This window comes from Argiope bruennichi, chromosome X1 (assembly GCF_947563725.1).
Source record: "Argiope bruennichi chromosome X1, qqArgBrue1.1, whole genome shotgun sequence".
NCBI lineage: Eukaryota > Metazoa > Arthropoda > Arachnida > Araneae > Araneidae > Argiope > Argiope bruennichi.
In genome coordinates this window covers 134,019,619-134,091,707 of record NC_079162.1, presented here as the reverse complement: position 1 = coordinate 134,091,707, position 72,089 = coordinate 134,019,619, and the positions used below count along the sequence as shown (strand labels likewise).

The 72,089-nt window shown below is 30.8% G+C and overlaps 1 protein-coding gene across 1 annotated transcript; it reads left to right on the top strand.

Annotated features, from left to right (window-relative positions):
- Nucleotides 1-30,077: 30,077 nt before the first annotated feature.
- Nucleotides 30,078-70,866, top strand: LOC129959550 (receptor expression-enhancing protein 1-like). Its single transcript, XM_056072446.1, has 9 exons — nucleotides 30,078-30,329; nucleotides 32,107-32,179; nucleotides 36,521-36,600; nucleotides 36,679-36,799; nucleotides 59,649-59,762; nucleotides 60,519-60,639; nucleotides 67,561-67,648; nucleotides 67,776-67,875; nucleotides 70,119-70,866. The coding sequence occupies exons 1-9, from the start codon at nucleotides 30,298-30,300 to the stop codon at nucleotides 70,158-70,160; spliced, it is 771 nt and encodes a 256-aa protein (XP_055928421.1). The 5' UTR covers nucleotides 30,078-30,297; the 3' UTR covers nucleotides 70,161-70,866.
- Nucleotides 70,867-72,089: the final 1,223 nt, after the last annotated feature.

Below are 72,089 nucleotides of genomic sequence, written 5' to 3'. Positions count from 1 at the left end.
GAGCATTCAGATATGTTGTGAAAATCGAATCATAAATCTGGAAATTAGAATATAAAAAATATATTACATAAAAGACAATTATAGAGTGAAAAACTGCCATTAAAAATAATTCTTTCAAAAAATAAAATAATTCAACAAAAAAATATCTCACATAATTAAAATAGTGGACATTTTTAGTCAATTCAAATGATTAAATATTTGAGAATAAAAAATATTTTTTGAATGTGAAGGATATAAAAGAAATGCAACATATTATTTAATAATATAATCTGAAATAAGTCTAAGAAAAAACATTTGTCATTCCGCCATATATTTCCATTATTAAATATTTTATCAGAAAAAAAGAGAAAAAAAAACCCAATTTCATTACCATGCTACCAAAATGAAAATGGAAATATTATCAGGATTGATTCTCTGTGCCCTTGAATGTTCGATCAGCACTGAAAGCTTGATAAGATTCGATAAGCATCAAAATTTAAATAGTTATCAAATGAGGGATAAATCGACCTGTCAATAAAAATAACATTTATCATAAGTTTAAAACAAAATAAATTAATAAGCAATATATTATTAAACAGAAATGCAATATGAAATATATTATTAAATAGAAATGAAACAATAGATTTAAAAGTATAAACCTTTGAAAGATTATACATTTTTTAAAATGTATAGAAGCATTCGAAATAAAAAGTAAAAAGATGAACTTCATAAACATCTCAATACTTATTCCACTCATATACAATCTGAAATGAATAAGAATATTTAAGGTCTACTAATCCATCAAAATCCATGCCCCTCCTTGAAGCGTTTCCAAATCCAATCGGTAATTATTACTAGAAGTACCTGGGAGACTAAGCATATGAATTACATACTGATTACATATGAATATTTTTCCATCTTATCTACATATGAACTGGTCATTTACATAAAAAAAAAACCATGAATGCACTTAATTTAACATATTATTCGAATTATTTAACAAAATAATTGCATTGTTGCTATTGGATGGGGGCCGAATTATTCATATTCGGATAATGTCATATCGCGCCATCTCACAAAGTTTCGAGATACCAATAGTTTATCTATCATCCCATGGCAACAATGCAAGTATCACAAAAATTAACGAGATGGTGCTATATGACATTGTCAGTATGAAAGCAAATAGAAAAAAATTCTAATAGTTATAAATGCCGCTAAAATTTATCTTTAGCATAAATAGTATATACATGCATTATGAAATTTCAATTAAAATAAAAATTTATTTCTGAAAACAAACTAAAAAAATTAAAGATTATTTCTGAAAAACTAAAAAAGGCTCAATTGTATTTAGAGAGCGCTAATACTGCTACTACTAAAACACAGATGAACATAAACCAATCAGTAAAAATACCAAGTCAATATTAGCGAAAAGACTAAATATAGAATCAAAAAGGAAGAAATTAAGAATCCGGCCTGAAGACTTTCTCAAGGGTCACCCACAGGCAGGGATTCAAACAAGGGATTTTATCTGTGAGGGGTCTGATTTTGTCCAACAATATTCACCCCTCGTGACCCGAAAATCCCCTGAAATTGAGGCCTTAGAGATAAACCATTTTTTACAGACATAAAACAACGAATTACAATCTCCAATTTAAGCGAAAATTTTAATAACATAATATAAACTATAAAAGAACACTCACAACCAATTATAGAAACAAAAAGGAAAGAAACATACCAGCAGCAGATAAAATCTCTACAAAAAGTCTTTCATCACGTTTCCCGCGTCCTAACTGCATAAAAACGTCACGTCATTCAAAGCAATAAACAATTGGAGGGTCTCAGCGCCAACTATTGAGTTAGTTGATATGTAACTGAAAATCTATTTTTAGCCGTGCCAAAAAAATTAGCATGAAGTCTTAAGTTTTTTATGAGATTATTTGTTGCTTTCAGTATAAGAAATTTTGTTATTACAAACTCTTTTAATCCTATTAAAATGTGAGAAAATTAAATTTTTGAATATTTTAGAGTTTAAATTAGAATGGTAATTACTAAACTTAATCATTTTAAAGTTGAATTCACCCCTTTTATCGTAGATACCAACTAATGTTTTACCATTAGAAATTTCGATTTTTAAATCCAGATAGGTAGCTTCAAGTTGATTTTTGTTTGTTTCAGTTAGAAATAAATCTTTTGGATAATAATTAATAACAATATTAGTATTATCTAAGTTCAACAAAAGCAAGTCATCAATATATCTCCAACCGTTTATTAAATTGTATTTAATTATTTTTTTATCATAGTAATGTAGGAAAATATTGGCTTATGCACTTGAGAAAGCCGTTCCCATTGGAATGCCCTTTACTTCTTTATAAAAATTAATTCCATTAAAAACGTGATTTTCGGTAATATTAAATTTACATAATTCTAGCCAGTTATTTTTTGTAATAATATCTTCATTTAAATATTCTTCATATATAAAAGCACAGACATTTATTAATTTTTCATGAGGCAAATTAGTGCATAATTTTTCAAAATCATAAGTATTAAGTTTATTAATGTTGTTATATTCTAGTACAGCGTTTCTCAACCTTTCAGTATTCGTGGTCCAGTTTTCAATCATAACTTTCATCGCCCCCCCCTTACAATAAAATGTATACAACAATAATGTATATTGAGTATTTTGGATTCTGTTTTTAAATTATTTTTAATTAACTGCCAAAACAAGAGTAAAAGCGAGCCAACGTTGGCGAGAAACCACATCTTGCATTTTGGACAAGCGGACAGTGAACAGATGAAGCGAATGAAAGCGGAGAAAATTTAAATATTATATTTGAAATGAAAGCCAAATAGGGAGAAAACGTTAAAAGAATATGAGAGTAGAAAAATCCATCAATGAAAGTTAACCTAGACGGGGTGAGCTAAATTTAGAAACGGGGAATACGTTTTTTAGAATAATAAAAGAAATAAAATAGAAGCATGACAAAACGAAAGTGAAAAAAATAGGAATGTTTGTGCAAGGAAATCCACACGATCGAGGCCGTCTCGAGCATGCGCGGAGTAAATGTTTTCTCATAAGAAGAATGAAAATATTCGATACGCAAGTTTCAATTCCAGCCAGTCTCTTTCGAGTCGATCCTTTTATCGCTATCGAATCAATTGTGAATTTGTATGTTATATATGTTTTCGTGTTAATTGCAATTCACCATATAAAATATTCACGGCAGCAGATTTATGCAGACTCATGAATAAATTTTTAAGCGGAAGTAAGCAAGCATTACACGATAGTCAAGCATCAACAAGTACACAGACGAGCGTGGTACCGAAAATAAAATCAAAGAAATATTCTCAAGAATACTTAAATTTTGGGTTTACCAGTACTGAAGTAAATGAAGAAAAAAGGCCCCTGTGTATTATTTGCTCAAAATTGTTGACAGCATGAAACCTAATAAACTTAAACTACATTCGGAAACGCTTCATAGTGAGTACGTCAACAAACACAGAGAATTCTTCGAATTAAAATTAAAATCATATAACAAGCAATAACAATCATAAAAATTTGCGTGACAAATTGTTTTCAATACAGCAACAGATAGTAATAAAGATGCTCATTTAATTGCCATGTTCAAATTTGTGGTAATATGTCAGTAGTAGAACTACTTTTCTGAAAATCAATAGAACTCAAAACATCAGCACTCGCATTATTTGCTATTTTAAATGACTTTATGAACGAGGCAAACATAGAATGGAAAAATTGCGTCGGAATATGCACCGATGGTGCTCGTTCAATGTCTGAAAGATTCCAAGATATACAAGCACTTTTAAAACAAAAATCGCCTCAGTGCGCACATTGCATGATCCACAGAGAAACTTTGGTTTCGAAAGAAATGAGTCCTGGTTTGAATATTGTGTTAACTACAGTTGTAACCGTAGTAAATTATATAAAAATGAGACCCCTGAAATCGAGAATCTTTTCCACACTTTGTGAAGACATGAGTTTAGTACATTCAGCGTTACTATTTTATTGCGAGGCAAGATGGTCATCACGTGGGAAATTTTTGCAACGTGTTTATGAATTAGAGAAGAAATAGCCATTTCCTAGTAGAAGAAAACAGACAGGAGGCCGAGAATTTTCGCGATAGTTTATTTGTGATAAAATTGAGGTACTTGGTCGATATATTCGAGAACTGAGACTGGCTATTTCTAATATTAAGCCTTCCTTCGAAAAACTTTGCTCTGCAAGACAGGCCCAAGGAAGTCACTAATAATTATTAAATTTGTTTTTAATTTAGTATGTTTTGATTAAGTAAGTTGTTTTACTTCAATAAATTGTTAAATATGTCGAAATGTATTTTGTTTTCTATGTGTATGTGTGCTTTCCTTTCAGTCACAATATTTTCTCGTTTTGTCTTTTAAATAATATTTTCTCTTGGATATTCTCGCGCCCCCCTTCTAGTGTGCTCTAGGGGAGCGCGCCCCACAGGTTGAGAATCGCTGTTCTAGTATGTTCTTTCCTTTTTGTTTTTATAATCGGTTGTGAGTGTTCTTTTATAGTTTATATTATGTTATTATAAATTTCGCTTAAATTGAAGATTGTAATTTGTTGTTTGATTTCTGTAAAAAATGGTTTATCTCTGAGGCCTCAATTTCAGAGGATTTTCAGGTCCAACCTTTTCACCATCGACATTACTGCCATCATAATCTTTGATAACTGAACCCAATTCTTCTGAATGTGGATAGGTTTGTGGGTAAAACATTTTAAGAAAATTTACTATAAACTTGATCAAATTTGAATTGGTTAGTCTCTTTTCTTCTTTTTCATTTTCATTTTTAAAATCATTATAATTATGTAAATACCGTAAGACATTTTCTATTTCGATATGCCTTTTTTTCTGGGCGATTTTTCAATGTGATATATATAATTCTTCAGAGAGTGATGTGTGCTGTTCTTTCAGTGACTGCAACATGAAATTTATTGTTGCATTAGCTGTTAATAAATTAGAATCTCACCAACATAATATCTCAACAGCCAGTTTCATTGGAAGTACAGCTGATACAGTTCTGGATATTAAGTCGAATTCACTATCTGAAAAATTAATTTACAGGTTTAAGTCGATTATTGCTTTTTGAATTGGATTTATGACATCCATAGTTTAATTAATTTCGCCCGTTAGGAAGACATAAAAACAAAAACTTATACTATTTTCTATGTTGGATATCCCTGTACATATAGTGGAGACAATTTTAAAAATTTCTAGTAAATACCGAAAAAACGATATTTAAACTTGTGAATACCGGCATTACAAAATTGTACAAATGGCTCAAAATACCGGTACTCGGTATCCCGGTATTGCAATCCCTAATTCTAACCGATGTTTGGATGGTATTCTCTAAAAATGAGGAGAATGCCTTATTCAGTATCTTGTCGCTTTCTGGTTGTCGAAGCTGTTGAAAACCAGGGAGATGTAAATTTCTGTAAGATACTCCAGAAAAGGAAGAAAACAACATGCAATTAGAATGCCCCATCCCCAGAAAAGAAAATTTCTGGACAAAAAGCCGGTGTTTCAGATTGAGGCATCCGAAGAATTATCAGACAATGTAGATTTTTCTGATTCCACTGAAATTCTGCAGTTATTTTTATATGTGATACTATTGAAGAAAGAGGATAACAAGATTACAAGGCCCAAAAACTGAATATTTTTATATGACAGAAGATATTGAAGAGGAACAAGTTCTGAATAATGTGAGTTTCTAAAAACATAGCATATTCAAAAGAAATTCTGTATCGTAAAGATGTTTTCTATGAAACAGAAAATAACAATAATGTGTTCAAATTTCTCAAAAAAATCTATAGTTGTTTCAAAGGGACAATATATACAGTTGATGTTTGGAATTAATTTTTCAAATCATGATCATGAATAGAAATACTTGTAATTTACTAATATTTGAATTAAAATACTTGTAATGTACTAATAATTGAATTAAAATGCTTGTAATTTACTAATAATTTATGTCTTGCAATTAAAATAGTTATTATATGATAAACAAACGTATTACCTGATATTACTCTTTCATAAAATTCATGTGTGTTTGTGTGTGTGCACGCACGCGAGCATGTGTATGTGTGCGTGTGTGCATGTGATTTTTCTATTCATTAAATCTGACTTTAGAGAATGGACCAAGGTATATCATATATTGGCATTAGATACAATGAGATCTTGTACCTAGGTCCTTTTGTGGAATTATTATTTTAGAATCTATTTTTTAAGTATTTACGACGATTCCAATAGGAAATAAATGGTATAACTATGAGTGCATATCAGTTCAGCAATTCTAAACGTGCCAATAATACAGTATTTGTGCATTGAAAAAAAAAGTGGAGATAGGTTCACAGATCTCTTGTAACAATTGAACAAATTATTAACTGAAAAATTTTGTAAATTATCTCAACCAATAAAAAAAAATGTCATACGTTTAACCCATGAGCACTAAAATTTGAATATAATAACTATTTTTTTAAATTGAAAAGTGAAGTAAATTTAATATTTATGCATACTGCATAAAGAAGGGAAATGAAATTTGCTGATACGTTTTAAATTCATTCCATTATAAATATAAATATATATATGTGGGGAAAGGCAACAACCAGCATCAATACGAAAATATATTTATTATAATTAAAGGACAAAACATTACTATACTAACATAAAACATATAACGGTACATGAGCGTGAGCTGTACGTCTTACAGACTCACTACCCAACTCTCGTCTGCCAATAATGGCGGAAGGCATCCCGAGATTAATGATGTGACGCAACATGGCCAGCATGGCGCCATACAGGATACGGGATCCGTCTCCACTTCCTACATCGGCCATCATGACAGGATAGGCGACCTCGCCTTATAGTATACAGTATATTGATGTAAACATATTATAAAGCAACAGTAAATACAGAAAAAGAATAATTTTATCAGAAGGGGAACCCTGTATCCCATTTATTGTGTATTGAATAACAGAACATTCATCAATAAAGGTTTCAGACTGATTCGCAATTTCACGCATGGCAATAAAATATTGCATAAAAGTTTCATTCGAGCGCATTTTACGTCTTTCTAGTTGTTTATGTATTTCAATAGAAGTTACTTTATCGGAAAATTCATTAATTAATGCACTTTTAAAAGCATGATAGGAATTTAGATTTCTTTGAGAGAATAAAAAAGATTTAGCTGCGCCGGAAACTAACCTCTTTGCAAAGATTAATTTTTGTTGTTCGCTTAAAGAAGGAAAAAGCGAAAAATTCTCTTCAACATCGCAAAAAAAAAACTTTTAATCGAATAGGAATCATTGCCTGTGAAGTTTCTACAACTACCACAGAGATCGCGTAGTAAAAAACAAAACTGAAGTTTTATTTCATTCATCGTTTGGTTATTCGAGGGATCATTTTCGAGTGATTCCCTTTTGGCGCCAGTAATTAATGCCTGACTGTTATTTATGAATGATTCGTCTGAAGTTACGGGGATGGGGAAGGAAGAATTATTACCCGTATTACTAGATGAACTTTCAGTTTGAGAAACCTTTTGAGGAGACAAAGGTTTTTCTTCTGTTTCCGAAAAAAAACTAGTATCGAGCGAGTTCCGAAACTCATTTAAATTTGTAATGGCTTTAAAAATATTTTCAAACAAAGCATCTTTGTCGGTCTCAGTTACTTCTAAGTGTAATAAATTAGAAACGGAGATGCCGGCGTCCTGGCATAGGGGTAGCGGGTCTTCCCCGTGATCTGGGCGTTCCGGGTTCGAGTCCCGGTTTGGGCATGGTTGTTCTTCTGTTGTTCTATCTGTGAGATGTGTGATTGTGCCCTCCTGTAAAAAGGGGTTGTGCAAGCGAATGAATGATGCGTGAGTGGCAAAGTCGTACTCTTGGCCCTAGTTGGCGCTGCTATAAAAAATAAGAGACGTTCCCCCTCAGGCTTAAATCGCTGTCTTCGTAACAGCGGGCTTGTCAGTGGCAAGTGCCATAAGAAACAAAACAAACAAACAAATGGAGATAAAGTCAGATATAGAAAAATTCTTCAGCAATTCTTGTTTATGTTTTTCTATATCTAAATTTTCAAATCTTTCAAAATTTCACATTCTTTTTCAAGAAGAATGGTCAAAATTACTGTAACCTAACACAAGAGTTAAGCAATTTTACTGAATTAGTTTTTGCATATTTAAGGCAGTTAGCGATTAATTGAATATCGCCTAGTTTTAAAGACATTGTAATTAATTAAAACAGAACTAGTACACATTAAATCAGGATTAAAATTTAAAGGGAGAATGAAATAAAGTAACGTACAATAAATTACAAACTTATAAATAATCGCATTTATTTAGAGGAGAAAAAATTGCGCCTACCTGGTTGGGAGCAGTCGAACTATTCACTTCTAAATGATTCACACATTTCCTTATAATTCAATTTCTTCTGTAATTTAGAAGTGTCGAACAGAATGATATTCCTCTTTTAAAGCTGCTAGTATATCATCATAGTTGCACAAGAACACAAAGTAATTGAAAGTTTTCACTTGAATCATATCCATCAAAAACGTGCACTAACGTCCATTCACCAGTCCAGTAAATCATCCACAGCAAAAATCCACTCTTATCAAAATTTTTAGCATCAATTTAGCGTCTTAAATTGTACTAACGTCCACAGCTTTTTCAACATTTTAGCATCAATTTAGCGTCTTAAATTGTACTAACGTCCACGGCTTTTTCAACATTTTAGCATCAATTTAGCGTCTTAAATTGTACTAACGTCCACAGCTTTTTCAACAATTTGGCGGGATTTGCTAGGGGTATTCACGAGAAAGGCCGAGCCCCCAAAAATGTGGGGAAAGGCAACGACCAGCATCAATACGAAAATATATTTATTATAATTAAAGGACAAAACATTACTATACTAACATAAAACATATAGAGGTACATGAGCGTGAGCTGTACGTCTTACAAACTCACTACCCAACTCTCGTCTGCCTATAATGGCGGGAAGGCATCACGTGATTAATGACGTGACGCAACATGGCCAGCATGGCGCCATACAGGATACGGGATCCGTCAGCACTTCCCACATATATATATAATTTTAAATTGCATTTTCAATGAACAATAAATGCTCTAACCAGAAAAATTTTTATTGACTCGAATAATCTTATAAATTTAAAATGAAGCAAAAAATCGGTAAAAATTTCAGTTGAAATGCTTAATATAAATTGGGTGGAATTTTATAATAAGGAACCAATTACCAGCTTATTGAATTTTCATTTCATGCGTCGGTGCAGTTAGCCATACATAACTATTTTGTAACACTACAAACTTGGCATCAAATGAAATAGTTCCATTTCAATAAATAAATGTTATTTTCGGCCACATTTCATCGCTTTATTTGAAATTTTTATTTCAAAACGTCTCATTTCGGGTAGGTTCCTATCAAAATAGATTTTAGAAAGGCAATGCAACAGTAAAATACAATTGTAAAAAACTCTTTAAATGCAAAAATGATAAAAGTTTGAATAAATAAATGTTATTTTCGGCCACATTTCATCGCTTTATTTGAAATTTTTATTTCAAAACGTCTCATTTCGGGTAGGTTCCTATCAAAATAGATTTTAGAAAGGCAATGCAACAGTAAAATACAATTGTAAAAAACTCTTTAAATGCAAAAATGATAAAAGTTTGAATAAATACTTGTTAAGTGTCAAAAACGAAAACTGATAGCGCGCTTCGATTCATTGCATCGCGATTCATTAATGGGTCATGATTCATCATCACAACAGAGATAAATTGATTATTTTTAAAAACTGATATAGGAAAATCAGTATTTCGGAGTATCGATTTCTTTCGATGCATCAAAAATTGGCACAACCTGAAATGATCCTGGTTGCTTCTAACTGTCAACTTCCACTGCTTTTCATTATTTTATTGTTGCATTAATCATCTGTGTATACTATAAAAAAATTCCCGTTTGTTTCTTTCAATCTTGTAAAATCCCACATCTTTTGAAGGAATCGAAAGACACTTAACACCCATGTTCCTTATCATCTAAAAGAATTAAAAAGGTGCTATGCCCATTATAAGGAGTGAATTGAAGGAAGAATTTTTTTCACTTTTTTTCCGTCTTCAGATCATATCCGTGCATAAAAATTATATTTGCACCATCCTAAAATTTAAAAACTAGCTTTTCAGGGAAATATATTTCATTTCTGAAAGACTCTTTAATTTTAATCAGTTTTTCAAATTTTACTTAAACACAGTTTATAACAATTTTTAAGGTAGTTTATAACAATTTCATCAAACCTATTTTTACTGTTTAATGACATTTGTCACTTGTGCGCTTTTGCCAAAGTTAAAAATTGAGTTAACTTATCTTCTTTGGGAATTTTCATTTTTGCTTTTATTTCTTAATATAAACACCTTTTAATGCCGGAAGGCGATAATTTATATTTATATACCATCTTTTAAAATGCTTGCCTTTTCAATTTAGATTAATTTTTTTTCATATTTTACACTCTCAACCATGAAAGTTGCATTTGTCTCATAGTTGATTCAAATCTTTAGTGTCTTATTTGGCATATTATGGACCTTTTTCAATTCTATCATTTAATTTGGGATCAATTTTTATTTTATTTCAGAAGTTTGTCAGTTTTTATTGAATTATTATATATTTTATCAGGCTGGCTTCTAAGTCATATTTTTTAAACGTTTCAACGGACACTTTCTCCTAAATCAGACAAATTGCAGAATTTTGGTTTCATTTTAATTTCGTAGTATCTAAAATTCAAGCACTTTTTCTTCGATTTACCATTATTGTCATACTAACAGGGCTAAAATTCAAATATTGGATAGTGAAGAGTTGATTAATCAAAAAAAAGAAAGAAAAAGAAAAGAAAATAGTATAAAAGTGGTAGGTAGGTACGTAACCAAAAAATAGGTTCCAAAATCTGGATAAAAACAGTATATATATATATATATATATATATATATATATATATATATATATATATATATATATATATATATATATATATATATATATATATATATATATATATATATATATAATCCTACCTTAAATGCATATTAAAATTAAACCTAAGTTTCCGTTTACATTAATACAGAAATCACTTTCAACAAGAATATTAGAAATATAAAGAGATAGAGAAATATTTGTAAAAATATTATGTAGACCTAAATAATCAACAATAATAACAAAATAATAAATTTAAATGATATCGTTCTCATATTTATTCTGACCATTTTTTTGTTGAAGCTCAACTGATGAATTTAATTTGGTGATGACAGTCTATGGTATTCTTGATTACATTATTCTTAAATTTTGGAAAATTTGACTCAACAAAATTATTTAATTAGTAATATAATATTAAATCATTGAATGAAATATCAAAATCGTTATGATTTCACTTAAATGAAATATCAATATTCTTATGATTTTATTTGAAGTATTTGGAACTGAAACTAATAAACATGACAGCCAAAAATGTCATATAAAACTTTTGGAAATGAAAATAATAAATATAAGATTCGAAGATTTCATTTAAAACACTTGTAAAGGAAAGTAACGAACACAAAGTTCAAAATACTCTTATAATAAACATTTGTTATTAAATAAATGTAGGATTGTGTCCTCAATCGAAAGAAGACTACACGTTTGTCTTTTCCACATTTTAATAAACGAACACAGGACTACACGAACATTAAGCAAAAGAACAAAAGTATAGGGTTGGTTGCAGTTCAGGCGAACATAGCATGGCTGTTATCCTTCAACTTCGAAGCTCACACACTCTCGCACCAAGTGTCTCTCTTCTGCCGTTTGCCTCACTTATACTTCTAGTTGGAACACTACTGCCATCTGCCGGCGAGGTAGAGGGAGTAGCATAGGGGCTCATACTACAGGCCGTCCTGACACTTCCAGCTGGCCACAGCGGAGAGGGAATTTGAAGAAAAACCTGAAAGGAACTAAAAAACCAAAACAGACAAAGTACGTAGACAATAACATGGAGAAAAAAACACAAATGCTTCTTGTTTAGTGCAGTAAGTCGGTGTTTCAAGTGTCTCTGCACCAAATTTTCATGTTGTCGGCTGCAGTGGAGGTAGAGTTTGGTCCGTCGTGCTGACCAACTTTTTTAACATCATAGCGGTCATTAGGCTTGACTTGTAGCACTTCATACGGGCCAAAAAATTTTGGTCGCAGTTTTAAGCCAGTTCCAAACTGGGTCCTTCATATTGCCACCAAATCACCTTTTTTATACTGATGAGCAGTTTTTCGGTTCTTATTGTAAGTACGTCGATTCTCCTCTTGAATTTTTAGGATATTGTTTTTGGCTTCATCTCGGATATTCTCACGATCAGTTATAAAAGAGTTGATGTTCTCCTGTTCTAGAAGCTCAAGGATTTGTAAATCTTGTTTGGTTCTGAGCTTTACTCCTGTTAAAAGCTCAAAAGGTGTTCTTTGTGTACTCCTTGAAACTGTGGAGTTAAGTGTCTTTTGGACTGCGGGGACGAATTTGAACCATTTGGTGGGGTCATCAATAGAAAGTTTGGCTAAAACTGGAATAATTGTACCATGAATTTTTTCCACTTGTCCATTACCGCGGAGAATTCCGGTTGTAATACTTAAATGTTGAATTTTTTCAGTGTCACAATATTCTTGAAACTCTTTAGATGTGAATGCACTGCCTTTATCTGTTATGATCCGATTTGGGTTTCCGAATGTTATTTCTTGTTGTTTGAGTTTCTCTATGGCGTTTTGTGAAGATGTAGATTTAACAGGATAGATCCAAGTAAATTTTGTGAATGCATCGACTACTGTAAGAATGTGGTTGTATTTTTTATTAGTCGAAGGCAGGGGTCCTAAAAAGTCAACGTGGTATGTACTGAAAGGTACATCGTCTTTTGGAATGGGATTTAATACTCCTTCACTTTTACCTCGCTTTTTGTTCACGAGAATACATTCAATGCAATTCGATATGACATCTTCTACGCATTTACGCATGTCTGGGAAATAAAAACTTTGTTTTAGACTATTTTCTGTTTTATTTATACCGAAATGTCCTTTAGGGTGGAAATTTTTAACAACTTCAGCTTGCATTTGTTGAGGGACCACTAGGAGATCAGAATCGTTTACAATTTTATACAGTATGTTATTCTTCAGAATAAAGTCGTTAATTTGTTTGTTTGCCAGAAGTAGTTTAATGGAATTGATATATTCGTCAGCTTTTTGACAGTGGACGATTTTAGAAGTCAAGTCATCATGTATTATCATCATAATAGGATATCGACTTAAACAATCTACATGCTTCATTTGCTTCCCTGGGCTATGTACAATTTCATAATGAAAATCTTCCAAAAACAATGCTCATCTAGCAATTTTGGGTGTGAGCTGTGCTTTGCTCATAGTTTTTTGAAAAGCTGAACAGTCTGTTACAATTTTAAATTTAGTGCCTATCAAATAGTTGCGGAATTTTTTTAAAGCTTCAATAATCGCCAAAACTTCAAGTTCGTAACTTGTGTAAGTTTCTTCTTGGGGAAATGTTTTTTTGCTCATATAGTGAATTGGGTGAAGCTTATTATCGTCAGATCGCTGCAAGAGAATTGCGCCGTAGCCAAATTTACTTGCGTCAGTATGCAATTCTAATTCTGCATCCTGTCTGTAAATATGCAATACAGGATTTTCAGAAAGCTTTTGCTTTAAAGTTATGAATGCTGATTGTTGTTCGGGACCAAAATAGAATACTGTGTTAGCGCGAAGTAAGTCGCTTAATGGCTTGGCTATTAGTGCGTAATCTTTGATAAATTTTCGGAAGTAGCCAGTGAGTCCGAGAAAACTTTGAATTTGTTTGACGTTTTTGGGCTGTGGAAAATTTTGAACAGCGGCGGTTTTATCCAAAGAAGGAGTGATTTTGCCGTTTTCTATTATATAGCCAAGGAAGTCAATTTTCGATTTTAAGAATTTACATTTCTTCAAATTTAGTTCCAATCCATATTCAGATGCAGTTTTTAATACCATGGCTAAGCGCTGTATACCTTCCAACTCATTGGAACTGGGTATAATGATGTCATCCATAAAGATAATAACAATGCCTTCTTTAAGGAGATCACGGAACACATTGTTAATGTATCTTTGAAAAATACTTGGGCTGTTGCAAAGGCCAAATGGTACTTTGTTAAATTCGTACTGACCATCATGTGTGACAAATGAGGTATATTTCTTACTGTCTTCCTCCATTTCCACATGGAAGAATCCATTTTTTAGATCAATGGTGGAGAAAAATTTTCCGGCATGTAATTGATCAAGAACTTCCTCAATCAACGGTAACGGATACCTATCTTTAATTGTTTTAGCATTTAATTTACGATAATCTATGCACAATCTTAAGTTGCCATCCTTTTTTTTACATAACACTAGTGGAGAACAGTAATCGGAACAACTGTTCCTAATAATTCCTTGATCTAACCATTCGATGATTTGTTCGTTTACCTTTTGTTTCTCAGGGAAAGAGAGTCGCCTAGCCCTTTGACAAACGGGAATGTCATCTTGCAAAACAATTTTCATTTTCAATTTAGTGTCCTTAATTTTGTTAGGTTTGTAACTATTTATCAAGTTTTGAACTTCATCACGAATTTTGTTATTAATAATGTGGGAAAGATCAACAACAGATGCTGAATCTTCATAGACATTAGCGATAGCAATTAACGTGTCATCCGTACTCTTGTTACATAGGCGTATGCCCTGTTTACCAAATGTAAACTCTGTTTGTTGCAAAAAGTCCATGCCAATGATGACATCAAGGGGAATTGAAGTGTCGCTAACAACATAAATTTTGGCAGGGAGTGTTGTGTCTTCAATTGTAATAAAATCTTGAAAAAATCCAATGCTGTGTATTTTGTCTCGACCAATTCCTGAGAATGTTATGCATGAAGGATGCAATGGTGGGGATCCAATGCTTCGATATGTTTTGTCGTTAATTATAGTGGCTTGTGAACCGGTGTCACAAAGAGCAGTAAATTGAATTTTGGCAAGAGTTATGGGAATATGCATCGGATTTGCGGAAATTTGTCCAGACGACTGAGAAATTGGGTGAACAGTTCTATCCGAAGGGGTGGAGGTGTTGCGATTAGCTGTTGACATAGAATTGGTAGAATTTTTGGGGCAATTAGCATGTATATGGCCGACGTTTTTGCATCCATAACATTTCTTACCACGTTCTTTATTTGTGCACGAGGTACTCTTGTGACCTTTAAGTCCACATGAGTAACAAGTGGGTTGTGGTTGCGTGACACGTTTGTGGTCAAGCCTTGCATCATGTGTGTGATCATCATTTTTCCTATCTACATGTTGTTTAAAAGTTTTTGAAGCATAAAAGAGTTTTTCGTAAATTTTCAATTTTTCTTTAAATTCAGAAATGGATTTACAGCCATATAAAATAATTTTGTTGTTTGAAGAATCAGGAATGCCATTTATAACATAATCTATTAAGGACGATTCATCAAGAGAGCCTTTATGTGCTAAATCTCTCATGGCCAAAAAGTATTCCTGCAAAGTTTCGGTAGGTTTCAACCGTCTAGCTTGCATCAAATTATGTAATTGAAGACCATTAATTTTTTGAGAAAATTCTTCTATCAAGTGTTTTTTCATTTGTTCCCAATTATTAATTCCGCGAATAGACCTTATTAGAGTTAAAGCTGGGCCAGTTAAGCATTTCTTTACAAAAATAACTTGATGAATTGGATTTTTTATTTGGTATAAATCAAAAATATCCTCCACATCAGAAATGAAAGTTTCCACACTATAGTTATAACGAGACGAAAAAGGTTTTATTAATTCGACAATATCTTTCAAGCTAAAAGCAGAAAAAGTGTTGTTAGTTTTTTCGAAATAACTCTCAGAAGTATTCAAGGAAAGGGGAAAGTTCTGAGTCAGCGCATCTAAATCAATCGGCGATTTCCGGTGTTCAGAGTGAAGTTCTTTCGATGCATCAGGAATTTCGTTATGGCTAGGATTTTGTTGTGGCTCCATTTCAAGGTCATTGTCAGTGCTCAAATCGGAAACTTCCGTTTCCAACAATGATAGATCACATAAATTAGTAAGGATAACATCACAACATTTTTCCAAATCAGTAAAGAATTCTAAATGGAGTATATTACAAATCGCGATTAATTCTTTAAGGGAGAAATCTTGGAGTATTTTTTTTTCGAATAAAATCAATTAAAGAGTTTTACTCACAGTTTGCCGTTGTGGAAGATACTACTTTCGGTTGGATCATCATCCTTGTCTAGGGTATTGAATAAAGTGGCCAAAATCCAACCGGCCAGAGCTCCCATGTAGGATCGTGTCCTCAATCGAAAGAAGACTACACGCTTGTCTTTTCCATATTTTAATAAACGAACACAGGACTACACGAACATTAAGCAAAAGAACAAAAGTATAGGGTTGGTTGCAGTTCAGGCGAACATAGCATGGCTGTTATCCTTCAACTTCGAAGCTCACACACTCTCGCACCAAGTGTCTCTCTTCTGCCGTTTGCCTCACTTATACTTCTAGTTGGAACACTACTGCCATCTGCCGGCGAGGTAGAGGGAGTAGCATAGGGGCTCATACTACATAAATAATATAAAAAATATTTGAGCAATTAAAAACTAAAAATTTGTGTTTTGAAACTTGTGATTATTCTGACACAATAGGTAACAAAGGATCGCTTAGTTACAATCAGAGGTGTAAAACATTTCCTTAAATTCTTGAGAACTTCAATCACTTTTTAATGAAGCCCAATCAAGGAAGGACAAAATTTTGAGCACTGTAATATAGAACAACACATTTAAATTTTAACACGGCGAGGGAAATGATTTATTATTGTGGTGAAAATAGAACACAACAATTATCATCAGTATCTGGATGGGTCATTTGACACAGGAAAGAAGTTTGTAAATGAAAGGCCCTTCTCTAAGAAATGATGATAAGGAGCACATGCAAAATGGATATTAAGCACCAATTCAGGAAAGTAGGAAGAAGAAATTTAGGTCACAAATGGCATAGCGTACTCCATCGGCCACGAGGTCTCGAAACTATGCTAAGAGGTAACGCATAACTGGACACCTCGGGTATGCGCAGCATGCCCTCTCAGATGGAACGAAATCGGCTTTAGAACCTGGACTATATGGCCGAGCCAAGTCTATGGAATCATCGTCGAAATTTCCCGTTTCAAATAGACCTACACGAAGTAACGGTAACTCTCGGAGTCGTGCCGTAACGTCGCATTCATCTCGCTTGCCTTCCCCGCGAATTTGTGTTTTAATGTTAATTCTTAATAATTTGATTTTTAACACATATAACTATCCTGTCGACTTTTTAAATGTAAACATATTTTAGCAATTGCGTTGTGGAATAGAAGAAACTTTTTAACTAATTAAACTTCGATTTAATACACCACGGGAGGTATAATTTACTTATAAAGATTAAGTGGTAAGAAATACGTCAGTCTACATCGCGACACAAGAGCAGAAGAGATAGAAATTTTTCCCTTCGATCATTTTACTATGAGATTTAATAGGGATTTCTTTAACACTCGTAAATTTTGGATAGGGTATCTTTGAAAGAATGTTTTAAGCATTTAGGATTTTTATCCCTTCAATGGAAGCGTGATAAAATGCTGAGAACATAAGTTTTCTATAGCGCATGTAGAATTAATTAAAAAGAAGGAAGTGGGCATTAGATCAGGAAATAAGTGAACATTTTAGAATGAAGTTATTATAGGCTAATTTATTTTAAAAATTAGGGAATTGATTAATTAGTGTGTGTGTGTGTGTGTGTGTGTGTGTGTGGGTGTGTGTGGGTGTGTGTAATGATATTTTAAAATCTTAATTTAATGCAATTTAATGTCCAAGATTTTATCTTAGTTTAGCCCATCGTAACTTCATTCTAAAATATTCTCTTATTTCGTGATCCAATTCCGCTTTCGGTTTAATTAATTCCTCTGCAAAAATAATGCGCCATCAGTACTACGTATCAAGAGAAAGTGATATCTTCGATTGCCCTTGAAAAGGTGTCAAAGGTCACAACGTGTATTGAATTAGCGCCTGGCCAGAAATCCTATGTTATATAAGACTAGTGATCATTTGTTCGTTCCTTTTTTGCTTCTTTTTGCCTTCTGCTTTTGTGACGCGCTGCGCTTTCTTGTAAATAAATCATGCTTGTCTCCCTGGAGAGAATAAAATGAAATTAATAATCCACAGCGTCTTCGATGTCTTCAAACCTGCACTCTGCTTCAACCAAAATGATATTACATATTATTTAGCCGACAGGATTAAAAAAATCTATTACATTATATTAAGTTGACAGGATAGTTTCCTGTGATACCTTCGCAGCTCGACGTACTCCGAAGATGATTCCGTGCTGGCTCGGCCGCGTTGTGTCTCGCTACGCTAAAGTTCTTCAACACCGATAGTTTTCTCCTACGGCCACGTCGTTCCACGCAGCCGATGCGATATCCTCTGCATTCTGCCGCATTAACCTGTGACCTCATCCGATGTTCCAGCTCTCCGACGTGTTTGTGCTCCCTTTCCTCTTGTGTTTATGCCCCTTATTTTCAAGAAATTCCAACCTGTGCCGTGATTCATCAAAAAGTTATTAGTGTTAAAAAAAGAAACAAAAAAGGGACGAACAAAGGATCACTAGTCTTACGTAACATAGGATTTCTGGCCAGGCGCCAATTCACTACACGTTGTGACCTTTGACACCTTTTCAAGGGCAACCGAAGATATCACTGTCTCTTGATACGAAGTACTGATGGCGCATTATTTTTACAGAGGAATTAATTAAACCGAAAGTGGAATTGGATCATGAAATAAGAGAATATTTTAGAATGAAGTTACGATGGGCTAAATTAAGATAAAATCTTTAAACATTAATTTGGATTAAATTAAGAGTTTAAAATATCATTGCACGCACGCACGCACACACACACACACATATATGAATGAATTTCTTTTAAATGAAAGCACATGCTAAAAAGTGTTTTTTCAAGTAGGTAATATGCTGATTTGATGGTCCAGGGGGTTGTAAATTACTGAAAGCCAAAAAGTAGTTTGGCACCATTATCTGCAAAAGTATAAAAATTTGAAGAAAAATAAAAGCATGAAAATGTAAGGTATTTTATACTCTTTAATTTGGTTTAAACATGTACTGTGAAAACTGAGGAATTTTTAAGATATTCAAGAAAAATTAAAATGGGCACCAGAAAACGTCGCTGCAACATCGGTAACGATATTTTCAGAGGATGTTACCCTATTCGAAAGATAAATTCAGAAAGGTGATAGTAGGCATTAAGAAGGTGAAAAATTACCGTAAAACATAGGGTCCAGGCAACATTTAACGGTGAAAATCGCAAAAACATACGTCGCGAAATCAATCAGCCTGGTGAAGAGAATGGCCCTATGAATGCGAGGATTAGGAACAAGATAGTTGAGAAGAAGGAACCTTCTCGTAAGTAAATTTTCCATGAGTACGAGGAAAATAAAATCAGCGAGCAAGTATTCATTAATGAGCATTTCAGAACTGATGATCGTTAAACTTCATTCCAAAAACATGTTAGATTTCACGAATAACGAATATGCGGATACGCATTTAACTTACGGCCGAGAGGATGGCAGTGTGGCTTAGCACAAAGAATGCACCAAGAGCTATATCTGAGGAGAAGTTGTCCGACCATACCACCTTTCCAAACATCGATAAACGGCTACTCGAGATAAGATCCTTCAAAATAACGAAGCCAAATGCAAGGCAATAATGCAGTGTGCTCACACCTGACACAGAAGGTACAAATTTGCAGTGCTTTGCCGATACCTCATCAACAAGCACACGGTCAGTTGCTGCTGAACTGGGTATTCGCCACGAAACGGCGAGGTTATGCTTGCTGAAAATAGGCACCCCTTTCACTTGCAAAAAGCCCGACTCCTATGCGATGATGATTACCCACGGCGAGTGTATTTTTCGTTCGCTGGATGCTTGATGCCACACAGGAAGATGCACACTTTCCTGCAAGAACTTTATTATCGGATGAAGCTTGCTTTACGAGAGAAGCGTCTTCAACATACACAATGCAATTTAGTCATTCCAAAATTCCCACATCACTATCTCACTGAACGTACAACACAAATTTAATATTAACATCTGGGCAAGAATTCTCGGAGATCATCTATTGGGTCTGTGTTTTCTGTCAGAATGCCTCAGTGGTGCAAAGTATCTTGTTTTCTTGCAGAACTTCTCTTCGGATTTACTGCAGGGAATACCGACCATTCCTGCTCGATGATTATTTAAAAATTATTTCTGGTGGGGAGCTATGCTAAAAAATCGATTTTTGGTGAAAACATCGACTTTTTTTATTTATTATTTCGGATTTCTAAAAAGTTTCTTTTATAAAACTTTTTGAATTTAGTTTCTACATTCATTTAATATCCATAAAAAAAGCAAGAATTTGTTTATTCAACATGTCTCGCCATTCTGCCGCAATCTGTGTTTCTATCTGTATGCTACAATCTGGAATGAAATATAACTATATTTTCTCTAAAATTAGATCACAGTACAAAGAAAGCTCAAGAGTATCATATAAAATAGATTCAAATATTGACAATCTTTTGATAGTTCGTAAAAGAAACTGAGAACATTTTTCTACGAATATCTTTGAAAATTTTTAACAATGAAAGAAAGGATCACAATCTGAATAAAAAAGAAGCTAAATAATGTGAAATTTTCTTTTAATTAAATGTAAAAATCAATTATGAGTTAGTTTAAAGCCAAATTACAAAATTGTGTTTGCCCCTCCCTCCCTATTGGCAAGCTTCTACCGCTGTCTCTGGCGCAAGGCCTAACCTATTATTGACGTTTTCCATTTCTTAGCGGAATATTTTAGTAACCGTGTAATTGCTCTAAATTACCCATGCTTCACAGGAAAGGGAATACACTGGTCACCGTATTCACCAGAATTAAATCTTTGCGATATCTTCATTTGGGGTCCCTTCAAGGATGCCGTGTGCCAGAGAAATCCCCAAACACTTAAATCACTTGAAAAAATAATCTGTGATGCATATGCAGTGCAGTAGGGTGGAATAAAAATGGCCTTATTTTTTATTTTTTGGTAATAATGCGGAAAAGTTGCTTTTTAGGTTCAAAAACAAATTTTTAAAATTTGGTTGCAATATTATATTATCTTGAAGTGCCACAAAAAGCATGAAATTTGTAAAAAAATTGAAAAAATGGAAATTTTTAAAATGAGCCTTTAAAAAAATTTCTTAGATTTTAGTTTGGTAGTAGTGGGTAAAAGTTAACTTTTAGGTTCAAAAAGAATTTTTAAAATTTGGTTGCAATACAACTATATCTCGAGGTGTAGCAAAGAGCTTAAAGTTTGTAAAAAATTGAAAAATTATAAACTTTGATAAAATATTTTTATGAATTTTTCTTTTATATAATGTTACAAAAGATGATTTTAAATACATATATAAGCATTACAATAGGAAATTGTAATTGCAATAACTGCAAAGTATAATAATAAAACAATATTTTTTATGTCAAATTTTGCGTTTCTTACTTCTGTATCCTTAATGATAACAAATGTTACAAATACAAAAAGTTTGTTTCTACTTCATTGAAACATTAAACTGTTTTTTTTTTTGTTTTTTTTTTATTTTAGCCTATTCACACGTGAGTCAATTTTTGCTCTTATGTATCCTGCTCTTACGATTGAACCACAGATATTTTGAGCCGATTCGACCATCAGTTTCACAGCTCTTTCCACTGCTTGCATGAGACAAGGAAGCCGAGGAAAGTCGATAACCGAGTCACCTATACTATTTAGTTCAGTTTCAGATGCCTTCCGTATAAAGTCTTTCAGAGGGTCACTGGAAACATGTTTTAACAAGGAAGCTCAGTTATGCCATTTTCAAGCCATGAGATCATGTGGATCTAATCCTTTACATCGAAGTTTATCTTTGAAACATTAAATTTCCTGACTCTGTCTTCACTTTCTGTTCTTGCTTTTAAAACACGTTGTAAATCAAGTTCTCTTTGAATTTTACGTTCACCACTAAGCATGGACAAAAGGATATTTTCTGAAGCAGCAAAGTACCCATTTCTTTGAATAATCTGGTTTATAACGTTCTTGAGATCGTCAGATAGATATCGTGAATATGAGATAAGGTTAAAAAGACGTTTGGAACCATAAGCACACAGAAATTTTAACTTAATATTAAACCATACAGGCAACTTGTAGTTTTATTTCTTCCTGTCTATTTGATGGATCTGGTTGGTTTGCTTTTTTTTGTAAAGAACACTATTGTTCCTCAGCCTTGCCATTGTAGCCAGTAATCGTTTCAGATACATTAGTATTTTTTGTACGTTCTTGATTAATCTTAATTATACTCTGCATTCTTTACTCTTTCTTGCTTCTTTCTTCCTCAAAGTGCTTGTGGTAGCAATATCAGTATTACCTATAACCATTTTCCTGTTAGAGCGTTGATTGTTTTGAACCTTTTATTCCATAACTGGCACTTTTTTCTTTTATACAAGTCAGTAATATCAAATAAACGTCTAGCTTCTTCTCTAAACTCTGTGAGGTTGGAATCAAACTTATCTGAACATTTTGTGTTTTTAGACTTTAATAAATTTCTGTATTTAGCATGATAAGGTTTATCATTTGTGAAATCCTTTTTCTAAAAGCAACGAGAATAGGAGCACTTGGCCATATTTGTTCCATTACGGGAACTAAAGTGTCACATATTTCGCTTACAAAATAATTCTTCTCTAAAGCAATTTTGTGGTTATGCCTAATATTACAGTAGCGCTTCATAACAGATTCATAAATAGGGAGTTCAACTTCAAGCAAATCACTAAATTTCCCAAAAATAGAACGCTCCAACAATTTTCTTTCTTCACTAATTTAGACTGAGCCGTTTTTACTCACAGCAAAGCACACAAGCGCACAAACTAACAAATCAGTTACACAATAGACGGAGCAGGTATGCCAACTCAGCTGAAATCGGCAAAACTACTAATTTGAAGTCAGCTCTGTCCTTGCCATCGAACGCAGACAAATCTCCGCCTTTCATCAATAACAACCGCCCTGGTGACAACTCAGTTTCATGCCAGGGCAATAGTAAAAATGTTTTTACATTTCTATTCATATATACAACGCCTATTTAAAGGTTTTTATTTCATAATCAAGGCACGTAAAAATCCTTAAAAAGTTGCAATATGTGTGTTTTTATGTAACTTTAACGTCCTTGCAGCACCTCAAGATGTACTCCAATATATTTTTATATTTTTTATTTATCTTATCTATACCAAAATGCATCTTTTGCGTGCTATTACAAATTACAAATTAAAAGTTGATTGTTTCATAAAAAAAAACATTAAAATATATCAAAATTTCAATTTTTTGAAACTTTAACGTTCTTGCGGCACATCAAGACCTACTCCAGTATTTTTCATATTTATAATTTATTTTATCCACACCAAAAGGCAACTTTCGGCACTATTACAAATTAAAAATCAAAAACTGACTATTTCGTTTCACCCTAATGTGCAGCTATTCCATGGGCCGCTTTCTACAAAATGTCTTCTAATTTCATCCTCCGATTACGACGTGTGATTGCGGCTGATGGTGGACATTTCGAGAATATTGTATTCGCGAATTCAATCGAATTCTCTGTGATTTTCATTTATTATAAGAGTTCGAAAAATTGTGATGTGATTTCCAATTATTTCTTTATTTACTACCTGCAGCGCCATCTATCGACACTTTTTGAACTAAAACCAAAAACTATGGAAGGAAAAATTTATGTTCTGTCACATGAGTTTGCTGTAAGAATTGTTTTGTTTTTTAACCATAATCGTTTTCTCATTATGCAGTTTTGAAAATTGTCAGTTATTTTAGGACACCCTGTATCTTACTCCATGAAAATTGTTTATTTGCTTGAGCGCATTTGAATTTTGTTTTTATTGAAATATTGGAATTCAATGTTTAGTAAAAGTTAATATTAAAACCTCTGCGAATGTTATTATATCAAGTATTAAATCAAGAAAATGCTAAATATCTAAGTTCAAATAGTATTTTATGTTGTCTTCTCTTAAAATTGTTAAACTATTAAAATAAAATTTAAATTCTTCTTGATATTTCTTCTGTGGTCAAATACATAATACCACGTTTTAGAACGGGAACTCCAAACAATTTTTACATATATTTGCCAAATGGTGAGACTAAGAGTATCGTTTACCTAAAATGTTAGTTAAATTGGATATTAATTATTATCATAATTATGTTTGAGGATTCTGAAACATTCTAAGGGGTTGAATATAAGAATTCGAAAATTTTACGACATAAAATTATATATATTTTGTTTTCTCTTACATACATGTAGGAAAAATAAATACAGGTGTAGCAGCGGGTACATTATAAAAGCATTATTTGTTTCAAATAGGCATAAGGAAGTTCTGCAAATATTTGTTAATATAAATCATCAGTAAATGTTTAAAATAAAATAATTTTTTTTAAAAATTTCAGATAAAATGTAAGAGCATTGCTTTTGTTTGAATATTACAACCAAGCTATAATATTCATGTTTATCAGACACTTTAAAATTATTTATTTTGTTAGTCGGCAAAATTTATTATTACATTCAGCATTATTTGTACGTCACGCACACACATACACACAGAGAGAGAGAGAGAGAAAGAAAGAGGGAAGAATGTGAAATGCTCGTCACCTTCCTGATATTGGTATAAATTTTGTGTACTGTAATTTCTGCGTAGTTATATACATCAATGGAATGAAGTCAGTTTAATTGAATTTTCAATTCAGAATGGATAAAATTTCTTAAATTTTTAAAAAAATTCTTAATAGCACATTTTCAGGTTGCAATGTAACAAGTTCTTTGAATTGGAAGATTACTATCATCAATGATATAATTTCCTTTCGTTTGATAAACTTTCTTTCTTTTGATTTTTGAGACATTCTTTCTTTTCTTTTTTGATTCTTTCTCTTTTCTTTTGATTGTTGCAAGTTAGTTAATAGCTTGTAGATTGCCATTCGGTAGAGAGATCAAGATAAGAAACTCATAAATGCTTAATAAAGATGCTTTTTTTTTTTTACATCTTTTGAGGACCAAGATGGCCGGACAGCTAAGCCTGGACTTCGGGACCAGAGTGTTCCAAAATCGAAGGCCGATTGCTTGAAAGATCCTGATGAATATTAAATTTGACGTTGAGAATCGAAAGTCTTCCTGTTGGTGTATCATAGAAGTTTTGAAGGAAAGGTAATACTCAACTTTCAGACTCGTTGTATGACAACATTTAAAAATTATCGCCACTGTTCTCAAATAAATCTCTCGCTATTTCAAACCGGTCATTAATTTTACTATATTAAAAATGTATATATGAGCTCTGAATTTTTTAATATGAAGCAATGGATATTTTCTTCATTTCTTAACTAGAATTGAGTTTGAAGGATCAGCAGTATCACGTAATTAGAGAAATGCACTAACACTGGGCTGATTTTTTTTAAACCATGAGGAAAAATCAAGGAAAATTGATATTTAACAGACATTATACTGTTCTGATGGCTTTACAATATCAAACATATGCATTTGAAGAGGCTTATGAAAGAAATTGCGTACGTGATCATAGACGATGATTGAAGAAACTTTTAAATAGTTGGGTCTTCAGTCTTAATTCCAATAAATTACTTCAAAAGGTGATTTGATTTGATTAGAAATGACGAAATCTTCAAAATATAAAAAAGAAATGCTATGTTTAAATAATACTATACAGTAAATAATGTTAAAAAAATATATAAAAAAAATTAGGCAATAAAATGTATGTATTAATTATAATTTACTAGCTAGTACCCAGCGCGTTGCTGCTGCAGAAGAAATAATTTTGGAAATATCATTTATAATTTAAAATAGCTGTTTTGTTTAATTAGGATTGATAGCAATAATGATATATATTTATTTTCTTAACGGCAATGAATTCATTCATTGAAATTTAATGATATATGAAGGAGAAGTACAAGTGATTTTTTTTTTTACGTTATTATTCAAGTGCTTTAGGATAGACAATATTTTTTTGTTTTTCCGTCTTCAACAAAAACAAATAATTTTTTTGGCTGTTCAACTCGTAAGCAGCCAGCATACAACTGACCGTGTGAAAAACATGGATATTCTAGGTTCAGTCCGCTTACTTGAAGTGACTGGCTCAAGTGTATGGCACTTAAAGCACACTTGAAGCGCCTTGTTAATGGTCATCGAGAATGCAAGTCGAAAGGGAACTGCAGCTATTTCAAATCAAAAGGTATGTCAATGCGTGGAATGAGCACATCTTCTCCAATCGTCTTTCCGTTAAGAATCATTTCCTCGCTTCATGTCGAATATTGGTCTTTTGATTTTTATGTGCGTGATCAGATAGCATATAAAGTTGTCTTTCGATTCTTGCCGCATGTTAATCTTGAGATTCCGAAGTACGTGAATTTCATTTCGTAAACGATCTGCTGTATGTAATGCTCACTTGTCGTTCCTCGTTTATTTGAGAAGCTCGAATCGGCTTATTTCTAAGTGACGAATTTTGGGGGAAATATTTTTTGCCGAAGCAATCAACACGATATACGCTTGCACAACCAAAATATCGTTTGTCGATTCACTGAATAAGTAAAAAAAAATTATTGTTTGCACTTGAAAATTTCCATTACATATTACGATTTTAGTGTATCATCCTTAGAGACATGCAAATTCATAGCAGACAATGATTCGAACTGGCATATCAGTATAGCTTGTCAACATCCATAACGATGCTGAGCGAAAAAGAGAGGGTGGTTGCCGTTGAAAACTGGCAGGATTTTATTTCTAACATAAACTTTCACTATCTTAAATTGATTACCAGTTTCCAGTTTCTTCGTGGAGTATGTTGTATAACCTATTTCTTATCTGTCGTATTTCAAATAAAGAATATGTATCTTTTCAGTATTTTTAAAAGGCCCAGTACTGAATTGACAGGCACTTAAATTTTGCGCCATTGATGTATGCAGGAAAGTAGACCAAAACGAAATGCTTTTTTTTTTTTTTCATTTCGTAAACGATCTGCTGTATGTAATGCTCACTTGTCGTTCCTCGTTTATTTGAGAAGCTCGAATCGGCTTGAGGTTATAGGCGCTCCGCGCCCGGGTCCTCCCAACTAATCTTCTATCGGCTGGCTGGCTTATTTCTAAGTGACGAATTTTGGGGGAAATATTTTTTGGCGAAGCAATCAACACGATATACGCTTGCACAACCAAAATATCGTTTGTCGATTCACTGAATAAGTAAAAAAATTATTGTTTGCACTTGAAAATTTCCATTACATATAACTTAAATTGATCGGAGTCGATAATAACAATTCTTTTTTGTTTTTGTGAGATAAACTGAATAATATAAGCGGTTTGCCGCAGACACAATACTCTGCACGCTGAATGATAACATCCTGCGTAGATGACTATTCATTAAATTGAAAAAAAAAAAAAATAGCACTTGCACTTAATATTTTCGATATCATTTCACTCACATTGATTGGCCTCAATCATAATAATTTTATTTTGTTTGATATATGTGCGATTAAATCCGAATGACATGCGCGTTTACTGTTTGTTTTTTGACAATTGTCAATTTTAAAATGTAATCTTCTCGCAAGTGCAAGCAAAAAGTTGACCAACTTCCATCGCAATCGGTTGAACGGTATGGCAGCACATAAGGTACGAACAAACAAAAATTCATTGTTATATATTAGATATGATAACTGTACTATTCCTAACCTTCACGCAAGTGCAAGCAATAAATTGACCAAGTTTCATCACAATCAGTTGAACGTTACGGCAGCACATAAGGTACGAACAAACAAAAATTCATTTTTATGTATTAGATTATTGACTGATCATCGTTTGAAACAATAAAGTAGGATTTGCTGTCTAATTCTTAAAGTGAAAGGATTTACTCAAAAGGCAAACTATTCGGTCAAGGAGCCTGCGGGTTACTTTTATCTTTTCATACTTTTTCAGCTGAGCTGAAACGTAATGAAAGAAATAGATATAAAGGAAGGGAGGGGAGTGACATCTATTCACAGTACTCCACAGATGTGGAAGCGCCAATCACATTATAATTCGCGCTAAATATTATGAGTACGCCTACAACACATGAGACACACCATAATATTTCGAATGTAATATAGACCATTTTCTGTGTGTTATTAATAAATTTTACTTATACTTCAGCTGAGCTGAAATGTAGTGAGAGAAAGATGTAAAGGCAGGAAAGGAAATGACTTTTGTTCTCAGGAATGCTGAAAGTACGCCCAATCATTCATAAGAAATTAATCAAAAATGCAATCATTATAAAATTCAATGAAAAATAATGTTTTCTGATCCCACTAATTAAAGATGCATTGTATTTAGAGAGCGCTAATGCTGCTACCGCTAAAACACAGATAAACTTAGCCAAATTAGAAATAAATATTAAGTTTAGTGCAAAAAGAATAAAAAACAAAGGAATTATGAATCCGGCCTGAAGACTTTCTGATAATCTGATGGGATTTTCGGGTCACGAGGGGTCAATAGCCTCAATTTCTGGGGATTTTCGGGTCACAAGGGGTCAGTATTTTTGTAAAATCAGACCCCTCACAGAAAAAATCCCTATTTTGAATCCCTGCCTGAGAGTGACCCTTGAGAAAGTCTTCAGGCCGGATTCATCATTTCTTTCTTTTTGATTCTTTTTGCACTAAACTTAATATTTATTTCTAATTTGACCAATCATTCATAGATGTTTTCCGCCAAGAGTGCTGCAGCATGCGGTGCGTTGGTGCCGACTGTTGTGATCTTGCCCACATCAACATTAAATGATATTCAGAGTCCAATATAGACCATTTTCTATGCATTAATAGCACCGGGGTAAACTTGGCAGTTTTCCGATCAGGTAGACTGGGTTACTGCCTAGGGTCGTTGGGGTAAAGGAGAGCCATTAGCGGATCCATTAAAATATGCTGTTTGCTTAGTTTTCAAGTAAATAAATTAATAAAATATGAAAATTCCCTGGCTTATAACATATTATAACATAATTAACACTTAATTGATCAGGTTCCTACCAAGCGTTTATTTTAATATAGTTGAGTACAAACATGGATGCACCACATACATAAGCCAAAGTAAATTAATAAGTAACAAATGTACTAAAAAATTAACCTAAAATAAATCATTAACCTGTTGATTAAATTAAGAATGTGTTAGAAGGTGTAACTAGGTTTATCTCTTTATTAAAAAAAGAGCTCCATAATGCGTACTATCTAAGGTTACAAGATGCCTTAATCCACATTGGGGTGTGTGTTTGTGTTTAAGTAAAAAAAAAAAAAAAAGTGAAAATGATTTATTTTTCAGATTTTTTTAAAGAAAAACAAGAATTACTCACTTTCTTTGGATCCAAAATTCTAGAGAAATGCATTCAATAAACAAAGATTCTTTTACAATAAAGCTGCCTTAAACACTGGGTGAACAATTTTTCTTTGAAAATTGACACATCAAATTCTACAACAATGATTATAACAGAAGGAAGAAAGAAATGTCCATACCACAAAACTGCTTAGTTAAAAATCGCCGATCTCAATGACATAAGAGACTAATTTAAATCTATTTAAGATTAAAGAAAAATGAAGAGAGGGAACTGTATAATTAATATATAGAGGGTTGTAAATAAAATGTATAAAGTCTGTTAAAAAATTCAGGCTCGTGTAGAATTTGCAGTTGTTCGGCTGACATAAATCACAATATTCTTACTCCAAAGGATTTAAAATTCTCGCGTTCAGATATTTAATAAAAAGTGAAAATGTGATATTTAATAAAAGTGAAAGTTGGTTTTCTTTCATCTAAAAAGCACATTTTATCTCCAAAATACACTATGGAGAGTATCCCTTAAATAAACTTTCAGCCAATCAGAGAGAATTTCAAGATTCCCCGCCAATGAGAAATCACAGATTTAACATTGCTCCAAACAATGAGCAGTTAGTTTAGAGAGTTCAACAGAAAGTATTGACATCGTTAATGTTTTCTTGTGCCTTTCCCCCCATTAGTTCCTGTGCAGAAGAAGCACTAAATGTTGAAAGTTGTACGTTCGTTTCTTTGTTTATAAATCAATATTTTGGGAAGACAATTCTTTGCGTTTTTCCTCCCGTTAATTTTGGCAGTATTTTTTAAAATACGATGTGACAGAATGATCTCCGTACTTTTATCAAGGCTTGTTCTGTAAGTATTTTTTTGTTTATAAATAATCTTCATGAATGTATTCCGTCGTATTAAACTGCATTGTCTGATCTTACAATTTTAATTAAATGTACCTATCGATTTTTTTTTTCAAAAAATATTTCACCTTAGTTTTTAAAATGAAATAACAGTATCCCTATTTTGTAATACTTTGGCTTTAAAATTTTATTATTTGAATTTCTTACAAGCATTCTTATGACTTAAAAATTACTGGTATTATGAAAATTTGTATAATTTTTCTCGCTATAAATATTATACTTTAATTGTAATTATTGCGATTATCATAAAAACAGACTTTACTTTAATACTATGAATTGGATAATGACATAGTAATTGTGCAATCCTAAAAGATTTTGTAATGTTACTATAATTAAATTTCTATCGTAAATACTCCTACTTTTTATCTTTCTTTTAATTGTGTGTTTACTAACTTACAAATTGTTTAGTATTGATATTATTTCTAAAATAAAAGCTAATGTTCTAAATCTTCTTGTATGAAAGAACATCTTAATGTGTTAAGAAGTTATTTCTCCTTAACTTCTGTTATAATATGAATTCCTTGTAAACTTACAGTCCTCTCCTTTTTTTTTATTGAATTAAAATAGCTAGTGCATTATTTTTTATTACATTTGAAATATATCTTTTTAATATAGCAGTAAAAAAAATGATGAATGATATTTTATTGAACCTGATGTTAACTGGTATGAATTTCTTGTAAATAGATTATCTTGGAAAAGGTTTTATTTAAAGTCTTCCAAATATTGCATGGACACGCTACAATTGAAAAAGAAGATTTCTATTTATACTTTGTATTATTATGAAATTAATTTTCTTACTTGTAAATCAGTTGAAATAATTTTTTTGTGTGTGTTTGGTCCTTGTTTTTTAAAGTGTAAAATCACTTTTAATCATATACAGTGTTTCTCTTTTGTTAAAAATGTTATGTCTCTGAAGTAAAATATTTAATTCGGTTTAATGAAAAGTGCATATTATGTAACTGAAATACTTGCTTGGGTTGAATATGGTGCAAATGGCTTATTTTAGATTATTTTATATCTTTAAGAAGATTAAAAGATTTTTTTTCATGGAACCGATTAATGTCAAAATATTAACAGATAAATATATATCTTTTGTAATATAAAATTTTAATCACACAGTTCAATGTGAATACATCTTTATTTTTCAAAGAAATGAAATTATTTTATTTATGTTCATGTCAAATATTTCAAAATATAGTCTAATGTATTTTTAAAGTTTTTCAAAATAGCTTCTGATATTTTTTTATATCTTCAAATTAATTAGGATTAATAGAATTAAAACCTGTATTATTTTTAAGGATATTTATATTTTGAGGAGTTCTAATATCTACTTCACATTGTGAAATTTTTCATTTCTCTAGTTATTTTTTTTACTGTGTTAGTTTAACAATGTCCTTCATCATTCTTTTAATTTTCTTTAGTGACATGGAAATAAGTATTTCATATCAGATATGTAGGTGATCCTATAAAAATGTTATCTGTTTTATAGTACTGTTTTTATTTATTATTTATTCCTTATCTTGTCTGAAATCAAATTAATTTCAAGTTCTTGTTGCAAATAATTTTTTGCTTAGTTTTTGACAAAATCTGCTAAATTATAATTTATGGGAATTTATAAATTTTTCTACTGGAATATTTTAAATATAACACTTTTTATGGATGTTTTTTATTCTACTCAAGATTAGAAACAACATTTTTTTATTTCTTTTCTTCCCCTCTAGCCTAGTATTTGGGACTTTATATCCTGCTTATGCATCTTATAAAACAGTGAAAACAAAAAATGTCCGAGACTATGTAAGTATTATCAGAGATTTTTGTATTCGAGAACTTTTAAGGCTATAAAAGCTTCAAAATATTGAATGTTTAAACTTTTTTTTAAAAACTTATGAGCATTGTTATTAATTTTCATCTTAGAAAAGTGTTCATAGCTATTGATTTGTAGTAATATTCATTTAGTTGAAATTTTCTTTTTATTTACTGTTTTAGCTATAAAGAATTTTGTTTGTTTGTGAATAGCACACTTTGTGATATTTAATATAAATAAAAGTATGTCTGCATGTACTATGTGTCCTCCTGAGGAACTGGTTCTAATTCAAACAGATTTTGCTAATTTATTATTTAAGACAAGAGAAAGAATACTGTCAACTTTTCAAAGTTCAGGAACTAATTAAATATTCATTTAATTAGAAATTTACGGAAAAAAATCTCATTTTTCACGAAACATTTCTTATTTTTTTTCCAGTGGACTTTAGAAGAAATTATTTATTTAGAGGAAATTATATTTTAAAGCCATCTTAAAATTCAAAATGTTATCATATCAATGATACAGATTTTATTTCTGTACAGTATATTTTCAATTTTTTATATTGACATGCAGTTATGGGGAAAATAATAGCTTGCACAACTCTGAAGTTTAAGTTATAATGAAATCAGAGTTTTAGTCATTAAGAAATTACTTTTAGAATGTAGATAAATTAGAAATCATAACAATATCCCCGTCTCTTTGAAAGCCTTGTATGATAGCTGGGATCTTAGAATCACATGATTCTGCAAAGATGAAGCAGTTTAGTATTTAAAAAGTTCTTTGAATACTGAATTGGTCACAAGTCATGATTTGATACATTTATTCCATATGCAAAAATACATAATAATTACAAATGCAACATGAAAAATTGATACAATATGAACAGATTTCTATGCTTTAAAATTAATTTTTACTTTGAAGTACTCTACCACTGTTTTTGAATTTTTTTTTTTATTTCAATATACATGTCTTAAAAAGGTTTTTGAATTGTAAAATACATTATTCAAAAGTAGTTTCTACATTACAAATACTGTGCATGAAAGAATTTTTATCTCGATCAGTGCCAGGTACATCAATTAATTAAGAATAAAATAAAAAGGTTTGTGACATTTAGAATTTTTTTACTTTATATTTGAATCCAAATGAGAATTATTTGCATAATTTGAAGGCCAAAAGCCAGAGGGTGAAATGCAATTTAATATTATTAATATTTACTGAAAAGTAATCTTAATCACATGCTGATGCATTTAATAATAGTTGTTTTTCTGAAATTATATTAAAGAACTAAAATTATGCTTATAATGTCACTTTATGTTATTTAACATTGTATTTCTTCAGATTTCTTGCATCAATAAAACAATATATATATAAATACAGGTTGTCTCTGAATTCGTGGGCCAAACTTTCAGTATAGCTAAATGCATATAAAGAAGCATTTTTTTTTTCTATAGCAATAAGTGATCGGAAATGAAAAGTGTAGGCTGAAAATCAAGAAATGCTAGAAGCCAGATTGATCTGCACTCAGTTTCTTAACATGAGAATGAGCCGCTCTCACAAAGTTGGTGGTGTAAATGTGGGAAAAATTTTAGGATCCAGTAGGCATAAGTTTCTCTATCACGTAAAAATATTCTTTAACAGCAAAGAATTTTTTGAATCTCCTGTAATACCATTCAAACTTAAATAAATTGTTTTGCAGGTGAATTTGATAAATCAAACTAAATAAATATTCATAACTGTTTAATATTTTTCTTTCCAAAAATTGATCTTTATTTAAGTTACATCATTAAAATTTTATATCGTCTGCTCTAAAAATATATGTAAATAAAGAATTTATTTTATTTCTGCAACATTTCTTGTTTTTTTCCACCTACACTGTTCATTTTCAACCCCATATTTCTATTAAAAAAAATTGCTTCTTTATATGTATTTTACTTATCCTTTAAGTCTGGCCCATGAATTCAGAGACACCCTGTATATATATATGTATGTATGTATGTATGTATATATATATATATATATATATATATATATATATATATGTATGTATATGTATGTATGTATATATATATTATACAAGGTGTGTCTAAAACCTTGACCATGCCTTTTATTCCTTAAATATTGATTATAGACATGTACCATAAATTACAAAGTTGAGTTAAAAAAGGTGTAAAATTTTATAAAACCGATTAAAATTTTCAGAGAATTAAACTTCAAAAAGTAAAAAATTTAAATTTTTTTGCGGCGCTGTACAAAAAAATTCCCAGGGAGTAAAATGTGTCCCATCCTCTAATAAGTTCATGTACAAAATTTCAGCAATTTATCACAAAAGCATTTATGTAGTTTCAAAGATATGAAACTATATAATTGCTGACTTAAACCACTTTTCGATGCCAGAATATGAGTTCACAAAGAGAAAAAATCAAATTTTCGAGTATCAAGTTAAACAAATTTTTCTGGGTATCAGTTTCATATAAGTGACTACTATGTAGCTTTAGTGTACTAGAATTCAAGTCAAGTAACTTCAAATTTGTCATTGGAGTCTCCTCATTCAAGAATTTAATTTTGAAATTTGTCTGAGGTCCAGTGATAAAATGTCTGATATTGATGGAATCAGTAGAGCTCCGGATTTAATTCTTCAGATACGCTAGATTCCTTGATAGAACATGGAGGCTTATTTTGCAGGGTTGAGGATGATAGTGCAGCAAGCAGATGACATTTTCAAAGATCCAATATTAATTCTCTAAAAAAAGATATTGAAAACAAAACTAAAGAATAAAAGCAAATTGTTCAGAATTATGTTTTGAAAGGAAACAGACTATCTTGTGTTATTAGTGAGAGTGCAATAGTAAGACTTATTCATTTTTAAAAGGAATGAGAAGATTTGAAAATTTTCATGACCTTGTGAGACATTTTGCTGTAGACAAGATTATCCAAAAAAGTAAGGATATTTATTGATTTTCTGATGTAAAGATATGTATATTTATTGTCATACATCAGTGAACTTTGAATGTCTGGTCTATAAAATTCCAAATGTAAGGAAGCAAGGTCATGTACATCTTACAAGGCTGTAGATCTTTTGCTATTATATATCTTGATCTTCTAGGTCACTGTGACATATTCTAGAAGACGCAAAGAATAATTTGCCATTATTGATCATATGTGTTTGTTTCTATTCTGTGTGGGGCACATCTAAAAGTGTTTTTAAATTAGAAATGAATTTCATTGAAGATTTCAAGATTCTGTAATAAGTATAGAATATTGTACATATTGAATTTTGCCTCTATCCATTAGGAAATAAAAATGTCCACTATTTTAAAATCAGTTGAAAATACTAAGCAGAGTGATTGGGATTACAAAATTAAGAAAATAGTAAGGAACTTCAACACCACCATGAATAAAAGCTTTTGGGAAAACATCTTTTGAAATTTGTCAGTGATTTGTAACAAAATTTAAAGGTAGAATTTTGTGGTTATTTACAGATGGAAATGATAAAATTTGAAATGATCCAGAAGAATTATAATTTGAAGCAGGAGAAAAAAAACATTTCAAAAGAACTAGGGAAAGTGAAGACAAATTATGATAAAAAGAAGTCTGGTATATTATCTTTTTATAAAAGAGAAAGAAGGAACCTAGAAGTGATGGACAAGTCGATAAAAAAAATCAACCACAATATCAAACACCAGTGATTTGTCACAGAATTGTTTTCTATTGATATGCATAGAATTTTGTAATTAGAAGCTTACAATGGCTGTCTATAACACTTATTAAAAGCTAGAATGAAGATAATAACTTCAGTGCAAATTGTGGCGATGAATGCAAAAGGCTATGATCCAAGCAAATTGTGCTTCCTATTATTTTTATGTAGGATGAAGAGAACTTTTGTTGTTGTAATATATGTTAAAATTTGGCTTAATTGAGGAGTATTGACAGATCAAGAGTGTTAAATGTAGACTGTTTTATGCATCACTGACAAAGTTATGATTATAATTTGTTAATTGTTATCGGGAATGTCTGCAGAGGAATAGCAGTAGCTATATCTATCTACTTTTAAAAAAGTACTATAAAATATTAGTTATGATACTGCATTGGAGGATAGGTTATGAGTACATTTTATGGTATAGTAACAGTAAATCAATTATCTAATTCCACAAGAAGCCAACAGATTTTAAGTAAGTGCTAATTTAATATTTTACTTGATGCAATAGAATTAACATTTAATTGATGCATTAATACCAATTGTTTAAACATGAATGAAATTATTGACTTACAGATGAGGCAGTTAATGCTAAAATATTTTAATTAATATTTATAAACTTCTGATTTTTTTACAGGTCAAATGGATGATGTATTGGATTGTATTTGCTTTGTATACATGTGTTGAAATATTTGCTGACATTTTCATAGCATTTTGGTAAGTAAATCTATTATTTCAATTTCAAAATTAATATGAATTTTTAAAAAAATACTATATCTTTCATAAACTTTACAGGTTTCCTTTCTATTATGAACTCAAAATTGCATTTGTGTTGTGGTTGATATGCCCTGCTACTAGAGGCTCAACTTATATTTTTAAGAAAATTGTAAATCCACAACTAAGCAAGCATGAACCAGTAAGTTCATATATTTTTTTATATGTTTTTATTTCTTTATTGGTACTTCTGATCTCATAAGATAGATATTATCATTCTAAATTATCATATTTTTGTACAGTCAAAGAATTTAAATTCCACAAGTTTGCATTAAGGGTGCCATATACATGCCACCTATAATTTTCAAATGTAATGTTATCCTATGGAGAAATATAGTTCAAGCTTTTTGCATTTGCTATTGTATTTTTGTTTATAAAATCAATTACAAACAATAGAAGGAATAAAAACACAAGTGTCTGCCAAAGGAATTTTTTCTTTCAGACTTCTCAAAGTAATTTTAAATATTTATGGAAAATTTCAAAACTACAATTTCACCATTTAAACAGTTTTAGAAAAAAATTCTATCAAAATAAAATAAAAATAGCAAGGCAGAAACATTCATTTTGAGATCTTCTTTCCGTTGCATATTAAAATTCTACTTTTAAATATATAAAAGCTAATTTTTTAAATATATAAAAAAAATATTCTGCATGTTTCCCCATAATCCTTGAACTCCGCTTTTTTTTATACGCATTAAACTCTCCCTCTTACCACTGATTGATGATGTCGTTTAGCAATCTGGTTTTCGATTCATTGTTAAATCTTCCCCACAGCAAGTAAATTCTTATTTATTTTTTGTTTGGTATCATAGCTGTGGTCATCTGGACACTCCAAATGTGCATGTTTCTCCGTGTGCTACCACATCATGAGAAACTGGGCATGTTCTATGCTAATTTTGTTTACTTTTATGTATATTTGTATTTAAATTATTTTTTTTTGCTAACCATTTTTAAATGTTGAGACTAACAATTTGTTTATTATTTTAATATAATGAAAATTTTAAACAACATTGTCCGTATTGCAGGTAAAAATATCAATATATCGTCTTGTTGATTCGGTATCACAAATTTGTTAATTCGTATATGGAGAGGTGTATAATATTGACAATATTTGGTAGTGTGCACTAGTGTAGTTGTAACTCCAGCACATCACAATAATAAAAAAATTCCCTAAATATGCTTGAGGGGCGTGGGGGGGGGGTAGTGCTCTTTATTGCAATGGTTTAATTTTATATGGATTGCAGAAGTTAAAAAAGATTATATCATCAGAACAGGTGTTTGATAAAAAGCATGTGCCATTCTTAATTTCTCTTTAGTTGTTCGATGCAGAAATTGCTGTGTTAGAAAAGTCAATCACTGACTTAAAAAAGCAGTTGTTGTGGAGAGAAGAACATAACTGTAATTAGAGTTCCGCGAAACATAAAGTGTTAAAATATATCCCTACTTTTAATTTTGAATTGCAATTTTCGTTTAAACAACTGTTAAATCAGGAAAAAAAATAATGGAATTTTTTAAAGTTAATTAAATATTAATTTTTAAGGAAATTTTGATTGCCAAAATGCGGGAATTTAAAAGAAATTGCTGGTGTGGTGTGAAACTGGAGTAATCCTGGTACACATTGCCTAGATAAAATCGGTGTAAATCAAGGAATTGGAATGAACAATTTCAGAATTGGTCTAATTTAAGAATTATAGAATCATCAACAAAGTGTGGAATTTATTCAGTATGGCTTTATAAGTTATCTGCATGTGCATAAATTCGAGTGAAAACTAGGTCCAGATTTGACTCGAACTCAGTGATCGTGTTCAGATCATGTCTTTTTTTTTTTTTTTTTTGACAGCTGGAAAATTCTCAAATATTTGATTAAATAGGGTTCTTGATGTCTTGCAAGAACATGGAATAAGCGGACCATACACAGGTAATTGCAACAATGCATTGTAAATCTGGGGTAATTTTTCAAAAAAAAGTTTTTTTGGAAGCTTTTTCATGTGATCCGAAACAAGTTTAATTTTTTTAACATTTGTGATTTTCTGCTATACATAAAAATAAGTGTCAACGGTTTTTATTATTTCTCTATCTAAAAAACTTCAAACATCATATTGTCTTTTTTTTTTAAAGTTTGGTAATTGATGCTACATTGATTGTGTTCTTTTGTGAATGCTTTGATCATATAACAATGTGTTGATGCGATCTAGTAAATAGGCTTATCTAACTATCGAATTGCTATATCTTCCAATAAATAAATATTATTACTTTCACGTAGATGAAATATAGAGAAAGTATTATAATTGTTAAAAAAATTCTACATTTTTTCGATACTATACGAGATTTTGACGAATCTCCATGTTTTAGACCTCCCTGAGTTCTAAAAACACACTTTTTTAATTTGTCTGTGGCAAAGACATCTCAAAAATGCTTTCAGGTATATTTTCTTTACACCAAATTTGCAGTTTTCTGTCAACTTTTGGGCAAAATCTATTCTGACGAAGTCTGTCTGCCTGCCTCTTCGAATATAAGTTTACATAACTACAAAATGAGGGGAGCTAGATAACTAAAATTTGGTACACAGATTTATAATGTATACACTATCAAATTTTGAGCCAAATTCAAAAAAGGGTGGACTGCCTGTCTGACTGTACTTAGAGAAGCACATAAATGTGATAACTCAAAAATGCAGTGAAATATATCAAATTTCAGTATGTTTTTGAATTTTTTTTTTGTAATCTAGTGTTTGATTTTGTGACTACAATTGCTGTTCTGTGTCAAATATAGATATCGGTTGGGAAAAAGCATGTCTAAAACTTAAATGCGCCTTTTTTATAGAGTATGCTGGAAAGTATTGGGAGAGCACTCTCGCGGGTTTTCTATCTCTATCTCTACAACTAATAAAAGAGAAAGTGCAAGATTGTTTGTGTTGGTGGTTTGCAGACCAATTATAGTATGCAATTGTGAAATTTTTTTGAAGTGTGTCTATTTTTAAATCCTGTTACACCTTAATGTAATAAATTATTGGATGTATAAGAATATATTAACTATAAATTAGAATTAGGTGTATATAATAAGAATTATTGTCAATAAAATTAGTTAGTATTAGGTGAGAGTGTATTCTATGCTAAACAATTCTACTTTCTGCTCTTCCAGAAAATGTTTTTATTAATTGATATTTAAATACTTCCGTTTTTCATGTTAAAGTTTCAGTTCAGATTACGAAAAATTAGAGAGATACATTGCACGATAAATGGAATGATATGATTTTTAAAATAACAGTATCTGTTACATGTCTATCGAATTTGAAATTTAAATATGCCCTTTTGAGCAAATGAAGTCTGAGTTTAGGTGATAAGGAAATTGTTTTTGGAACATTGATAAACAAGAAATCATTACAATTTCCCCTTCAGCAAGCCTAGTATGATAATTGAGTCCTTACCATCTTATGATTCCGTGGAGATGATGCACCTTAGTAAATTTAAACAGTTTGTAAAAACTTAATTGGTTATTGGTCATAGCTTGAAATAATTATTCCATATGCCAGAGTACAAAATAATTACAAATGCACAAAAGTTCATATGCAATAAAATGAATAGCATGGCGAAATAATTTAATAAAAGCAGATTTCAGAAATAATTTTATGATAAAGTGTTATTTTATTACCTGTTGTTTCGAGTAATCAGTTGAAGAGAGAATGTGGCAATATGAGATTGAAAATGTCTGTAAATTTTTCTCCTAACTTGAAAAAAAAATTTAGTTTTTAACTTGAGAAAAACTCTTGATATTTCTATAAACAAATGAATTGCAAATAAAATGCAACAATAAAATAAATTTTATCAATATATGTAAACGAAAGAGAAACTATGTTTCAGAAAATATTTTTCGATATAAATGTTTAGTGTCAGTGACATTTCATGATTTAACACCAGTGGCATAAGTGTCATAACTCTTGCAGTCTGATTGAAGAACATGAATTGTTCACAAGTCTAGGCAAAAGGGGCTTGGGCATTATGCATTCTTCCATGAAGAGATATTGCGTGATTTAAATCACTGTAGTGTACTGCAGAGGAGCAATGATACTAATAAACCTTTTTTTTGGGGGGGGGGGGTTGGCTCCAATGAATAATCAAGTAAGAATCGCATATTTATGGAAATCTGTTCATATTGTATCATTTTTTCATGTTGCATTTGCATTTGGATTTTTGTGCATTTGTAATTATTATCTATTTTTGCATATGGAATAAATGTATCAAATCATGACTTGTGACCAATTGAGTATTTAAAAAACTTTTTAAATTCTAAACTGCTTCATCTTTGCAGAATCATGTGATTCTAAGATCCCAGCTATCATACAAGGCTTTCAAAGGGACGGGGATATTGTTATGATTTCTAGTTTATCTACATACTAAAAGTAATTTCTTAATGACTAAAACTCTTATTTCATTATAACTTAAACTTCAGAGTTGTGCAAGCTATTATTTTCCCCATAACTGCATGTCATTGGCGAACTTACTCCATACACTAACATGATATATTTTTTTGGTGATTAGTTGTTGTTATGCGGTTAATACAAGTACCCATACTTGGGTAAACACTATAATGGTTATCTTTTAAAAAAAGATCAGCATATTCTCAGTAATGCGGCAGGCTTCAAACCAAAGAATCGCCAAATTAAGATTAGGTCCAGAGTAGTGAACAATTCATTAAAAAAATGCATTTAAATGAAATGTTGCACAAAATATACTGAATTTCATAAAAATTATTCTTTGCATAATGAATAATGCAAAATAAAATTCAAAATTTGAGCAGAAACCTATTTTACATTTTGACAAGATAATTGACACTCTGCAGCAAATTACTTAATCACTAGAATAATTTCATGATATGTGTTTTCTTTGGATATTGAAGTATAAATTAAATTTTTCTTACTGTATTTAATTACATATAAAGAATAAGTCTATTACCTGAGAGAATTGGGTGCATAGTGATATATGATGCTAAGTTGTAATATTTTTTGAACAATAAGTTGCCAAATCCATTAATCTTTGAATATATATATATATATTGGTGAGTTTTGATACATTTGGCTAGAATTCTTGTTTGAGATCTTTTTAATCAGTGAGTGTGTCAGTAATATTTCGCTTTTATGAATATTGTTACGAAGAAAATGTAATTTTTGAATATAATTTGCTTTATGTTAAAAGGAGAAAAAAACCATTCACGAGAATGGTAGATTCGGCTATCAATTTTTTCTGTTTTGGCTGGAAAGCTCATACATGATTCTCCTGATTTTTTGGAGGAATAAAACACTCACATACTAGCTTCCAAGAAAAAGATCCCATTAAAATATATTCAAAAGAATTAAAAAAACATGATTAAATCTTTCTCTTGTATTTTTATTTAATTGATTATATTCAAACTTTTAACTTTTAGACCCTGTCAAATGCATTGAAACAATTTCAAAGGATAGAAATGAAATGAAGGTAGAAGTTTTATTACCCCCCACCCCCCAAACTGGAAGTATGATATTAGAAACTGTCCAGATAGCGGTTAAAGATCATTTTTTAGTCCCTAATTTCTAAGTAGTTACACTATCGAAAAAAAATTAAGTATTAATGAGGTGCTAATTTGATTCATTTACTATTTAAGTAAGTTGTTGGGAAATAAAAAGTACAACCCCCATTGTGTTAGATAGCCCATCTGTGAACTTGTCTGAGTTTTTTACATTTCTTGTAGCATATTTCAAGGTGTTTAAAATCTAAACAAAATTACTCTAGTTATCTTGTCACCAAGATAATATGGGCAAAGCAAAGCATTATACGCATATATATATATATATAATTATATACAATTTTGAATGAAGAGTGGTTTTTGGTTCTAGGGATCATGATTGGTAAAGATCTGTTGAAAGTTTTCGCAAGAGAACCATTGCAATAGGCACTATACCTATAAGGAATCTACCTAAAAAAACAAGCAACATATTTGTTATCTTATTATATATATATGCGACGATTTTAGTTTATCATCTTTAGAGACATGCAAATTCATAGCATACAATGATTTGAACTGGCATATCAGTATAGCTTGCCAACATCCATTATGATGCTGAGCCAAAAAGAGAGAGAGGTTGCCGTTGAAAACTAGCAGGATTTTATTTCTAACAGAAACTTTCACTGTCTTAAATTGATTACCAGTTTCCAGTTTCTTCGTGGAGTATGTTGTATAACCTATTTCTTATCTGTCGTATTTCAAAGAAAGAATATGTATCTTTTCAGTATTTTTAAAAGGCCCAGTACTGAATTGACATGCACTTAAATTTTGCGGCATTGATGTATGCAGAAAAAGTAGACCAAAACGAAATGCTTTTTTTTTTTTTTTTTTTTTTTGCTTCTATATTGCTATCCATGTGAAAATTGTGAATCAGTGAGAAATATGAAATGGATTGTTATAAAAAGTGGAAAATCATTATTTTTCATTAATTTTTAAAATATTAACATTTTTTCTATTGTTTTTTATAGCATTATCAGTTAAATATTCAACTTCTTAAGAGTAATAAAACTTATTTTCTTAAAATCAGTTTATAATTTCCAGTTGCATATTTCTTGCAATGTGAAGAATAAATGTTTGAAACTACTTCAGTTTGCAATTTTTAATGCCTAATCATCGCTATAATTTTCTTGCTTTATCTTATGCAATATTATGATGTATGATCATGGGGGGGGAAGAGAGCTACGTAGATTTATTTTGCTGTCAGCCTTCATACATGGAGACTAAATTTATCATTTTAAAGGTAATAATGAATATTAAAATATTCTATGCTTAAATTCTATGCTTAAAATGTACGTGAGGAGATGTCTACATATTTAAAATTTTCTATAGTTGCATCCTTTTTGGAAGTCATGAACGAATTTCTCATAGAAGAATTACTTGAACTACAAATTATGGTTAATATACCAGAACTACATCAGAAGATATTCGACATTTTATGTTAAGGACTCAGTTCCAACTTTTGATGTGTAATTTTTAGACATTCTCTGGAATTTGGTTATAGTACTTTTTTAACTTATTTTTGTGACATTTAAAAATTATCTGCAAATTTAATATCTACATATTACAATCGATTGCTACTGGATTCATGGTAGAATATTAGTGGTGAAATCTTCTGGTGGAAATTAGTTTCTTCGCAAAAAATTATTCAATGAAATAATATAATTGAAGGTTTTGTGTAAAATTCACCTGAATCTGAATCTAAGAAAACACCAAAATGAAAAGTGTTTTGATATAGAAGTGAAAGTAATAAAATGAAATATGTTTTATTTTTTTAAAAAAAATTAATTTTAGTGCTGAAATTAATATTCTACCAATTGAGAGAAGAATAAGTTATCAAATTCTCATTCTTTTTGTGCTTTATTAATCCATTTTGTTATCAGTATATGCTATTTTTATTATCATTGCTTACCACTCATAAATAGATATAAAATGATACACAAATTTATTTTACGAGCTTGTAAAAAAGTTGTCATTTGATTCATTGAAAAATGTAAATAAGTTTTTTTTTCTTCACTGGTGTGCTGGCAACTCTGTTCCCTATATATATGCTTTTTGATTACAAGAGATTTCATTATATGAAGACAAGTATACAAGATGTATGTGTTACAAACGTGGAACACAAACCGCAGAACATTAATAAATGTTCATTCATCATTTTTTCTACTTTCTTTAATTTCTGTTATTGTAGCACTTTTTTGATACATTACGCATCATGTATTTTGCTGCTTCTGATATGATTAAAAATGTAAAAGCATGCATAATTATAGGCATAATTATGATTATATAATTATAGAAGCAATTATTTCTTTAGATAACTTTAAGAAGTAACCATCTTAATAATCGAAAAATTACTTTACAACCTTTTTGATTAAACACAATTAAACGAATTCCATTAAATTGGAATAGAAAAAATATAGCACTTATCAACCTAATATATTACACTACTGGTCAAAAATATTGCAAATTTGATAAATTTCGCGTTTTTTCAAGAATAAGCCCCCCAAAAGTAATATTTTTTCATTTAAAGTGATATGTCTTATGTTATATGTTAAATTAGTCTAAGTTTATGTCTATATGTTAAATTAGTCTAAAGGTAAGATATAATTAAGTTATTGAACATATATATATTTTTTCAAAAAGAATAAAATATACAGGTTTGCAGTATCGCAATCCATTTTGATTTTACGGAATAAAATGAAATAAAAAAAAATTTCAAGTTCTTTTGATCAGAAAAGATAATAAAAGAGTTCAAGTTAACTGAAAAGCATTTAATATCTGGTTGGACCGCCTCTGGCTTCGATCACAGCAGCCACTCTGTTAGGCTTGGAATCCACAAGGTTTTACAACACTTCCTTCGTACGGTATTTCATGGTGCTAAACTTTAATTATTGTTTCCTGAAGTTCTCGTTTTGTTCTAAGGTGATTCTCAGTTATTTTCTTTTCCATTATACTCTACAAATTCTTAATGGAATTTAAATATGGCGAGTTTCCTGGCTATGCGAGAACATTATTACCATGTTTTGCAAATGCAGCCTTAACCTAAAATAACAAATGTTTCGATGCAGAGGTCAGAACTAAACTGAAATGAAATTTAAAATTAATTTTAAAGTTTGTCTAACCTTTTTCCATGTATGGCAGGTGCTAGATCTTGCTGAAATATCCATTTCTGCCTTGGGAAACATTTTACAAGCACTACGAAGCAATCGATCACTAAGCGCACCAATATACTCGTCACCATTCATGGTTCCCTGTACAAAATGAAGTCATCTTGTTGATTGATATGACATGCACCGCCACACCATTACGCTTTCTGGGTGTTTTTATGTACGAAACAGGCATTATCGCTGCATGCTCTCCTTTGCTTTATGCCAAACATGGTCAGGCTTGTCAGACATTGAAGAAAAGCGACTTTCGTCGCTGAATATAACTTGTGTCCATTCCGAAATACTCCAATTTTTGTGCTACTTGGCCCACTCCAATCTTTTTTTTCCGCACTGCTTTCATGAGAACTGGTTTCTTTCTATGTACATGTGCCTTGTAACGAGCTTCACAGAACCTCCTGCGAACTGTTCTGGGACTGGCAATGACAACGTGGACTCATTCCATTCTCTTGTAAGTGTACTAGAACTTGCAAATCCATTTTTACGGCATAATCGTGTCAATGTAGCATCAGCATGTTTGGAAGATAACCTCGGACGACCACTTCGAGGCTTTTTATCTACGGTTCCTTCGGTCACTGCAATCGCAACTCACTGCAATCGCACCGATGAGCAATCCTAATATTTGAAATGTTTCCTTGGTACATTAAAATAACAGCTTGTTGCTTCTCACGAGGTAATTCACACATTTTAAAAAGAAATGAACAGTTTAAATTGAAAAGCAATGCATAGAGAATGCACTTTGACAGCGCAACAAACGAAATGAAATTCTTCGCAGTCGGAGTGATTTTATAATAAACTACCAGGATGACACTAGCATTGCAGACGATTGTTTCACAATGGATAAAGCAATAGCTTAAAACTTCTCTATCACTTTTATACTAAAAAAATACCACTTTAAATGAAAAAAAAATATTACTTTTGGTGGGCTTATTCTTGAAAGAACGTGAAAGTTCTCAAACTTGCAATACTTTTGACCAGTAGTGTAATTGGGAGTAATAAACATCAATAAAAGACCGTTGTAAGACCATCAATAAAAGACCAAAGTAATTTATCAGAAACAACACTATTATATTTATTAATCTGAGATTTGACATAGATTTAATTTTTCGTTCTTTAAAGGTTGAAATATTTTCAAGAGAATACAAAATCAATACTTTAATTCGCTTAAACAAAATTATTTGAAAAAAACTATGTAAACATTTTGCAAGTCCTTTATGACTTCTTGTCTTCTCTGTAAGGGTCAAATCTTTTAAAAGAAGTATGAACTAAAAAATGTATTTCATTCGAAATTTTGTAATAAAATGTTTTTGCTTTTCAAAAGAAATTCTTACAAAACTTTGTTTCGACTTTCAAGTAGATTGAAAATTATTATTTTAAAATTTTATTTGATCCTCTTCTGCTCTTGATTTAAATACAAATGCTGAGATTTATACAAAATAGTGGTAATCTGAAATACTTCGGGATTCATTAAAATAATTTGAAGTGATTCGTTTTTGCATAGATATGGAACAAATGTAAAATACATTTTGAATCTAAAAAATTAATACTAATTACATTATCTAAAAATGTTTTGATGCTTGAATATTTTCTTTATTCAGTTTATGATTATGTAAAATGTTATAATAATTACAGTCACAGCAAATGATTTTATGAAATTTATGACTTTTGTACGAAATATTGAGTACATAAACATCAATAAAATTAAACACAAATGGCCTTTTTTTGTTATACAATGAGGAGTTCGTTATGTATTAATTATAAAGACAAATAATTTGGTCAGTAAGTTTGTAAAATTTATTTAATTTTACAGTCCTATTAAGTATTGGGAAATAATATTTCCTTCTTTCAGCAATTTCTTTTATTCTGTGAATGACATTATATGAGCCGAAGAGTAAAAATTTTAGCTTACCGCAATTATAGAGATTATCTTTCACATTTAAAAACGGTGACCAAATAAAATATTATGGTAGTGGAAAACATTTTTTTTTTTTTTTTTTTTTACTTTGATTTCATATTTTTTGCCACTAATGGAATTTTTTTATGTATATTCTTACATTAGAATAATATGGAAATTATTATTTGATTCTCGAAATCTATGATTGACTGCATTTGAATGCCTAATAAAATGTATCCACTTTTTGAAATTTGTAAATGCGCCGCTAAGTGCATCGTTTTTGATGCAAAACAGAAAACTTAATGTAACGGAAAAACTACTTGTATTAATGAACTGAAATTTTGCATGCCTTCGTAAAATAAACGTGTCTTTCGATTTATACCCAGATTTAAGTGTGTCACCATTTCAAATCTTTTAATCGAATTAAATTTTTTTTCGCATTTTAGAAATTATTTTTTTATAATATACAGGGTGTTGCCGAATTCGAGCGACAAATTCAGAGGGGTGATATTAGGCATCAAGAGGATAAAGAATCACCATACAACATGGGGTCGCAAACGACGTTAAGGGGGTGAAAATCGCAAAAATATAGGGAGTCGGGAAACTGTTGGAAATTGTAAAAAAATAATATAGAAATAACAAATAGCGTTTTAAATAAGAATTTTTTTAAGTGAAAGCACATTCTTAAAGGCTGTTTTTCATGTAAGTAGCATGCTGCTTTGATGAACCAGGGGGTCGTAAATTATTGAAAACGAAAAAGTAGTTTAGAACCCTTATTTTCAAAAATATTAAAACTTTAAGAAAAATAAAAGCTTGAAAATATAAGGAATTTTATACTCTTTAATTTGATATTAGTCTGTAGAGTGAAAACTGAGGAGGTTTTAAGATATTTAGGAAAAACTGAAATGTTTGCCGGGAAACATCGCTGCAACATCGGCACCGATGTTTACAGAGGGTGTTGCCAAATTCGAAAGGTAAATTTAGAGAGGTGATAGTAGGCATTAAGGAGATGAAAAAATATAATAAAACAAAGGATGGCAGGAGACGTCTATTCTGTGAAACTCGCAAAAGCAGACATCGAAGAGACAATTAGCTTGGCGAAGAGAATGGCCCTATGAATGCGAGGATTTGGAACTATGTAGTCGAGAAGAAGAAGCTTTCTTGTATGTAAATTTTCCATGCGTTCGAGGAATATAAAAGCAGCAAGCATTGCAGAATTGATGGTTCGAGGAGTATAAAAGCAGCTTGTATTCATTCAAGAGCAATGCAGAATTGATAGTCGATACGTTTCATCCGGAAACAACATGTCAGATTTCACGAATGACGAATATGCGGATATGCATTTAATTTAGGGCCGAGCGGATGGTAATGACGTCTATCACAAAGAATATACCAAGAGCAATATCCAAGTAGGCGTTGTCCAGACTATAGCACCTTTGCAAATATTGATCGACGGTTGCTGAAGACAGGATCCTTCAAAAAAAGCGAGTCCAAATGCAGGGTAAGAACGCACACCTGAAACAGAAAACCGAGTTTTGCAGCGCTTTGTCGATACCCCATCTACAAGCACGCGATGAATTGCTGCTGAATTGGGTATTCGGCACGCTGGATGCTTGGTGTCACAAAGAAAGATGCACTCTTCCCTTCAAGAATTTTATTCTCAGATTTTCTCGGACCAGTTGATTGGCCACCACGTTTCCCGGACCCTCAATCCCTTGGATTTCTTCTTCTGGGCCACATGAAATCTCTTGTTTATCAGACACCTTTGGATACAGTAGAAGATCTCGAAGTACGGATCGTCGTCGCTGATGGAGAAATCGCAAGAACACTTGGTATGTTTGAGCGCGTCGGTGCCAGTTGTGTAATGACCTTCGCGTTCGCAACATTGAGTAATTTTTATAAAAGTTTCCTCTCCTTCTCTCTTTCTTATATTAAAATGTCTGTGCTGTAAATGTATGCTGTATCTGTATTCCACCAAATAAATTTTCAGCATCGTTTGCGACATTATATTTCTTTGGAAATTCTTATCGCCTTTTTGCCTACTATCACTCCTCAGAATTTTTCAGTACAATTTTGCAATACCTTCTGTAAACATCGGTGCCAATGTTCCAGCGATGTTTCCCGGCAAACATTTAAATTTTTCTTGAATATCTTAAAACCTCCTCAGTTTTCACTCTACAGACTTATATCAAATTAAAGAGTATAAAATTCCTTATATTTTCAAGCTTTTATTTTTCTTAAAGTTTTAATATTTTTGAAAATAAGGGTTCTAAACTACTTTTTCGTTTTCTATAATTTACGACCCCCTGGTTCATCAAATCGACATGTTACTTACATGAAAACCAGCCTTTAAGAATGTGCTTTCACTTTAAAAAAATTTGTAGTTGAAACACCATTTGTTATTTTTTGTATTAATTTTTTACAGTTTCCAACAGTTCTCCGACTCCCTATATTTTTGCGATTTTCACCCCCTAAACTTCGTTTGGGACCCCATGTTGTATGGTGATTATTTATCCTCTTGATGTCTACTATCACCCCTCTGAGTTTGTTGGTCGAATTCGGCAACACCCTGGAAATGTGTAGAATATTTTATGTTTTTATAACAAAAAAATGACTATATTAAGTAAATAAGTCAATAATTTTATTATTTTTTAAAGATATGAATAAAAGTTCAAAATTTCATTTTAACATTAGTTTATCAAAACTTTGTTAGCTCTAAATTTTGAAATGAATAGACCTGGACTAATAAAATTTGGTTCATGGGAAGAACTTTTGATGTAGTTTTGAAATTTGATGAGAAAAATGGATGTTACCGTTGGAAATTTTGAAATTTGTTCTTTTTTCAATATAAAGACGGCCCCTTATGAAATTTTTAATACAAATATCTTTACAAAAATTCGTAGATTCCTTTCAAATAATACCATTTTTATGATTGTACGATGAACGGTACCAGAATAAAGCTGGGTGGCTCTTTTTCTTTCTTTCTTCAAGGCTGTACTGTATGTAATGACATACTAAAGGCGGTCAGTAGTTAAGAAAGAGCCTTATAGCTTTGCGATCTTCGGCGATTAATTCCTGGGATACCGTCAACTCAAGTACCAGAAAACTGTATGTGTATATTAGATGCTTTTTTTTCGGCCATTGAAACCAAAATTTGACTGGAACTAGAATTGTAATTCCAAAATCATATACTAAATTTCATATATTTATTTTGAGTTATCGTGTTTACATACTTGTGAAAGTACAGACGGTCAACTCCATGAGGGATTTTGTTCGAAATTTGAGACGTTTCTACACTTTAGATGTTAAATCTGTGTAAAAATTTTTATCCATCTAGTTTTCTTCGTTTTGTTGCTATCTCATTAACTTGTATTCGGCTTGACTGTGAATCTTGACAGGTTTCCTTTGACTTTGAATGGATTTCGTTCAAAATTTGATATATATCTACAAATTTGGTTCCAAATTTCATTCGTCCAGCTCTTTGCCTTTTTGTGCTATTATGTTCTGAGACAGATAAAAATGTTTTGGGATTTAAGGAGATCTGAAACTTGGAGATTCGTCAAAATCTCGAGTTAGAATTTTTTGACGATAACAATACTTTTTCATTGTATAAATCATTTATTAAGAAGGTAAAAATATTAAGAGTCCTCGAAGACAACGCATTTTTGTCCCTTAAGTAAGTCATTAAAACATATTTTTGTCTCTTAAAATTTTTGCATGGCAATTCACTCTTTCTTCTCATTAGATGAAACTTTAAAGTTTGACTCAGACAGACAATGGTGTCGTTTATCGAATCTGTTCGCTGTTTGCGATATTTCTAATCAGCGCTACCCTTTGGATTTTTAAACTCTGGATACAAATATGGTTTGAAACCCCTCTTTAATAGTAATTTGAAGGACGCAGTTCTTCAGGGTGGAATTGTATTGAACATGATAATTGCTGGTGTTTTTCCATAAGCGAATGGAACATCGTTGGCTACTAAGGAAAATCAAAATTTTACTAAGAGTCCAAACCAGACTTTGAAAGAGAAAGATTAACCACCATATATAATTTATTACATATATGCATAAATATATAATGTTTCCGCCATAAGTTTTTGTTTGCTTTTTTTTTTCCTGAATGATAAGTTATCGACATAATTAGCGGAAATGGTTTTGTATTCTATGGGGAAAGGCAGTCTAGAACGTAGCTCCTGTTCCTGTTAAGCTTTAATGGGTCTCTTTTATTAAAAGAAATATTTATGGAGCTATTCCTCTGCCGCCGTCTTTTCTTCCTTCGAACGTCATATCGATCATTCCGTGTGTTACGAGAGCGAAAGTATGAATTTTATGTATTAATATTCAAAACGTTGTAAAATATTGACCCGTTATTATAATTCCAAAACAATTTATTTTAATCAAATAAGTATTTTACAATAATTATTTTCCTCCTCTTCTCGGAGATCTTTTTGTTGAATTATGAAATATCGGAAGTTATTGCTATTATTTCCTTAAAACATTTTTTTGTTTGTTTATTTTTAAATTTTATGAACACGGATTACTAAATTCTTCTCATGAAATGGACGTTATTGCTAGTATTTTTATGTTCGTTGAAAATTCCCCATACATTCAACAAAATTCTCTATAATTTCAAAATAATAATAATACGAGAAATTAAATTGTTTCATACATTATAAGTACGCATTTCTCTTGTAATTTTTTCAATTTTTTTTTTTTAAAGAGAAGAGCAGTATTTTTCTTATATGGTTTGATGTATATGAAACTGTTTGCCACAAAAACTTAAAAAATTCATTCATACTATCTTTTTATTTCTTTTTTTAAGTTTACACTTCCAAAACAATTTTCTTTTTATGCAATAAAGAATAAAAAAATTGATAAAGACCAATTTTCCACTTTTTGCTCTATTTTACTGGTTAAGTATTGAGCTAGCGTGCAAGCGATTTTTTTTAATATTATTATTACAGTTGGTGAGCTAAAAGTCAATGTAATTTTGATTTCATTGAAGAATTTTTTTTTTTGATGCAGAGATTTCATTTTGTATTTGTAAGTGAATTTTTTTTCTATTAGTAAAATTATTGTTCATTTCTGATTGGCGTATTGGTAAACAGTATGGATAGGGGAGGCCCCATTGGAAGGAAACAAAACATTTCATTTTTTCGCACTCCGCCAATGTGCATATATTTTTGTACTGCATTTTTTGTGAGTAATTTTGACAAACGGTTCTGAGATATGACTGGTTGGTTGAAAGTTGGTCTAGATGGGCATGTATCTTTTAGTATTGGTTAATATATTTGCAAGAAGAGGAAAGGGTCTCGCATAATTGAAGCGAATCTGAATTCAATAAGTGAAAATGTTTTTTTTTTCTGAGAAACAAATTTTATTTTACTTTGATTTTAGTTAAAAAAGTAGAATAATTTTTCAAGTAAAGTTAAGAGCATATTGTGTAATAATTTAGGAGAATAAAATAAAGCGACTTCATTCAGAAGATATTAAAAACATCTGAAAAATGTCAGGGAAATTTCTTTAAAAAAACCTGGAAATGTCAAGGAAATTCAAACAGCAGAAATGCTGGCCACCCTGTTCCTGAATGAAGGAAAAAATTCGGTATTATCAATCAATGGATGGATCAGATTTCTAGTTATAAAAAATTATACATATCTTATTTTAAAGCAAAACAACTTGTGAAAATATAAAAATTGTTCAACTTTGTTCGCTGTCGGAATATTCTAAATGTTTATAACCTGAAAGATCTAATTTGTTTCCCCTCTCTGTACTACTTACTTTTTTTTTTTTTTTTTTTTTTTAAAATTGCCTATTGCTCTGTTGACTGAAGTGTTTCGTGCTATCCAGTATCTTGATGAACATTGTATTCTCAACTTCGATGTGTGTGTGCGCGGGGAGGGGGGGGATGCATTGTATTCTTTTAAAGTCTGTAAGTAATTCTTTTAAAGTCTATAAGGAAATTTTGCGACAACGTTTTGAGGAAGTTTGAAATAATGATTTGTTTCAATGCGTTTAACGTGAGTTTTGAACTCTGTGAAATATTTTCTGGTTTTAATATTGAGCGGTGACAAGGGCGGTTTCAAAGTTCTCCCTCTAAGCCACTTAAAATGTGACAGTTTGCTAAGATTTTGGATAGACAATTTTTGACTGCATTTATCTGTTTGTGAATTTGAAATATTGATCATGATCCTTACTGAGGTGTAATTATATCTGTGACAGTTTGCGGTGATCATGTATAATCAATTCTTCAGTCTGTTTGATTTGAACTTAAATATGCTTTTGATCCTTATTGTGGGTTTTTTGGTCAACAAAGGAATTCAGGTTGTTATGCTCGTACATCAAAAGTTCCAAGTATCATCTAGTGAGAAAAAAGAATAAATTGGGGACACTTATAGGTATTTTAATTGCTGAAATGGTTTCCTTAAGTCTCTTAATTATTTTTTTCTGCACTCTTGTCTTAGATTGTTTGCTGACGAAAGATATTGCAATTTCTTACTACAAATTAGAAAAATTAATAAACAAAATGTTCACATATTTGATATATAAATAACCCTCTGTTATGTATATACATCGAGTTATTGTAATTCACTGATAATATAATGCGTGAAAAGTATGATGATTTATAAACTAAAAATTACAAACCGAAATAACTTCATAATTTGTTTTGTTTACTTTTGTAGGAAATGTGCAACCGGAAGTTCTTGACTGATAAAATGAGTTTTATGACTCTTAAGAAGTCGAGTAAATAACTAATGCTATAAAAACACTTGATAAAATTTTTAATATTTTAAAAATTAAAGAGAGTTGATTTTCATAATTTTTTATTACTTTTAAGCTCCATACGGGAATGGAATTTATCAATTTTATTAATTTTTTTTCTTTGTTGTATTTCTCACCAATTCGCGTCTTTCCCGCAGTATAGCGACATGGGGAAGGAATCGGCACGTCCTGCTGAATCATTTTCCTGTGTTTGTACCCGGTATTCCAAAATGTTTAGGATCTGGAATCATGTAAATCTTCATTTAAAACTAGCTGTTCCAACAACACATTGCTGTGATTCAGTCTGGTTTGATAGAAAAGAAAGAAAAGAGAGCGCACGTTTCTAATACGCTTAATTTTACAATGTTTGTGGTTATACAATATATTTTGTTGTTCCATGTTTTGTGCAGGTATAGAGAATGTCTATTGGACGACTCAATAACACGCTTATTATAATTTTCCATGCGAGCAACAATCCGTATCTAAATCTAAACCGCACGATTCTAAAAATTGGCCCTAAACTTTGTTGATGCTGATTGCAAACGCTATTCGAAGTGGGAATTGCAGTTTTTAAAATTGAAATGACGTTGAAATCCGTTAGAATCACTTGATGGCAAGAATGATAACATCTTCACTTATGAAAGGTCTGATCAAGATTGTTACACTTGTGACGTTGCTCATTAATTTTTTTACTGCAATCCAATTTGTTGCAAAGTTTTGGCTGGCTGATATTTTGCAGAATGATAATTAGCTTGCCAATTTTCAATTGCAGTTCGTGCAGCAGCGTGTGGCATCCTTGGCAAATCGAGTGAATCCAAAAATTATATAATTTACTGCTTAATCTACTTCCACAATAGTCTCGATGGACTTGCATGTGACTGCCTCGATTTGAATGTTAAATAAGCCCATAAATGTCTTTGTTCTTGGGCCTCAAAAATAAATAGTTCACTCAGCCAATCGTGATTCTTGTAATTGGTTTGAATAATGCGAAATACTTTTTCAACTAATTCTTTTGATGTCACTAAAATGCGGAAGTTATGAGGTAATGAAATTCGTCTTGAGGTTAGTTCAGCCGGCGCCATTCCATTTCCAATTTTTGGCAATTGATACGATAATATCTCAGCTAATCAATAAAGATATAATAATACGTTTTGTAAATGGGCATGTATATTTGTATGTAATTACGTCTTTACGGGTCGCCACTAGGGCTGTGCTGATTTTCGATTTATTGAAGAAGAAGAAGAGAGAGAGAGAGAGAGAGAGAGAAAATAGATTTTTTGATGCCAGTTTTCGAAAAATACCGATCTATCGAAGGCATCATCATGATTAATGGTTCGCGATGAATCGCGATACAATAAATCGATATTTGCAATTAATTTGCGTTTTCGATTTCGTTTTGGTTATGGGTTAGTGTTTATTTTTGTTACTTTTCATTCCTTTTCACTTTCATACATAATTTTTGATAATATTTCTATAAATATTCATGTCATATTCTAATATATAAAAATACTTCTTTTAATCATTTCATTTGGGAATAAACTGTTTTCTGTTCCCTAACTGAATGATACCATTATGGAAAAATAATTGCGGTTATCAGAAGGTTTGTTGACTGCAATTTGTTTAATCGCTAAATATTCATCTTCAGAAATAAAAGCAAAAAGGTTTAGTTCAGATTAAATCCACAATTTTATTCGCAGCTCGCGTTTTCTCACTCAAGCTTACTCGCATTAATAATAATAATAATAATAATAATGCTGTTATACCACCACTTTTCGCCTGCATTGCTTGCTGAACTTCTTTCAAAACTAATTTGAGGTTCGATCAGTCTTGATCAAACTTCCAATACTTATCGAATTATCATATTTTTTGATACATATCGAATTGCCGATACTTATCAATTATTCAATACATATCGGATTTGCCGATATTATCGAACTTTCGATATTTATCCAATTTTCGATAAATGTTGTATTTCGATACTTATCGAATTTTGAGTAATTTCGATATCGATCGATTTTTCATGACTATTGAGAATCAGTCCTGACAATGTTTTACGAATGTTTTTTTCTTTTTTGAAATTGAAGGTATTGCTTTGCATAACGGTGGTAAATATGCCTTCTTTTCGTTTTAACCCGCGTGCTTTTCTGTAGTATGCGCTTTTATATTTCTAAAAGTGTATAATTTTTCTTGTTTTGTTATCTTTAAAAAATGCTCTTTTCCAATTTCATTACATATTTTTTATTACAATATTTTATTTTTAATTTAAGATAAAGATTATTTTTAATGGATATATTTTATTTCCATTTGTGTGACTGAATTATATGTTGCGCTTTCTTCAAATTTTTAAGCAGTTTAAAAGAGCTTGCATTTTCTTATTCATGTTCTTTTTTTAATTTTTAAATACACTGTATTTTAAATTGATTTAAAAATTCCTGCATTCAATTGACTGAAGAATTTTTTGTAAAATTATTATTTTTCTGTTTTTAATGTAAAGATATTTCAATGGTGATTTTTCAATCTTATAAATGTTTTTTATATAATCCTTTTTTCATTCACCGCGCTTCATTTTAATTTTAATTTTATTTCATTTGAAATTTTATAATGTGCCAAAATGTTGATAGAATAATTAGAAATAATAATAATTAGCTAGAATTTTAATATTCAGAAACATAGCGTTGTACTTGAGTGTTAGTTTTCTTTTCATTGAGTTTATATTAATGATATATAATGGCATGTTTTTCTCTTTATTTGATCAAGATCAGGACTTTTTTCAACATTTTTTAATATATTACATCATTTGTCCGTAAATAAATTTATCCTCCGTAATATTTGTTATTAAAGTTTTACTCATTTCTTAATTACTATTTTTTGTCTCTTTTTGAGTTCTGAAATAGTAAATTGAATGATTAATTTTAGTTATATAACATACCTATTGTTAAAGTTCTAGTGCATATTTAAATTTCCAATAATACTATTATAATAAGAATAAAAGTTTGTCATTCATATATAAAGTTAATTTTTCAAGACATCAGATTTTGAATTCAGGATTTATTAAAACTGTTTAATTTTACTTGTTAAAAGCATTATTATGTCGTTTTCCTTCATTTTTTATGAAGAATTAATGAAACTGAAGGGTTTTTTTTTTTTCGTCAGCAGTAAAAAGGGTAAAATTTTAAAAATTATTATATTAAAAAAACAACGCAGTGTTATAAATTATAACATGCAGACATTGTTTTGGCATTTATACACTTTAGGAAATAAGTTGTAACACAATTAATTTCTTATCCAAAAGAAAACAATATTTTTATTATATAAATTAAAACTTCCTTATATTTAGAGTCGTTCTGATCGGTCAGTATGTTAAGACATGCTATTTTTTTAACATATAATAGCTATAAAAAATAATGATATTACAATATATCGAAAAATATCGATTTGTTTTGGACGATGTATCGCGATGATGGAATGTCAGTCATCACCCAGCCCTAGTGAGATATGTCAGGCAAGCATTTATTTCATCTGCTGATATCGATTGAGGAATTGCAGGTAATGTTTGCCTTAAATTTCCTGGAAGCAGTATTAATACGTTTCCAAATAGTCTAATGTTTCTATGCAAATCTTGTAATAATTGATCGAGAGCCTCGAGCGTGCCATTGTGCATTCAGCTCCAGCAATAAGTTTGCATTTCTGCATTACTTTTCCCATACCAGATATTTTGGAAGAATGTGGCATGCTCAAAGGCAGTTTCATAGTGGAATAAACTATTCTTCCACCTGGCAGTCTTTTCGACATTCTGATAGCAACTTCAAAACTATTTCCGACGCAAGAGGTAAGGCTCAGTCATTTTGGGATGGAATTCCTACCAAAATCAATCTAATTAGGAATGTTTTACCTGTTACTCCTGGCGCATCTTAGATATTTCCATCCCCGTTACTGGCAATTTGTATTATTTGATCGTAAATGTATTTTTTACTCAAGTGTTAGCTTATGATATTTGATTTCACATACCATAAACTGTCATCCGTGTTGTAATTTTGCTCGCGACGTAATTCTGCATGGAACGAAACAGCAGCAGATCGATTCGGTGATAGGATTCCCATTTGATTGAAAACTCCGTGATTTCTAACACAAATCTTCAATCATTGTAAGCTCTTTGTTGTAGATTTCTGCTATGAAATTCATGTTTATACTTGAATTTTTCTTCCCTATTCGACGGAAGAAATCTTCGGGCATGTGCGATTTAAATTTCTTCCACAACTCTGTTAGAGATATGAAGGAGAGCAAGCGGTGCAGTCAGTATGTTTGCATTCAATGCACGAATTTAATTTGGATGTATTATGTTACGCACATCATTAATGCATACATTCTAGTGCTCATTGTTTCCCAGTACATTTAGATTTGGACATGCATTGTGGAAAGTGGCATGTGTTAACAATTCTCAGTTACTGGAAAGACGTTGGATCGGGCATATTTACCAACAACATGTAAAGAAAAAAACATTTATCTTAATTGGGATGCATGTTTTACAGTCTGCCTATCGTAATTTTTATGAATATTCTAGCTTGTTCGTCGACTGGCTTTCCTTCTTTACGTCATTCAGAGGATTCTCCCATTCCATGTGTAATACGTATGCTCTTCCGAACACAGCAGTGTATTCTCAAACACATCATTTTGACATAACGTGAAGAAAGCAGTCAACGTTGCAGCTGATGGGTTCAAGACTATTTGTTGCACATTTTCAGTTGTGAAATAAAGGTGTTGCCCATTTTCTATATGCACTGCTAAGTGAACAACAGTTGGATTTTATTCTTGAATAGAAAATGAAAGAATTCGCCATAGAACATCATTGCTGCTTTTATATCTTCTAGACTGATACTATGCGATTTCATCGATATGTGTGAAGCAAGTATTCAATGTTTATGTGGAAATGTTTTTGATGGCAAAAACGAATATGGCACAATTATCTGCCTCGATGCCATCATTTCGTATTTGCATGGTTGCTTATCACCATCTAATCTTCTGTATAAAGGATATCCATCGTTTCCTATAACTGTGTTGAATATTATGCTTGAGTATATCGCTTAGAGCATTTTCTTTCTATCATTCATGGTGAAATTGAATTCAGTGTACCATAAAGTTCATGTGTCATATTTTCCGTCTATAATTTTCTGCAAATCCTTATCGACTTCGGCATCGGGTATTTCAGCCCATATTAATCGCCGATTTCGCTTCAAATGATTTTCTTATAAAGCCAGATTAGTATATGTGCGTGTGGCAATTCTTTCTTTTCCTATTCCACTAAACACACAAAATGAATGCTATGATAAAAAATGTTTTTAATTTTGAGAATTTATTTCCTTACAGGATGGAAATTAAATTAATTTCTTTGAATTACCCAGAATATATCAGATTATGGAAGATTTCTACTAGAGTAAAATGAAGCATTCTTTGATATATAAATATATAAAATTATTTTTCTAAAGTTTTTAATAATTTTAGTTCGAATACTGTTATTTAAGTTACAAACTGTACAAGCTGAAGATGATATGTCTAATATTAATTTTTTTTAAATACTCTCTTCAGTTCAATGATAATGATATAAATATGCTTTCATATTTAAAAAAATTTTTATTTTAGGTACTTGATGCACATATTGGGTCCTTATGGGATCAGGGATACGATGTTTTGCGGAAAATTGGAGCCCAAGGTGTTGATTATTTGGGACATTTTATCGTGGATTTGTTACGTAAGGTATGAATTTATGAGCGTCATTGTTTTAAGGATATTGTATTTCTAAATCTGTTTACGCATCTTAATTAATATTTTTTCTCGTCCTATATAAATAATTAGAAATATTGATGTAAGCTTTTTCAGGGGGAAAAAATGTATTATCTATTCAGTAAAATGAAAATAGTATGGTTATCTTTTTCTCATTTGCATTGTATATATATAAATATTTTTCTGAGCTTTCCGATTTTGTATTAGCTTTGTACATTTTTAGCGTCAAAAGAAATAGTTTTATCTAGTGGTTTAAAATATGCTTTTACACATCTAATTTGCTGATTTGGGATAAAAGCAGTTAATTTAAAAACATTTAAACAAATAAAAAATTTCATTATGGAATGAGAATTTCTCAATATTCACTACAATGTGTTTATGCTTTATTTGCATTTGTCCTATACAAGTTTTCATGACTAATTTTTTATAACATTTTTTATACTCTGTAGCATGCTAATCTTCTTTGTTTTAATGATTTGAAATAAATAGCTTAAAATTTCAATAAAAATATGTGATTATTAAAACATTATTTTATTTTTTAATAAGAATTAAAACAATAAAACTAATCACTGAACACTTAAATTTCAAATTATTTTACGTTTTCGGATGCATTGCGTAAATATTGTTTATAACTTTTATATCTGCTGTGTATGGAATTTTTTGTTACTAAATTCTTACTGTTCATCTTCATAGATTTCTTTTAAGTTTAAATTTAATTCATTTCAATAGGGCCAGATTACTGCATCCACTTATTTGCCAAAACTTAATGAAATTGCTCAAAGTAATCCTGTGATACAAAATTCTGACAGCAAGTTTGGTGTGGAAAATAACTTAGATGATGCAGCCTTAGGTATGTAAAATTTAACTTATGAATAAACCGTTTTAGATTTCAACAACCTTTTACATACCGTATGATGAAGTTATTCACTTTTCTGTAATATGTATCTAATGTAATAGTACATCATTTTTTTAGAAACTATTCTTTGAAATAGAAGTTTTCAGAAAATAGCATTATAAAAAAAGAGCCGTTTAGAGCAAGGATGGATTATGTTACTATTTGTTTTATTTGGAAAAAAAAAATTAATATTGCTCATTGTGAAAGTTTGCGATTTGAAAACTAACATTATGGATACTTTGTTTCAAACGGACTTAATATACAGGAAAGAAAAGTATCAATAGAAATTTAATCTAATGTTTTTGCTCATTGATTCATTTGGGCATGTGGTACAGTTGGTACCACAGAGTTGTCAGTTTGAGATTTGATTCAATTAAATATTGACATACATTTGGAGATAGTTCATAAAAAAAATTTAATCTTGGGAATCGAAGATCCTTATACTTATTTAAAAAGTGCGATGCTGGGCTAGGTATTATCCTTGAGCTGAATTTAAAATTGTGTGGTCCATCCAGTTATCCCCCATTTAGAATTAATTTAATTAAAGTGAGTAATTGAGAAAGAAACTGAAGTTGCATTAATATTTCTTCTTCATATCATATTTATCTACTTTGCCTTCATTATTGGAATTTAATTATTTGATAAATTTCCTAATGTATCTATTATTAACATTCGATTACTGGATAAGACTTATTTTCCTCTTAGGCAGTCAAGTATCATGCAACTAAATGCGGTTTTATAGGTTTGAAAAGAAAGCAGTTTGTATAATATTTGTGATTGAACAATTTCTTAAAAATTTATTTATTTTAGTTTTTATGATTTTAAATATTTGGTAGTAATAAATTGACAAGATTTTAAAAATCTTTCTTCTTTTTTCACTTGTGTTGCTCCATTACTTTACAGCTATTAAATTCATAAAATAATTTATTATCTTAACTGTAAATTGTTTTATATAAATTATTTCACTTTTCAAATTATATTAATATTTATATGTGCATTGCTCAAGTTTTGAGACTAAAAGTCTAATATTTAACTATGAATTATTTGGAAATCAGGCAAAGATTAGTTAGAATTAGCTTCAAAAGATCCATTCTCTTCTTTTACGTATCAAGTCTTGCTTATTAATAATTGATACAAATTTTCATTTTTCTCAAAATGTAGAGATTATAATATATTTCAAAAAGAATATTAGTTAAGATTAATATTATACTTCTAGATATTTATAAAATTCTCAACTTCTGTGTACTGAAAATGCCTTATTTGGAAATAAAATAATTTGATTAAGAGATATATTAATTTCAACTATGGAAAAAGTAATAACTTTCGAAAATGTTCTTCGTAGAATTGCACTGATTCCCCTTTTACTTATTATAAATCTTTATTTATTGGGTAATTACTCCATATTCATTTCAAATTCATAAGGTAAAAGATATCCAAAAAATATAAATTGTTTGATTTCTGAAGTTTAAAGCATTTCAAAATCAATAAGGAAATTTGAGAACACTTAGTCAACCCTTTACTATAATAAATTAGAGCTGATATATATTTATTTATATATAAATAACACTGTGTTGCATAAACTATCTGATTTAATGATAATTAAAACATTCTGAACTAATCCTACCGGTGCCAAACGAAATGTTAATTAAACGTGCGGACGATTAGTCGATGCATATTGTAATACAGCTGCAAAATAATATTGTCATATGCTTGCTAAATAGGTTAAGAAATAATAATAAGATATAAATAGAATATTCATATTGTGTTCTTTCGTTGAAAATGCTAGCTCTTCGGCTGTATTGTGATTATATTTCATGAATTCGAATTTAGCACTGATGTAGATGTGATATGGACTTATTGATTGATCATAATGCCATTTTGGATCTATACTAGTATTTGTAGATATAATTTTAAATAACTCAAGGGAACTAACTTAGCTTGCATGCTGTCTTCAACTTTCCACTAAACAGAAAAACCATTGAACCCAGCAACATCAATCGGCCAGGCTCACATTTATAATCGAAGTCGAATTTTTGGAAGAATTGAGTCACAAACCCAACACCTTCATATCCAGTAACTGAGTCTGTTATTGTCCCATAGATTGAACAGGAAGGAATTTTTTGCTAAGAATGTACTTTTTCTTCCTTTAGGACATTTTTAGGATTAGCTAATTAACATACATACGGTTTTGATAATTCCATTATTTTCACATATAAATATTTTGACTTATTACACTATTCTTTATTATGTGAATTATGTAATCTTGTAAAAGCTGTTTTTTGATGTTCTGAATTACCATATGCTAGCCCAACCCTCATTAGTAACTTGTTTTTCTGTAAATGTAATATTATATAATTGGAGTCTAATTTAAGTTAAAGTTTTACACTTTAAAAAATATTTTGATTTGTGAAATTTATAAAGATGTGATGATCATATATATAGGTGACATAAATATTGATTATTGCATTGAAGATGAATATTAAATAGACAATTTTAAAATTAAATAAAGGAATTTGATAATTAGAGTATCGATAACTTAATGTTTAAACTTGAGAAAATTTTTAAAAATTAAAATTCGAATTCTAGAAAATTAAAAATCTAGATTAAGAAATTATTAATCATGTTATTATTAATCATTACCTACCTTAGAATTGTTAAGATTCACCATGTAAAAATGTTATATTTAACAACAGTTTACACTCTTCCTTTCAATGAATTGACACTCAGTAAAGTTGCAGTTTGGATTGCTGCATATACTGAGAAATTTTTTTCAATAGTTACTTTGTTTTATGTTAAGTGAGCTCGCTTAAAAAAGCCCTTCTGCTTTTGTATTTCAAGGTGCAATGATGTAATTCTTGTAAATAGTATTAATATATATGGTGGTTATAATTAAAATGACCCTACTCACACTGATGCAAATAACATTCTGGTCTGTATAACTCCATTAAAACTAGGTTATGAGGAGGGGGGATTGCAAAAAATAATTGTTTAAATTTTGTCCATCAAATGGCCTTATTTATGCTTTGTAAAAGGATTGTTATATACATGAGGAATGTTTTAAAATGCCAGTTGTCAATACTGTAAAATCATTCTTCGTGATGTTTTTAGAGAAAAATGTAACTGCAGTAATGGTTTAGCTGCACTGCAAGAATATTTATGTTTGAAAGGTTTGTGAAATTTGCATATATCGAACAGACGATTGAAAAAGATGATTACTAAATTTGAAGAGATTGGGAGTTGCGAGTGCTGCCAGGAAGAAGATGAAAATGGATTTCAGAATAATAAAAGTGTGGATGAAGTCACTGTTGCTGTGGTTGAAACAGTTGCCGGTTCTGAATATTCTTAGACAAATGAGGAGTAGTGTTCACGTGATTTGTCTCTCCCTTGGTCTAAAGTATGAAAAGTTCTGTAATCTGTTTTCAAATGCTATCCATAAAATATCCACATGGAGCAAAAGCTGCTCTTTCAAGACCTGTAGCAACACATTAAATAATTTTGCTTACCGGTTTCTGGCCAAAATAATCATTGACAGTGGGTGGTCTTAGAACATTTTGTGGTCCGATTAGGCACATTTTACCTTAGATGAAGCAGTAACTACTCTGAACTGTCACGTATGGGATTTCGCACTTCCCAACGTTGTGCATGAAAAACTTCTGCTTTGTGATGACTTTATTGTTTGGTAAGATTTTACAGCTGGTTTCATTCTCGTCTCCTTTTCCCTTGAGGGCAACACACCTGAAGGACCTAAATAGTATTCCGCCACGGATGTCTGTTACAGTCAACTTTTACGGCAGCAAGCCCTTCAAGAACGCGAATGTTTAGAAACTGCTGTTCTTCATGAAAAATGGAGTAATACCCCCTTATTACGTACTCTAAAAATGAATGCACTGTTTTGCGCCCTCTTTGGAGATGATTGAGTAATTTTGAGTTAATTTCGAAATGTCTGACCTCCTCATTCTCTGAACTTAAATCTGTGATTTTTGGCTATGAGACTTCTGAAAATCGTGTCTATGAAAGAGGCATTCGGTTTCTGGTTGAATTGAAAATACAAATAGGACGCCATTTTGCGGCAATCTTTCAAAAAACACCTCACGCTGCTGTTAAATTCACGATTGACGCAAATAAAATGCACATTGGACAGTTGTAATTAAAGTTTTGTATTTCAGTTTTTGTTCTTTAAGCACCGACTTCTCATCTGATGGTTGAAATTGAAATTATTCATTTTTATTGCTGATTTCTTTTCCAGTGGTCCAAATAATGAATGCATCTATCCTCCAATAGCTACAAATGACGTAATTTCTGTAATTGCTCTGGAAAGTAGGTGAAAATTGCGGAGTTACCAGTATATTTTGAAAAAACTTGCAAAAAATGCCGAAAATACCCTAATCCGAAATCCCCTCTTTCGTTCTTCTGTTTTCTCATTAGGAAGCAATATTTCTTTTTACATTTTCATCCAACGGAATGTCGTAGGAGATTGCCTTGCGGAAATGACGTCACGAAAAGTTGCCTTCGTTGGGAAATTTCTTGTTTCTCTTCGTAACTAAATAAAATGTTTCTTCATGTCTTACGCGAATTGAAGTGGGATAAATTTTTGATTATTTACAGAGAAACTTTAACCGAAATCAAAAAGATCGTAAGAATTTGGTTTTGAGTTGAATCGTTATTTAAAACGACCTTAGAGGCTCATGCTGATACAGAAAAGTATAAGAATAGAAAGTATAATCGAAAATTTTGTGAAGTATTCTAAAATGTAGCTATCAAAGCTTGAAGAAAATGAGGTTTTAAAAGCAGATGCTTTATTTTTAAGATTTTTATTCGAGCAGAATATTTCCCGACTCGGATATTGCTAAAAATTTTAGTTCTGGACATATTAAGAACATGTCATACTTACTGTAACCGCCGAAACTTATAGAGAAAGGTTAGTAAATAAGCTTTGTTTGGAACTGTCTTTACTTTTTACCTATGGAAGCAATGGCATTGCTGGCTAATAAAAAAAAAGTTGTTAATTCTTACTTCCTCTTAGATGTTAATATTTTTGATGACGAAAAAAGACAACTTGTGACGTCCCTGCTTTCATTGTCATTGACGTCAAACAATAAACCAATCTCATGATTCTGAATTCTGAAGTTTCAAATGAAATGGTGTATTGCGTTGGTGCTGATAGTATAAAGACATTGGATGCATTAAATATGTACTAGGTTTAAATAAAAGGAAACAAACCTGAAATTTATTGGATGCCTTCGTCACGTTATTCATCTTGCGACACAAAAGACAACTAATTTTCTTGCAGTGGATGTGGAAAGTATTTTCAAAGTGTTTTACTATTTGGAAAGAAGCAAAAAAAGGAAAAACGAATTTAAAAACTATCAAGTGTTATTTGATGTTGAAATTCATAAAATTTAACATTTGTTGGTTGTTATTTGAAAAATGCCTTTGTACGTTTAATTGCAAATTTTGGATTCATTACAAATTTTTTTTACAAATTCAAATTTCATGAAAGATAATGAAAACTATTTAATGTTGAATGAATCTCTGAAATCACCAAAAGTTTAACTTTACGTTTTTGTGATGACAATCTTGCCAAAATTTACAAAAGCTATTGTTGCACTTCAGAAAGAACAACCATGTGTTCATACTTTTCATAATGATTTAATGAACTTGTACTATGAACTTTTTGTTGTAACATCTCTTGCTATAACTAAATTAGACCCGTAAAACATTAATTTCAAAAAGAAAAGAAAAAAAAAAAAAAAAAAAACGAAAATGAAAATTGATTGACTGCTTTGTTATAAGATAATCAGCTAGGGTTATTTTACATAATTCTTTCTAGTCAATGGATGGAAAAGAAGAGTTTTTTATGTGTTCGATTTTTTTAAACTGCTTGCTCCTATGAAAGAAGAATATTTTAAACATGCTTCAATGGCAAGCATTTTCAAAAGGCAAACTGCTGATCTTCAACCAGTTAAATATTTTGCATCTTTATTTAATTGCTGTGGTGACATTTCAGCTCGATTGGGTAATTGCTTATTTTCAAACTAAAAAAGCTGATGTAGTGTTGCTTAAAATTTCTCAGGTACAAAATAGCGATGGCAATTAAAAACATATAGCGTTGCCAGAAATGATATTAACGGTTCTTTCAGCTTCACATTGCAATTTTGGTAGTGAAGGAACTTTTAGCTTGTTTAGAAAAAACACCTCATTCCGCCTTGAATACAAAAACGCTGCATTTGCTTTTCCTCATAAAAATAAATATGGGAGTCTGTTATGTTGTTAAACTGAACAGTGATGACTTTAAAAAAGCAAAAAAATATTTGCTATTTCATTCAAAAAATAAAAAAAAGTAATAATTAGTGTTAATTTATTTAATCAGCAAAATATTGTGCGATTTTTAAATAAAATTTTTTCACTTATATATTTAGTCGATAATAAATGTCTATGAAATAACTTTGAATAATGTTTAAAAATATTTGTTTCCCATAATTCAATTATTTATAAATATCTGTTCTTTAATAATTTGTTGATCATACGTTAAATGTATATGTTGATTAGAAGTGTTACTAATGACTGGGTAACCAAAGTTGGAAGGTATGAATGAATATACATACCAAATTTCAACAAAATATATTAACCAGAATAATCTCTACGTAAATCTGAATAAGGTCACTTTAATTATAAGCACTCTGTATTTTCATCATTTTTTTTTTAAATTGGGAGGAATTTGAAAAGTTATTTAAAAAATATGGCAAAATAAATTATTTTTGTAACGACAGTTTTGACAGTTTTATCTTACCTCATACGTTTTTGGTATTTATTTATTATTTTTGTTATTGATTGCTTTGCTCTCATTGTACTGATTCAACTTCATGAAATTTTTAGATGATGAAGACTTTGATATTTTAATGATGGAGAATCCCAGTTTGTATAATAATGCCATAGCTGCATCTTCTCGTAAAAGTGTTCCTGAGTAAGTTTATTTTAAGAGACATTTTAAATATCTAATGTTGTTACTGCTTTTTAATGAATTTCTTTCTATACAATTTGGTTTTTCTTTCATATGATTTATTTTAAAGTAACATAAGCGTTTCTTCTAGGGAATATCAAGATTCTGATACTGATAGTCCACAGGTTGAAGATTTAAAGTCTGTTAAGAAACGTCCTTTAAGAGTAGCAGCAACAAAGAATAAAGCAAAGGTTAGTCATAAATAAATTAAAAATTATAAAGCCTTACTTTTTTTGAAACAATCAGAAATATATAATGTGTAAAATCTTTTGCTGATATGGTAGAGAGACATCTAAGAAACTTCCTCCAATAAATTTTTGCTCCAACTTGCTTTATAAACATTTGAAATTTCAAAAAAATACATAATAAATTGGAATATAATGTAATTTAAATGACAAATCTATAATGCGTTGACTATAAGGTCCTTTGCAGAATCTACACAGAAGCTGACAAGTATATGAAGTGTATATAAATTCATAAAATATTTCAGTACTTAACACAGTGAACTCGTTTATAACAATATACTGTATATAATAATTCCCTTTCGTCCTGACGAAATTCCTATTTAATCAATGAACTTATATACAGCAATTAACAACTGCACCTATTTGTAATAATTTTTCCTCTTTAGATAGCTAACAGCACAAATAGACCAATTTCTTTTTTCTTAGAAAATGTCATATCATTCTCTGATATATAAAATAACAAAAGAAGGGTATTTACGTCCATGGCAAAGTGTTGACTCTTTGGTTGTTTAGACCCTTTTGTTATAGGAGGATCAAAAGAGGTGTGAATAATTGAAATTTGCACAGGTGTCTGTTGTCTATAGAATGTACAATATATTTACCAAAGACTATTGGTACATAAATTGCAACTCTTTGTTACTTCTCCTACCTTCAATGTAGATTCATTTGCTTTTATGACCCAATCCATCAGCTTAATTCGATCCTAAAATTTATTTCTAAGTTTTTTTCAAGGAAGTCTGGTCTTTATGAATTGTCATTGTAAGATATGAGAAAAAGAAAATGAGATGAAGATAAAGAAGAATGACATTGTCATTGTTAAAGCTGCACAATTGACCCCTCCCCCCAGATTGGAAAAATTAAAAATATTTTACTTTTCATCCGATTACACATCGATCCTGCAGCCGTTAGATTAAGGCATCATCAAGTTTCGAGGTATATTATCAAAAAATTTAGCGCATATATTCCTTGCAGAATGGAAATGTGCACATCGGATGTTTTTTTTTTTTTTTTTTTTTTTGTTTTTTTTTGCTATTTTAGAAATGAAGTTGAAACTTTACGTTTATTCAATATGGATTGAACTCGGAAATGGAGTATGGATTTTCAAACTTCCTAAAATATTATTGCACGAAAATAAAATTTTTTAAAATTGTTATTTTAATGGTATTAGCTTAATTCTCGTGCAGATTTTTCCTAATTTCTAGCAGTTTTATAAATATTTTTTTTTTGTATATTTTCTAAAAATAGATTACATTGCCCTGAAATGCAATCCGTATCCACTGTATCACCAGGTATTTAATCGCGTGTTTTTCTTCCATTCCTGAAAATATAACGAAGGATTCTGTTTAATATTTGTGTATTTTACAAAAAAAAAAAAAAAAAAGAAAAAAAAAAAAAAGTAAAGTTACAAATGGGAAAAAAACGAAACTATTACCGTGAAATTTAGAATATAGATGAATCACACATTTACGATTTTAATAGCACCGCGATGTCATGGAACTGATCCCCATTAGAAAGGTTCATAGACAAGATGAATATATCATGTCCAAGACAATTAATAACTCGGATTTAATGTCTGGCTATTTGGTTAAATCATGGGCATGAGGTTATATCTAAATGATTTGAAAGAATATTAATATTACCAATAATACCACCGAACCAGCTGGTCGCCAAAAGTGGCTGGTACTAAATGCGATCTGAATGTCTTAGATGTACTGAATGTATCTGAACTCTTTAAACGGGATGAAGAATCTGTGCATGCAAATATCATTTGCATCAAAAAGTAAAAGCAAACAAAAGTACAGATGTTTGTCTAAATAAATTTTTTTCTGCACTTTTCTTATTTTTATATCTTTTTTATGTATATTTTTATATTGTTAATTTGTCATAAAAATTTTGATTTTGTACTTCATATAAAAAGTTCAAATGATTTTAAGTTTAAAATCATAATATTATGCTGATATAGACAGATTTTACTATATTTTTTAACACACATATTGTGTAGTTTTTCTGTCGTAATATTTTCTTTAAAAGAATATTGGTTTCTTGCATTCTTTATCGTATAATTGTTTAAATTCTGTTCCTTCTAACAAACGGTTAAGATATTTTTAGCAAAATTTTACTTTTTTTTTTTTTGAAATTATATTGTCCATGTTTGAACTGAATAATTTTAAAAATTGTGGAATTTTCAGATTGCAGGATTGCGAGAAAGAAAGAAGAAAAATGCAGACTGATGATCTAAAAAATTGCTGCTTCTATTCTTATTTATTTTAAACAAATTTTCCTTTTAAAGTTTTAATTTTTTTTTTTTTTCTATTGTGTCTATGGTAGATTCTTTCTTGTACCTTGATTGAAGGAGCAGTCTGTTAAGAGAAATTTTATACCTGTATCTGTTTATGTAATTCCATGCTTATTCACTGTCTTCTAATTTTTGGATTTTATCATGCTTGAAGGTGATTTTAAGTTGATGAAATCCTGTATTCTAATGCCAAGATGAAGGCAATAGAATCCTGTATTCTATTGCCAAGTTTTTATGAATTTAAAAACAAATTATTGAAAATTCAGTTCAGTAGTAGTGCTATTATTTGGTTGTGAGGCTTTAATTTTTTAATTCTTTAATGGATTATTCTGTTTGTTCGCAAATATATACCTCCAGCTCACTGTATATAGGTATAAAAAATGTGTAAAGAAACTAAATGTAAAGAAGTACTTCATTCATGAATATGAATCATCAATTAAATTTTTAGAAGGGTTTGTTTCTAAAATAAAGATCTCATATAAAATGTGATATTTTTTATTGTAGTTATTTTTGGAACACTAGTGATAAGTCAAACTCTAATTATTTGAATGGCAGTGAAAATGTCTTTAGTTTTTAAATATATGTATTCTTGTATTCATGTAATTTGTAATCAAAAAAGCAATAAAATTTATTGACTTGTTTATGAATATGCAGTGTTTATTTTGATATAATTTTATTTATATATTTATTTTACTGATTGTAGGTTCTATTCCTTATTTTATTAGTATATGATTTAATTTAGTTTTGCAGTAATCTCGAAACATGCATTTATTAATAAGTGCTTCTTTTAAAAGTAGCCTTAATTTTCTGATTTTGAAACTAGATATGAAATATGTTATCAAACATTGATATATATATATAATATGCAAGGTGGTGGAAAAAAAAACCCCTTCTCCTATATATGAAACCCTAGCGGCCTATCCGCTCAACCAATCAAACCAAAATTTCAGACATGGTTGTTTGAAGGTATGCGCTGGAGATTGAGATGATTCTAAACAACGTAGAAATCACGGTTACGGTTACAGTGAGAGAATTTTGAAATTTTCGAATGGCAACACCCACTTTTTCCTTGCGCAAATTGATCAGCGTATTGAGAAGCCACAAATGGCGTTGGAATGATTAGCGTGTGACGAAAATCGCCGGGGTAAAGCATTTGCAAAGAAGATCATTATAAAAGACTAATGACAGCACAGAGAGGAGGAGCTTTGACGCAATTTGCATAATTCACAAGGTTAGACAGTAGAAGCACCAATCGCAGAACGGGGGGAGGGGGAGTGTTTCTTCAGTCAGATGTTCGATTGTGCCAACAAGATGACGCTTACAAAGAAACAACGAGCTCATTGATAAAGCTGTTTTATCTGAACGGGGAAAATGCTGCCGTAGCAGTACGAATTTATCGGCGAAATCACAACCTAGACATGGCCCATGTTCCGTATAAAGTGTACGTGACTTGGTAAGAAAATGTGAAGAAACTGGATGCACTTGCGATCGACCTCGATTCGGGCGACCATCTGTTCAAGTTGAAGTTGTTGCGGAAGTGCATAACACGATTACTGCAAGTCCATCGCATACTGCAAGAAGTGTTGCTCGCAATTTGGATTTACTGAAAACCACAATTCTCAGGCTTCTGCGCTCTGTTCTGCGGATGTTTCCTTATCGGTTTCAGCGCGCCCAGATGTTGCAGTCTGGAGATGAGGAACTGCATGTGGACTTCGCAAATTTTTTCCTCGTCAGATATGATGATGACAGATGGCCGCTGCGGATAATATGGACGGATGAGGCACACTTCTCTTTAACTGGAAACGTTAACACCAAGAACTGTGTTTACTGGGCTGACAAAAACCCTCACGATGTGGCACCAGTG

What these genes read in the sequence shown, in the direction of transcription:
- LOC129959550 (XM_056072446.1), top strand. Translation starts at nt 30,298, where the DNA reads ATGATCTCCGTACTTTTATCAAGGCTTGTTCT. An exon ending in CTTAGATGATGCAGCCTTAG is followed by an intron (nt 60,640 to 67,560) that starts GTATGTAAAATT and finishes TGAAATTTTTAG; the next exon opens with ATGATGAAGACTTTGATATT. An exon ending in CAACAAAGAATAAAGCAAAG is followed by an intron (nt 67,876 to 70,118) that starts GTTAGTCATAAA and finishes TGGAATTTTCAG; the next exon opens with ATTGCAGGATTGCGAGAAAG.